Source organism: Carassius auratus, chromosome 15 (assembly GCF_003368295.1).
Source record: "Carassius auratus strain Wakin chromosome 15, ASM336829v1, whole genome shotgun sequence".
Taxonomy (NCBI): Eukaryota; Metazoa; Chordata; class Actinopteri; order Cypriniformes; family Cyprinidae; genus Carassius; species Carassius auratus.
Window position 1 is genome coordinate 21,819,515 of NC_039257.1, and position 72,089 is coordinate 21,891,603.

General features: G+C 38.1%; 2 protein-coding genes and 1 pseudogene across 2 annotated transcripts; 1 reads left to right on the top strand and 2 right to left on the bottom strand.

The window, feature by feature from the left end:
* Positions 1 to 24,494: 24,494 nt before the first annotated feature.
* On the top strand, positions 24,495 to 27,560 carry LOC113115373 (uncharacterized; annotated as a pseudogene).
* A 1,139-nt stretch (positions 27,561 to 28,699) lies between these two features.
* Positions 28,700 to 29,623, bottom strand: LOC113115478 (putative gustatory receptor clone PTE03). Its single transcript, XM_026283072.1, has one exon. It carries the CDS (start codon positions 29,621 to 29,623, stop codon positions 28,700 to 28,702), a length of 924 nt encoding a protein of 307 aa, XP_026138857.1.
* A 35,192-nt stretch (positions 29,624 to 64,815) lies between these two features.
* On the bottom strand, positions 64,816 to 65,748 carry LOC113115479 (olfactory receptor 52K1-like). Its single transcript, XM_026283073.1, has one exon. It carries the CDS (start codon positions 65,746 to 65,748, stop codon positions 64,816 to 64,818), a length of 933 nt encoding a protein of 310 aa, XP_026138858.1.
* Positions 65,749 to 72,089: the final 6,341 nt, after the last annotated feature.

Below are 72,089 nucleotides of genomic sequence, written 5' to 3' on the forward strand. Positions count from 1 at the left end.
ATACACCTAAACCTATTTAACTCTCAATAAGATCTTCTGTAGACATCTGACAGAAATAAAGTCAGTCTGTTTAGTAATGTGAATCTGGTGAAGCTGTTTTAGTATTTTTTAATCAGATCTTGAGAGATTTGATGGATTATTTTATTTCAGTTGATTTCATCTAAGACTGTGGCTGAAGCCAGTTGTAGTTCTTGTGTTTCTCCTTACTTTAGTGATTCTGTTTGTTAATAGCAGGGCTGCGTTCAGCCCTGATAAAACGTTGCACAACGTTTTTTAAACAGAAACGGTGATGCATTGAACACACTGTTTGATGACGCAAGAGTTGCAACTATGGCAGCTGAGAAGGCCATTCTTTGTGTTCTTTGTGAAGAATTTTCGGAGCCATCTATTTAGCCTCACATACTGACTTTATTTGTAGTTCATACGGTTTTAACACCCTGTATTTTCTTTCTCATTTTTAGGAAAATAACTTAATTACCATTGTTTATTTATATACCAAATGTCATACACTTGCAATGAAGCTAAAAATATAAACAACTACATCATTATGTTGATATCCTATATTTTTACAATAAAACTTACGACAAACATGTCTTCTAATATCCTCAGTTGTTGCGTATACCGAGCACATTTGTACATTATTTTCCTTGAAGCCATTGTGCGAGTTCACTTTAATAACGCCGTTGCACAAACCCCGTTGCACAAACCCCGTTGCACACCGGTGCACGCCGTTTCCAGGAAACATGATGTTCAACCCGGAAACCGTAGCAAAACGTTGCGCACCATTTTGAACTTGAACGTGCCCCTGGTAGAGCTGAAGATCTTTGCCCGAACCCGACGGGACCCGTCGGGACCCGACGGGTTCGGTCGGGTTCGGGCTTAATTTCTATCATTTTACGCGGGCTCGGGCTTGCGCTCCGGTTTGCGAGGTAAACGAGCGGTCATGTGATGTGTTTCGATTAGCGCGAGAAAGATGCGAAAATGAATGCTGAGCAGGTTTAACGGAGGCTTGCCTCTGGTGATTACGTTTTGGTAGCACCAGTAACTAAAGCAAACTCTGAGGTGTGGAAAAGTTTTGACCATGCTTATAATGAGAATAACGAGTGAATAATGACGCACCATCAGTGAGCGCAGGAACGCGCAGAAGACATCTACAGTGGATTCAGTCACTTTCCTCCACAAAAACATGTAGACCTAGCCTAATCTCTGTGAGTAATGTTTTTTTCAAATGATAAATATTCATTGAGTCTTAAATGCATAATGTTGACAGAGTATTTACGCTAATGTTGGCATTATTCTTTAATTAAATATCATCTGCTAGTGCGAAGCAAATCCGGCGGAGCCTTTATCTTAATTTCGCCAAATACCCATCTTAATTTAAAATTTATCTTAATTAAAATTTGTTTAAATGACTCGTTTTTATTGGTGCATTGGTCTATGTATAGGTTAAATGAGCCTATGTCTAGAATGCTGAGATGTTACGATGTCACAAAGGACTTATTTTATTTCTTTATTCCAACTTTCTAAGTGGTCTAGTCTATGTTATTTATGAGTAAATTATGTTAAAATATGAATAAATGACTCATTGTTGACAAAAGGCAAAAGAGCTGTGTGCATGCGCACATTTGAATAATGTCGGGCTGTAAACGGGTTCGGGCTTTTAAAAAGCTGTCAATCAAAATGTACTTGTCGGGCTCGGGCCGAAACCTGTCGGGCTCGGGTCCTGTCGGGCCTAACTTTTAAGGCCCGATTACAGCTCTAGCCCCTGGTGTTCATCACTAATGCTCAATCATCAATTAATCACAGAATTATCTCATTAACTTCACTGATTCAGTGTAACTCAAACACTCTCTATTGTTCACACATTATAAGTGTTCATTTAAAACTGAGGATTTTGTTGTGGAGTTTAAAGGGTTAAAGGGGGGGTGAAATGCTATTTCATGCATACTGAGTTTTTTATACTGTTAAAGTGTTGGATTTAAATACTCCTTCCGGTTTGTCACAAGTTTCGGAAAGTTTTTCTCGAGTATGGGTCTGTGTGACATTAAATGGAGCGGAATTTCCTTATATGGGTCCTAAGGGCACTTCTGCCAGAAGAGCGCGCGCTCCCGTGGAGCAGAGCACTGAGAGCAAGAGACATTCACTGATCAGAGCGAGAGCGTCGCGAAATGTCACAAAAGAAGTGTGTTTTTGGTTGCGAGGGCAAGACAACCCTGCACAGATTACCAAAAAAAAAACCATTAAGGGACCAGTAGACGGAGTTTATTTTTACAGAGCATCGACAGAGTTTTGCGAGTGTTTTTGTTGGTTCCCTGCATTTCGAAGATGCTTGTTTTACAAACAAGGCCCAGTTTGACGCCGGATTTGCGTATCGTTTATTTCCTAAGGATAATGCAGTCCCAACGAAAAAGGGTCACGATCGTGTGTTGGAACCACAGGCGGTGAGTAAAACTGCTTCAAATATCTCTGTGTTGTTAACTTAGCTATCGGCGCGTAAGCACATCAAGTAAACCTTGTAAGTTACACCTTTAAAGAAAAAAAAAGACGACATAAAGTGGAACTTAGTCATTTTCCAAAACCGCTAAGCAAATATATACAGTTTCAACACATACCACATAGAGACGTCCTGCTGTAGTCATTGCTGCTGCTGCTCTCGTTCAATTTCAGCCTCGGGATCTGATTCTGGATCATAAATAAACGGCTGAATCTGACTGTTAGCCATGGCTTGTTTTGGATTATGTTTTTTCCTCCTGGTAATGTCACAGCTTCCAAAACGCTCTCAACGCAAAAGCCTACTTGCGCTCGTGATTCTTTAGCTCCGCCCACACGTCACACCTCCAGTCGCTCGGGTTTTTCTGAAAAAAATCGGCACAGACTATTTTTTTCTTATAAATATAATAAAACTACAGACTTTTTGGAGATATGAAGGATGCAGTACTACTCTATAGGTACTCAAGATTAACAGGAGATTGAGTGAAAATGAGCATTTCACCCCCCCTTTAAAGATTTAAGATGAAGAAAAACAGCATGAAACATAATTTAACAGTAGTAAACTGTAATAAATTTACAGGAAACAAACTGTAGAAAAACAGGTATTTACCGGCACCCCTGCTGCCAGTAAATAACTGTTTTACTACAGTTTGTTGCCGTAAATTAATGGTTGCCAGCAAAAAAAGCATTTTTCTACAGTTTGTTGCCGTTAAGTCAAGGAAAAACAGTAATTTACTGCAAAATGTAAATGTCAGATTTACCGAATGAAAAAAAGTTAATTTAACTAAAATATTTGTGAACATACATAGAAAAAAAGTTATGCAAAGTCATACACTGATAATGAGAGTAAATACAGAACTCAACTGTATTAATATGTGTTTGCACAAGAGAGATCTGTTAAGTTTAATTTAGTTTTGTGGTTCACCACTGTGCTGGAGAGTAGAGCTTGTGCTTCAGTCAATGATGGAGAAACACCCGGCTGCAACCTGCAGATCAAGGCGGGGATCCACCTACTTTGATTGGTTCAATCGTCTTTCATTGACTTACATGATAGGAAATGTGTGCGAAGTTGGTGTAGGACGGGGAATGTTGTTTAAAAAGCTAAAAACGCTGTACAGTTTTATAAGCCTTCATAATGCACAAAAGAAGAAAAACAAATTAGCCTGTAAACCACCATGTCCCTGAAATGATTGTTTTGTTAAATTAAGCTGATCTTTAGGCTAACATACGAATATAGTAAATTAATTGGTTTGATTATCCACAGATCCACGATCAGGTCTTCAGGTCTTCTAGAATGAATTATGAATTAAATAATTTTAGAAAATATGATTATTTCATATCATCAGAGTATGAGAAAGGAAAATGAAAGGGGTGTATCATTCCTGTTTTAATTTATATAGCATAACAAGACAATTATTGTTATATATAATTATCCGTCATGCAGTTGATAAATGACACTGCAACAGTGTAATGTGTCTGCCAATTAAATTTTTATGAAACTTTTAATTTTCTTTACTACAATGCAAACCATAGACTTTTTCTCCCCTTTATTTCAGGAAAATATGCTGCTCCTCGTTATTTTAAAGTGAAGAAAATCGATAAACTTTTATTTCTATCGGCCAGTGATGATTCTGAAAGGACATACCTGTAAACTATTGCTATAGTAACTAACACAATTTCATGATAATTGTGCTCTTATCTTAGTGCAGTCTCACAGCCACTGTCAAATATTGAGATAAACTTTATGAAGTATCATCTATTTATATTAAATTGGTATCTTCTCCGATATCCATTTTGTGTTCATTGAGCAGATTCTTTTCAATGAGCTGGAATGATTCGGGACATTCTACGTTTAATGTGGCTTAATGCATTAAAACAGTGTTTTTAAAAGACCAAACTCAGTAAACAAATTAATAATAAAGCATTCTATTCACTGACAGGCAGATGAGTCCAGAATAAGAATGCAATGTGTTTAATTACGTGTTAAACGTTTTCCTCCCATAGGACTAAAAGGAAAACGCATAACGTGGCGTAATGCATTAAAACGTGTTTCAAAAAGGCCAAACTCAGGAAACATTTTTAATAACACATTTTATTTACAGACGAGCAGGTTATGGGTGGAAATTAAACACTTTGTGTTAGTATTCTGTGCTCATATCTGCTTGTCTGTGATTAGAATGCTTTATTAATAATTTGTTTACTGAGTTTGGTTTTTTTAAAACACCGTTTTAATGCATAAAAGCCACGTACTTTCACATTAAGTGTGAATTTGTGAATTAATCTGGTCAAGAAGAGTAAACTTGCAGCAGCTAACATCTCTTGATTCAATAAATCAGACATAGTGAGTCAAGTTAAAGAGCCAGTAAGATGAAAATGCTAAGCTTCCTATCACTTTTTACAAGTCCTGTACATTAGGTTTAAATCCATCCAAGGTTAAAAAACATTGTCATTTTGTCAAAATATCATTTTAAATTACCTCAAATTCTCAGAGATCCCCAAACGGTTTGCGAGAAGCTGTTCAAAAGATTCAGTTTCCTTAAACCCCACCTTTCAGTAGCATACTGTGTTCTGATTGGTCAACTGATATAGTTTTGATTGGTTGTTCCGCACACAACTTCACGGTAAACAATGCTTTAGCATCTGTTTGAGGTGAATTATGTCTTATTCCTCTCATCGCGAAGCAAACAGTAAAATAAAAAACTTGAACAGTCTCGCTGCTTTTTCTTCTGTGTGGGTGTATTCAAGCTGCGCACTTCATTTTGAATCTGAATAGCGCGTTCAGCGTGGGGGCGTGGTCACATTCGATATAACCAGAGCCATGGCTGTGGATATAACGAAGGGAGATGTGAAAAACAGACATCACGTTGTTTTCATATGGATTACTTTATCACAGAATATCTGTTTTCGGCAGCACTTGTTTAGTTTTAAAGTAGACATGTCAAGCTTTCTATAGATATCTCTCTCATGAGTTACACTTCATTTTAATGATGTGTTTGTAAATGAAGATCAGTGCAGAAAGGCTGCAGACAGCACACATACTGATAAGATGCTCGGGAGAAAACAAACATAACTTCATAATCATACTTCGCATGGTGATTCGGAGATGCTCGTTGGTCTAAATAAAGTTGGCAATGAACCCTCTTTTATGGCCAAACGCTTTGAAAATCCCGCCTTGTACTCACCGAGATTAGAAAAGCAGGCATCAGGGAAATGTTGTGAACACAACAAAAGGGATTTGTTGTACTGCTCTGGTATTGTGGTAAAAATGAATTTTAGCCATTGGTTCTTCTGATCTTCATTCTTTGGCAGTGAAAATAAAACAAACATGCCTTTACAATTAAAAACACACTGTCTCCTCGACATGGCGCTATCACACCAACCAGAGCATCTTTGTGTGTGTGTGTGTGGGGGGGGGGGGGGCAGGTCATAGTTTTGTTTCTCCCAAGACGGTAGGCGGAGATTATTATGCAAAATGTTCTAGTGACGTACATAGAGATGGGCAAAAGATTTGAAATCTATAACGACTCGTTTCAGCGATTCAGAGTCGACTCCTTACTTTAGAAGCCAATAACTTTATAAATCGTGTACTTTTTGGTTTAGTTACTTTGCACATTGTTTACACTGATGGACAGCTACATCATACACTGTAATACAGGTAATTTTTGATTTCCCATCTGTGTGGCTCTTTAACAAAAAACTGCATCATAGTAAAGGCTTTGTAAAACTGTACAGCGTTTTTAGCTTATTAAACAGCATTCTCCGCCCTACACCAACTACGCACACATTTCCTAACATGTAAGTCAATGAAAGACGATCGAACCAATCAGAGTAGGTGTGGGACGGGGCTGCATGTGCAACCCCGCCCCAAGTGCAGCCCCGCCTCGATCTGCAGGCTGCAGACGGGTGTACTTGCAATGATGAGACACAAATTCTGATCTTCTGCTGCTTTATATAAAGACAGTAAATGTGGAGTTGCTTATAAAGTGGTGATCTCTGTGTTAAGTACTTCAGCACATGGAGTTAATTTCCATGGTAGAATTTACGGTAAAATACTGTAAAAAATAAAATAAAAGTGGTAAATTAATGGTTAAAAGCTGTAAATTAACAGTACTTTACTGGCACCCCTGCTGCCACACTGTAAAAAATTGTGCCGTTAAATAACAGTAATTTACTGGCAGCAGGGGCGCCAGTAAAGTACTGTTAATTTACAGCTTTCAACCATTAATTTACCACTCTTATTTATTTATTTTTTTTTACTACATTTTACTGTAAATTATACCATGGAAATTAACTCCACTCCCACTGCTTCAAACAGTTCGAGTTTAAAAGCTAGCATTCCTATGATGTTAGTACTATGAACTTTTTCCATTTGAGTCCACTGAGAAAGAATATTTCTTAATATAAAAATGCAAACACTTAATGTGTAGTAGTAAAGAAACTAAATGCATCACTTTAACTTAAATCACTGCAGTTAATTGTCAGCTATAGCACACATGTATGTGCCGAAATACTTAACACAGAGATCACCACTGTATCAGCATCTTTATATAAAGCAGCAGAAAATCAGAAATTGTGGCTCATCATTGACTGAAGCACAGGCTCTACTCGCCAGAACAATGGTGAACAACAAAACTGCATTAAACTAACAGATCTCTCTTGTGAAAACACATTAATACAGTTGAATTCAGTATTTACTCTCATTATTAGTGTATGACTTTGCATACATTTTTTTCTATGGATGTTCACAAATATTTTAGTAATTTTTTTTTTTCATTTGGTAAATCTGACATTTACATTTAACAGTATGTTAATGTTTTTCTTTGACTTAACAGCAACAAACTGTAGAAAAACACTTTTTTTGCTGGCAACCATTACTTTACGGCAAGAAACTGTAGAAAAACAGTTATTTACTGGCAGCAGGGGTGCCAGTAAATAACTGTTGTTCTACAGTTTGTTTGCTGTAAATTAATTACAGTTTATTACTGTTAAATTATGTTTCATGCTGTTTTTTCTTCATATTAAATGTTTAACCCTTTAAACCCCACAACAAAATCCTCAGTTTTAAATGAAGACTTATAATGTGTGCACACTACAGAGTGTTTGAGTAACACTGAATTAGTGAAGTTAGATAATTAGATAATGAGATAATTATGTGATTAATTGATGATTGAGCATGAGTGATGAAAACCTGCTATTAACAAACAAAATTACTAAAGGAAAGAAAAACACAAGGAATACAACTGACTTGAGCCACTGCCTTAGATGAAATCAACTGAAATAAAATAATTCATAAAATCTCTCAAGATCTGATTAAACAACTCATAAAACAGCTTCACCAGATTTACATTACTAACCAGACTGACTTTATTTCTGTCAGATGTCTACAGAAGATCTTATTGAGAGTTAAATAGGTTTAGGTGTTTTTTTTTCACTACCATAATGGAGATCAGTGTTTACTTTAGTTGGGCTCTTAAACGTGACTTTAAAACAACTGTTTTATTTTACATGCTGTAACAATGCATTTTTGGAACCTGCTATAGCGGAAAAAAAGAAAAAAAAATAAACCGAAGAAAAAAAAATCTGGTATTGCTGTTTATAGATTGACAACAACAAACACTCTATTATTTCTGATCCAATCCCGTGTCCCTTATCTTATTGAATTTTGACACTACAGCAAAATAAGAAACACTGCTGAGCCTTAAGTTATGAAAGACTGTTAAGAAAATTTCACTCATAAAAAAAACCTGCGCTGATATTTAGACAGAAACATCAATAATCAGTGTATGAATCACAACAATGGTGACAATCCACAAAATAAATAAACAGATAGGTTCTGAACTTCACAAAACATGCTACTAAAACTTAAGACAAAAGCAAAATTATAAGTACATAAGAATTCAAGAAAATAAGTGAACAATTCAGCATCATAATTTATTCATGCCGCAATGCATGCTGGGAGTCATGGATGAGTTTTATCCTGTGCTGGTACCCAGCATGCTTTGCATCATAAACCTTTTGATTGTCACCATTGTTGAGATTCATATGCTGATTGTCTCTTTGAGTGTTGCAGACACCGCTGGCCAAAATATTTAAAACTCAAACTGTTGTTAAATTAATATGTTCAGATTATCACATTATGGTTCATTATCATAAAATGTAAGAAACAAAAAAACAAAAAAAAATTGTGTAATTCACTCAAATATGAGTAACACTTTAAACCATTCTAGTAGATAATTACTAACAGAAACCACCATAATCACTTGATTATTAAAATTAACATTCCAGTAGCAGATATACCATAAAGATACAAATACAGCAATGAAACAAAATTTAAAGAACAAAAGTCAAGGGTCAGGAGCCCAACTAAAGCAGACACTGATCTCCACAATGGTGACGTCAAACGAAAAAGTAACATTATCATCTAAATCTCTGTAATTCTCAATAAGATGTTTTGATCTCTGATCTGAAAGAAATAAAGTCAGTCTGGTTAGTAATGAGTGAAGTTGGTAAAGCTGTTTGTTGATTGTATACATCTTCGGTTGATTTCGTTTTAAGCTGTGGCTGAAGTCAGTTGTAGTTCTTGTGTGTGTCTTGTTTCTTTTTTCTTCAGTGATTTTACAGCAGCTGTTGATCAGTGTCTGAATTCACTCATTAGTTTTCATTCTCTCTATCAGGTGGACTATATTAGTAAAGTCATGTAGGGAATAGTGAATGAGGGTGTAGGGTGTGATTTGAAACACAGCCGCTGAGTGTTGACTTTGAACGTTGCTAATTTACGATATATAGCAGCAGGCTACCTTCTCGAAAACTATAAATATTACCCAGAATGCACTGTTTTAATGAAAAACAGTATGTTACTGTCGAAATTTGGCTGTTTTTTACAGCAATTTTTTACAGTGTAGCATCCATCTGGCAAATCTCCGCTCTCTACCTAACAAACCTACCAAACTGCTTCTGTTCTCTCGGACAAATAAGGATTTCTCTCACTCTGCTGCTCTGTGTTTCATGGAAACTTGGCTGAATGACAACATACCGGACAGCGCGCTCCATCTGCCGGACTTTCAGCTGTTTAGAGCGGACCGCGACGCAGAATCAACAGGGAAATCGCGCGGCGGCGGGACATGCTTTTACATCAATGAACGGTGGTGTTCAGATGTAACTGTGTTAAAGAAGACGTGCTGCTCAAATCTCGAAACACTCTTCATTAACTGTAAGCCGTTCTAGTCGCCGCGGGAGTTTCACTCGTTCATTCTGGTCAGTGTTTACATTCCTCCGCAAGCGCATGTGAGCTCAGCTTTACAGAAACTCACTGATCAGATCACAGAGAGAGAACAACAACACCCAGACTCAATTTTAATCATTCTTGGGGACTTTAAAGGGGGAGTGAAATGCTATTTCATGCATACTGAGTTTTTCACACTGTTAAAGAGTTGGATTCCCATGCTAAACATGGACAAAGTTTCAAAAATTAAGTTGTATGTTTGAAGGAGTATTTTTGTTCCCAAAATACTCCTTCCGGTTTGTCACAAGTTTCGAGAAAGTTTTTTTTCGAGTATGGCTCTGTGTGACGTTAGATGGAGTGGAATTTCCTTATATGGGTCCTAGGGCACTTCTGCCGGAAGAGCGCGCGCTCCCGTATAGCGAGGCTGAGCACAGATATTTCACTGATCAGAGCGATTCACTGATCAGAGCGAGAGCGTCGCGAAAAGTCACAAAAGAAGTGTGTTTTTGGTTGCCAGGGCAAGACAACCCTGCACAGATTACCAAAACTAAAACAGCATTAAGGGAGCAGTGGATGGAGTTTATTTTTACAGAGCATCAACGGAGTTGTGCAAGTGTTTTTGTTTGTTCCCTGGATTTCGAAGATGCTTGTTTTACAAACAAGGCCCAGTTTGACGACGGATTTGCGTATCGTTTATTTCTGATGATAAACATCTGATGATGTTTATTTCAGGATGATGCAATCCCAACGAAAAAGGGTCACGATCGTGTGTTGGAACCGCAGGCGGTGAGTAAAACTGCTTAAAATATCTCTGCCTCCTTGTTAGTGCGTCCCCTCCCATGCTGGAGACCCGGGTTCGAGCCCAGCTCGGAGCGAGTCGTTGCTGCTGCTGCTCTCGTTCAGTTTCAGCCTTGGGATCTGATTCTGGATCATAAATAAACGGCTGAATCTGACTGTAAGCCATGGTTTGTTTTGGATGATGGTTTTTCCCTCACGGTAATGTCACAGTTTCCACATGCTCTCAACGCAAAAGCCTACTGGCGCTCTTAATTCTTTAGCTCCACCCACACGTCACGCCTCCAGCCGGTCGTGTTTTTCCGGGAAAAATCGGTACAGACTATGTTTCTCTTATGAATATAATAAAACTAAAGACTTTTTGGAGTTATGAAGGATGCAGTACTACTCTATAGGTATTCAAGATTAGCAGGATATTGAGTGAAAACGAGCATTTCACCCCCCCTTTAATAAAGCCAATCTCTCCCGTGAACTGCCAAAATACAGACAGCATGTTACTTGTCCCACAAGAGACAGTAATATATTGGATCACTGTTACACAACAATAAAGGATGCATTTCACTCTGTTCCACGAGCAGCTTTGGGACGTTCTGATCACCTTCTGGTTCATCTTATACCGTCCTACAGGCAGAAACTAAAATCAGCTAAACCTGTAGTAAGGACAGTAAAAAGATGGACTAATGAAGCAGAGCAGGATTTACAATCTTGTTTTGACCTCACTGATTGGAGTGTTTTTGAAGCTGCTGCCACCGATCTGGATGAACTCACAGAAACCGTAACATCATATATCAGTTTCTGTGAGGATATGTGTATTCATACAAAGACTCAACTAAATTAGAACAATGACAAACAGTGGTTCACTGCAAAACTCAGACAGCTCCAAAGAAGATGCTTACATGAAGGGGGACAATGTCCTGTATAAACAGGCTAAATACACACTGGAAAAAGAGATCAAAGTGGCAAAGAGGAATTATTCTGAAAAAATAAGGACTCAGTTCACTTCCAACGACTCCGCATCAGTGTGGAAAAGTCTAAAGAAGATCACCAATTACAAGACACCACCCCCCAGCACTGTGGAGAATCAACGACTGGCAGACGATCTGAACGAGTTTTACTGCAGGTTTGAAAGAACACCCATCACCTGCCCTGAACACCTCCACACACAACCATTCACAACTCCTACAACCAGCCCTGAATGCCTCTCCAAACAACCGTTCACACCACTCACAACTCCTGGAACCTGCCCTGAACACATCCCCAATCAAGCACTCTCACCATTCACACCTCCTGCATCCCCCCTCTCCCCCACACCTGCAATTCAGATCAGCGAGGATGCGGTGCGCCAGGTCTTCCGGAAGCAGAAAAGGAAAAAAGCACCAGGCCCAGATTGTGTTACACCAGGCTGTCTGAAATCCTGTGCTGACCAGCTGGCCCCCATCTTCATACAGATCTTCAACAGATCGCTGGAACTTTGCGAAGTCCCTTCATGCTTCAAACGCTCCACCATCATCCCCATCCCAAAGAGATCCAAAATTACAGGACTAAATGACTACAGGCCTGTGGCTCTAACGTCTGTAGTCATGAAGTCATTTGAAAAACTGGTGCTGGCCCACCTGAAGGACATCACTGGACCCTTGCTAGATCCTCTTCAGTTTGCCTACAGAGCAAACAGGTCTGTGGACGATGCATTAAACATCGGACTGCATTATGTTCTGCAACACCTAGACAGACCGGGGACTTATGTGAGGATCCTGTTTGTGGACTTCAGCTCTGCTTTCAACACGATTATCCCCAACCTCCTCTTGCCCAAACTAACTCAGCTCTCCGTGCCCACCTCCATCTGTCAGTGGATCAACAGCTTCCTGACAGACAGGCAGCAGTTAGTGAGGCTGGGTAAATACACATCCAGTACCCATACAATCAGCACCGGAGCTCCCCAGGGCTGCGTTCTCTCCCCACTGCTCTTCTCCCTGTTCACTAATGATTGCACGTCTAAGGACCCCTCTGTCAAGCTCCTTAAGTTTCCACATGACACCACACTCATCTGCCTCATTCAGGATGGTGATGAGTCTGCTTACAGACAGGAGGTTAAAGAGCTGGCTGTCTGGTGCACTCTCAACAACCTGGACCTTAACACGCTCAAAACAGTGATGATCGTGGACTTCAGGAGAAACCCCCCTGCTCTCCCCCCACTCACCATCATGAACAGCACTGTGACTGCAGTGGAGTCATTCAGGTTCCTGGGCACCACTATCTCTCAGGACCTGAAGTGGGACATTCACATGGACTCCATCGTGAAAAAGGCCCAGCAGAGGTTGTACTTCCTTCGCCAGCTGAGGAAGTTTAACCTGCCACAGGAGCTGCTGAAACAGCTCCATCATCGAATCCATCCACTGCACTTCAGTAACTGTCTGGTTCAGCTCAGCTTCAAAATTGGACCTCAGAAGACTACAGAGGGTAGTCCGAACTGCTGAGTGAATCATCGGTACAACCCTCCCTTCTATTCAAGAGCTGTACTTATCCAGAGTGAGCAAAAGGGCTGTTAAAATCACTCTGGACCCCTCACATCCAGCACACTCCCTCTTTGAACTGTTGCCATCTGGTCGACGCTACAGAGCACTGAGCACTAGAACGAGCAGACACAGGACCAGTTTCTTCCCTCAGGCAATCCATCTTATGAACAGCTGATAATAACTGTGGAACACACAACACTATTTATATTTATATACACATACACTTATTTATCTAACACACATACTTAGCGTACACTTACATTTTTTGCACATAATATACATGTACATACATAAATGCCATTGTAATATACCTGCCATACATTGTCATTTGTATATTGTCATTCCTTACCTATATGTATTTTTTATTCCTTATTGTGTTTTTTGTTCTGTCGCTTCTATGTTGCACTGCGGAGCTTCTGTCACGAAAACAAATTCCTTGTATGTGTGAATATACCTGGCAATAAAGCTCATTCTGATTCTGATTCTGAAAAAAGGTTTCAGAAAAAAAAAACTAACTATTAAATTAGATAAAATAAACATTTTGGTCAATAGGTCACAAGGTTCATTTAAAACAAGTTAGGAAATGTAGAAATATAAAACATTAAAAAGACTAAACAAGGTATAAGTGACTCTTTAAGAAGAAGAGAGAATCCGTTTTCATCTGATTGGTTTGATCATCTTTTACATGCATACATGCACAGCAAAAAATCCAGAGTGAAATTAACTCAGCTGGGAGTACATGTGAGACCACACTCAAAAGTGTGAAAGTGTTAAAATAGGAGTGTTAAATTAACACTGAAGTTAAAGTTAATGATATAATTAAGTGATTAATTGAGTGATGTTTGACCATTATTGATGAGACCTGATGTTAACATGCAGAATCAACAAAGACGAAAATCACTATGTTTATGTCACCATTATAGTGGACAGTGTTTGGTTTAGTTGGGCTCTTGAGCCTTACAATTTTAAAGTGAGATTTGGTTTGGCTGTTACAACTTAATTGTAACAAACAGACAAGAAAAAAATCAAAACATGGGCATCTGACCTGAATCACAAAACTCAACTAAAGTTAAAATAGATTTGATTGACCTCATTGATTATAACAACCCTCTGATTGTACAGTACCCACTAATTAAAAGGATTTCATGAAAGCAGTTCTTATTTTTTTTTTTTAAGAATCTTGTTTTAGGCACACACATACATCAAAGATTAGTGTAGGAATCTCAAAAACGGTGACAAACAGCATATTCAGAAAAACAGAACAACTCTAAACATTAGAAAACAAACCACTAAAAGTAACATAAAAAACATAAATAGAATAGTAAGAATAAAGGAAATTACTGAAACAATTCAGCTAATAATTTATTCATGCCGCAATGCATTATGGGAGTCATGGATGCATTTGATAGGTGGCACCCAGAATGCACTGCAACATGCTTTTTGGATTTTCACCATTGTTGAGATTCACAGGTTGATTCTTGATGTTTGCATGTCTAACTGAAAGACTCTTTTGAAAGATTTTTGAGCAAACAAATTTTAAGAAATTCCTCAGATTGTATTTAAAATGCTGGAAATACGTTGTTGAAGAATCACAGGGCTGCAATAATCAATAATGTAACTTTAACTCAGTAATTCAGGAATAAAAATAGTCTTTGCCTGTCCATCAGTTTTATAACTTAGTTATAACTGACAATTAAAATCTGACTTTAACAGTTTATGGGTCAACCCTTACGAAAATTAACCATGGTTTTACTACAAATTAAACCAAAAAAACCATGGTTACTGTAGTTAAACCATGGTAACCACAAATTAAACATGGTTTTGCTATATTAACCATAGTTTAACCACGGTATATGTAGTAAATCTGTGGTTAGACAAATGGGAGTCAATACGCCAAAAAACCATGGGTTACTACAGTTTTACCATAATAAAACCATGGTTATTTTTCGTAAGGGAAGAGCCCAACTAAAGGAAACACTGACCAATATAATGGTGATTAAAATAGTGATTTTCATCTTTGTTGATTCTGCATGTTAACATCAGGTCTCGTCAATAATCGTCAATCATCCCTCAATTAATCACTTAATTATCTCATTAACTTTAACTCCGCTTCAGTGTTAATTTAACACTCCTGTTTTAACACTTTCACACTCTTGAGTGTGGGCTCACATGTACTCCCAGCTGAGTTATTAATTTCACTCAGATTTTTTTGCTGTGTGATAGGAAATGGGCGCATAGTTGGTGTAGGATGGAGTATATTGTTTAAAAAGCCAAAAAAAAGGGCTGTGCACGTTTTACAAAGGTTTCATTACAATGCACAGAAGAAAAAAAAAAACTTTGCCTATAACTCGCCTTGAAATTAAATTCCTGAAATATTTTTTTTGTTAAATTAAGCTGATTTTTCAGCTAACAAATGAAAAACCCATTATATTTAATAAAATAACTGGGTTGATTATCCACAGGAGTATCAGGTCTTCAGATAGAATAAGTTCTAATAATGTTATGAATAAACATTTTTAGAATGTTTTTAGAGAATGTTATTCTACCTTTTAGCAGAACGTTCTGAAAACTAAAATAAAACTGGCAGCTGAAAACATTCCCAGAACATGAAAAGGAATGTTATTGTTCTAAGAATGTTGGAACATTACATGTTCTTGGGATATTTTCAGTGGCAAGTTTTATTTTAGTTCTCAGTTAGGATAACATTCTCTAAAAACATTCTAAAAATGTGTATTGATAACATTATTAGAACATTATCACCTAACATTCAAATTAAGATATAACAGGGAGCATCTTATTGGACATTTTAAATGTACTCAAATCTTGCTTAGATATAACATTTTGGTTGAATGTAAAAACCCAACCTTTGCCATCTTCAGTAACTCTAGCAATGTTATTTCCAACTTCACTTATTATAAACCAGATTTACTTTATCTCTGTCATACATTTACAAAATGACTTATTAAGATAAGGTTTAGATGTCTATTTTAAAGTAATAGTTTGGTTTGTAAGTAATATATACGTTTTCTATTTAGTTGGGCAATTTTACAGTTCAGGTTTTAATGCTTTGTTCTTGCTGCTTTAGCTAGGTATGTTCTGGCAAAAACAGTTTAAAAATACATGATCAGATTATGCTGGTTGCATGAAGTGATGTCCAATTCACGAATGAATTGTTCAATTTAACTTGTTCTTCTTAGTGAAGAATCCATTGCAGCATAAAGCATGTCACCATGGTTGAGATTCATACACTTATTCTTGATGTCTGTGTGTCTCTAAGTAAACAGTAATTAAAAAATATTTGAGAATAAAATGATGTTAAGATATAATTGATAGAATTATAGATTATCTGATTAAAGGTATTATGTTGATTATGTAATACAAAATTAACAGCACAGAAGAGACTCTAAATGAGATCAATTGATTTGATCCTTGATGAAATCTTTAACTTCTGCAAGTTCCCAATGTCTCCTGAGTTTTTTTCTCATTGCTTTTGATGTTATAAACATTAACTGGTTTGACTCATTAGGATATGTCCCCAAAACATTCAAACTGGCTGTTATTAAGCCTCTCATCAAAAAACCACAACTTGACCCCAAATAAATAGTTAATTATAGGTCATCTCGAATCTCCCTTTTCTGTCCAAGATACTAGAAAATGTGGTATCCTCACAATTATATTCCTTCTTAGAGAAAAATGGTATATGTGAGGATTTCCAGTCAGGATTTAGACCGTATCATAGTACATAGAGTTACAAATGACCTGCTCTTATCATCTGATCGTGATTGTATCTCTCTTTTAGTTCTATTGGATCTTAGTGCTGCATTTGACACAATTGACCACAACATTCTTTTGCATAGACTTGAACACTTTGTTGGCATTAATAGAAGTGCAATAGTATGGTTTAAATTGTACTTATATGACCACCATGAGTTCGTAGCAGTGAATGAAGAGGTATCATATCGATCACAAATGTAGTATGGAGTATATCAAGGCTCAGTTCTAGGGCTGCTACTCTTCACGCTTCATATGGTATCCTTGGGAGATATCATCAGGAAACATGGTGTTAGCTTTCACTGTTATGCTGATTATACTCAGCTCTATATTTCTTTGTGGCCCCATGAAACACACCAATTTGAAAAATGAATGAAATGCATAGTCAATATAAACTGGATGACGAGTAATTTTTTACTGCTAAATTCTGAAAAAACAGGTGTTAATTATTAAAACCTAAAAACTCTGCATGTTGTAACTGTGGTGGGCCCCAGAGAACAATTTGTTAAGTTTGATAAATAATTTAATTCAACATGTTCGGGCACCAGACAGGTATAGGCCTGCCAACAAAAAAAAAAACAGGATAGCTTAAAATAACCACCTGTTTCATTCAATAAACTCAAATCTCAAATTATTCAATCTTTTGTCTTTTTTTCTTTTTTCCTATCATAAATTGTAATTACAAACAATAGATTAACTCCACACACTGCCAAAGAAAGTCACCACTAGTTTTATTACCGCCAAAAAAATAAAGAAAAAACAAAACAAACAAAAAATTCACAGCTACAAAAGAACAGCAAAAAACAAAACAAAAGAAAAGAAAAACAGAGAATTATAGAAAATTAGAACAATTTTAGATTATTCAAATATTCAATTTCACTTATTTTCTCTTTGTTCTAAGCATATATTTTTAACCCATAACATGTCAGTTATGTCACAGTTTGTGGTAACAGGGCTTTCAGCAGTATTACACATTTACATTTTAAATTCCAATTTGTTCATGTAAGTAACACGCACTGAATGAGCAGTTCGTAGGAGTAAGAGGAACAAACAAAATCAACAAAACCATATATATCAATCAGGCTCGATAAACAAGACAAACTAAATAAAATAAACATGTAGGCGCGTGTGGGACTGATTATGCATGTGGGAGTGTTTTGAGAGAATGGCTTTTTCCTCAATGACCGAAGTGTAGCAGATCACAAGGACGATGAAGAGTGCCTAGAGACCGCCGTGGACTCGGCGATGATGCTTTTTACGACAGGCTTTCCTATTTGGACGACTGAATAAAGCTCAATGTGGAAGGTACTTTCTGCTTATTCACGAACTCAACATAAGCAGCGCGCCGTCTGGAAGCGTCAGGACGACAGGAACACAAGTTTTCCATTCTGCCACAATGTAATAACCTAGAACACTCTCTAAGACTTGATGGCTGCTCTGTCAATTCTTTGTCATCAGTTAGGAACCTAGGTGTGCTATTCGATCACAATCTTTCCTTAGAAAGCCACGTTTCTAGCATTTGTAAAACTGCATTTTTCCATCTCAAAAATATATCTAAATTACGGCCTATGCTCTCAATGTCAAATGCAGAAATGTTCATCCATGCATTTATGATTCAAACAATAATTCTTTATTGGGTGGTGGTTCTGCACACTTAGTGAACAAACTACAGCTAGTCCAAAATTCAGCAGCAAGAGTTCTTACTAGAACCAGGAAGTATGACCATATTAGTGTCACGATCATTACATGGAGTGCCCATGAACTTTTGTGGAGGGCACTCCAATCAGGACTTTTCCACACTCACCACCAGATGTCACTCGGACTCTAGAACCTCTTATCTGTTGCACCACACCCTAACTACATTTCCCTTTAGTCTCTGCATCACAATCACCCTGCCACACCTGCACATCATTCCTCAATCAATCTCCTTGCCACACCTCCACCTCATTTACACACGCATATAAGCAGCACACTCACTCTCACTCACTGCGAAGTCTTGTTTAGCCAGTCTGACATTTCCGAGCGTTTTCCTTGTGTTTCCCTTCTGTACCTGACCTTTGGATTGTTTATACCGACTCTGATTCTCTGCTGCCTGCCCCCGACATCTGCTTGTTCCTGTTATCGATTCTGATTATCCCCACATACCTGACGCCGTTACTGATCATTGCCTGTCTGACCATTCTCATTAAAAGTTCTGCACATGGATCCGAATCTCTCTGTCTCATCATTACAATTAGCCCGGTCCTGTCAACACTGCACTGGCTCCCTATCAAACATCGTATAGATTTAAAAATATTGCTTATTACTTATAAAGCCCTGAATGGTTTAGCACCTCAGTATTTGAATGAGCTCCTTTTACATTATAATCCTCTATGTCCGCTACTTTCTCAAAACTAAAGCAATTTGATAATACCTAGAATATCAAAATGAACTGTGGGTGGCAGATCCTTTTCTTATTTGGCGCCTAAACTCTGGAATAACCTACCTAACATTGTTCGGGAGGCAGACACACTCTTGCAGTTTAAATCTAAATTAAAGACCCAACTCTTTAACCTGGCTTACACATAACATACTAATGTGCTTTTAATATCCAAATCCATTAAAGGAATTTTAGGCTTCATTAATAAGGTAAACCGGAAACACTTCCCATAACACCCGATTCACGCCTGTTTCTCTCTTTCTCTCTATTTATTCTCAGTTATAACAGCCAATTAAAATCTGACTTTAACGTTTTAGGGGTCAAGAGCCCAACTAAAGCAAACACTGACCACTATAATGGTGACACCACTAAAATAGTGTTTTTTAACATCAGGTCTCGTCAATAATGGTCAATCATCACTCAATTAATCACTTAATTATCTCATTAACTTTAACTCCGCTTCAGTGTTAATTTAACACTCCTGTTTTAACACTTTCACACTCTTGAGTGTGGGCTCACATGTACTCCCAGCTGAGTTATTAATTTCACTCAGATTTTTTTGCTGTGTGATAGGAAATGGGCGCATAGTTGGTGTAGGATGGAGTATATTGTTTAAAAAGCCAAAAAAAAGGGCTGTGCACGTTTTACAAAGGTTTCATTACAATGCACAGAAGAAAAAAAAAACTTTGCCTATAACTCGCCTTGAAATGAAATTCCTGAAATATTTTTTTTTGTTAAATTAAGCTGATTTTTCAGCTAACAAATGAAAAACCCATTATATTTAATAAAATAACTGGGTTGATTATCCACAGGAGTATCAGGTCTTCAGATAGAATAAGTTCTAATAATGTTATGAATAAACATTTTTAGAATGTTTTTAGAGAATGTTATTCTACCTTTTAGCAGAACGTTCTGAAAACTAAAATAAAACTGGCAGCTGAAAACATTCCCAGAACATGAAAAGGAATGTTATTGTTCTAAGAATGTTGGAACATTACATGTTCTTGGGATATTTTCAGTGGCAAGTTTTATTTTAGTTCTCAGTTAGGATAACATTCTCTAAAAACATTCTAAAAATGTGTATTGATAACATTATTAGAACATTATCACCTAACATTCAAATTAAGATATAACAGGGAGCATCTTATTGGACATTTTAAATGTACTCAAATCTTGCTTAGATATAACATTTTGGTTGAATGTAAAAACCCAACCTTTGCCATCTTCAGTAACTCTAGCAATGTTATTGAAGTTAAGTTAACTTAAGTGTGGTCTCACATGTACTCCCAGCAGAGTTAATTTCACTCATATTTTTTTTTTTTTTTTTTTTGCTGTGTAGAGTGTACAACGTGGGTGATTTTATTTTCCACTGAAGTCGAGGCAGGGGTGTGTGTTGTAGAGCATCGTCTATGATAACTTGGTAAGTGTTGCTGTAATGATATGCAATTTCGTTATGAAAGATTATTTGTTTTTAATTAACTTTGTTTGAATGTATTTGGAATCAACTGTAGGCAACCGTACTTTGTTCACAATAGTGTGAATCAACTGGCCCATATAATCAGCCTCTTAGGTCAACATCAGGTCAATGAATAGGCTCTCCATGGGAGATCCTTTCAAGTCATCAAAAGGTTTCACTATCATTAGCTCTCCATGGGGTGTTATCGTATTGTTTATAGCACATTTGTTAACGGGTATAAAGGTCTGTTCTCACAGACAGTACTTGGGGTTAAGACTGTTTGAAGGATGACATGCTAACAACAATGCTGAAGAACTGCTACAATGCTACCTTCAATAAAGTCTTCTCCCCACAAGAACTTTGGTCAAGCTTACTTATTTTATGTATTAGAGAAATCTAGTACATTGGCGAGCCACCCAAACTACTGCTCAGTCAAATAAAGCAAAATCTAACAATTTGGTGAGCCAGCCAGGAGAGACTGACAAGAAGAGAACTCACCAATTGAAACAAGAAGTGACGAAAGAGTTTTGGAGATTTTACAGTTTTTGTGTTGAAGATCAACAGACCGCATCTGTGGACATAAGTTATTTGAATCAACTTGATCCTGTCTCAAAGATTCTAATTTGGTGAGTGAAACTATCAGCTCTCTAAAAGAACTTAAAGAACACTTTTTCATAAGTAAGCAGATCATATGATGTATGTAGTGTAGCCATAATAACCAGTATAGCAAGGTTTAAGCATGTTTGGCTTAGGCCTTTCTCTTGAGTCTGTAGGAACCGTTTAAATGATTTAGTTAATTCTCCTGAGACTGAAGGAGCTATAGAAAAAGTGTTTATAGCTTGGTCCAGTCCTCTTGAATCTATAAGAATCATTCAAGAAAGAGGTTTAGTCCGTTCTCATGAGACTGTAGGAGCCATAGATGTGTCATTATAGGTTTAGTCCTGTTCTCTGGAGTCTGTAGGAATTGTTTAAGAAACAATTTAGTCCGTTCATCAAGAGACTGTAGAAGCAGAGGCTTGGACCTTTTTCTTTATGTCTGTAGGAATTGTTTAAGAAACAATTTAGTCTGTTCATAAAGAGATTGTAGAAGCAGAAGCTTGGTCCGTTCTCTTTTTGTCTGTAGGAATTTTGTGAAAGAAACAATTTAGTCCAGTAATCAAGAGACTGTAGAAGCAAGGGCTTGGTACTTTCTTTTTGTATCTGTAGGAATTGTTTAAGAAACAGTTTAGTCCAGCAATCAATAGATTGTAGAAGCATAAGCTTGGTCCTTTCTCTTTATTTCTGTAGGAATTGTTTAGGAAACAATTTAGTCTGTTCATAAAGAGATTGTAGAAGCAGAGGCTTGGTCCGTTCTCTTTTTGTTTGTAGGAATTGTGTAAAAAAAAAACAAAAAAACAATTTAGTCCATTTCTCCAGAGAATGTAGGAGTCATAGATAGAGTTGGGACTGATGTTGCTGCAAGAATTGGGAATTCTTGACTGGGTGCTAATTCAGTAGCCACTAATGTAGATTGAAATTAATGTTCAAACCGAGTTAGAAGATGATGGCATAAAACCATGAAACTATAAGTTTGTTTGCCTTCCATAAAAATACAGAAAAAAATATAATGTAAATTGTCTAAGGGACAAATTAGAAAAAGTAATTCAGCCTTATGAGCTAGAACTCAATTCAGACATTAAACGAGGAAAATTAGCCTGAATGTAAATGTTTTGTTTTAAATGGAAGATTGAAAACTAAGCTGAGCTTTTAACCCCTTTGTGTGCAAACATCGCTGACGGCCCCAGTTTATTATTGTTTCACTTTCACAGCACATTAAACATCACTGTCTTACTTCATCTGGACAAACTGTGCATCAATGGAAAGTTTAAAGACTCAAGCTTCGATATTTGACCAATATTTTGATAAAACATTGTTGCAGTGACAGATATTTAGTGATTTATGTCAGGAGTGCAAAATAATAAATCCGTATTATGCCACATTTGAATAGAAATTCACAACTCACTCATATTCAGTCACGTCAAGAGCGGTTTATTTGTGTTCACATAGACTCACTGAACAGCGTCAATAAGGATTTACAGACCAAAGATGCATATCTGCGGAGATATATGGATATATTTACTGATGTTTACTTCATATTTCTTCAGACAGAATCGTCATTTCTATTCATTTTCCACGGATTTACGCGATCAGATGATAAACAGCCTCTCCCAGCGATCTCTGTGTGCGTGCAGTAGTCACAGCTCGTGCGGTGTGTGACTCAGACTCTGATTGGGTCTTTCAAACGTCAATCTTAGAGTTTCATATCTGGACACCGCCCCATCGTGTCACATGCTTCCTGCACACTTCCTGGTAGTTATCTGGCCAAAACAACACTGAAACACCTCTGTACACACAAAATATCCGAATAATAAACCCGCGATTACGATAGTAAAGCTTGGTATGAGAATTTCTTGAGATCTGGGGCGTTTTTATAAAAAAAATCGAAAATGTACATCGGAAATGCTAACTTGTGCAGCGATGAAAAAGGCTACAAATAACATATTTTTACAACAGTAAACGACCAAATTCCACCCCTGATCGCTAAAGGAAGTTATTATAAACACTCGATCGGGGTTTAAAGTGAGTTTTGAGTAAAAGTGTACTAATAATTTCATAAATTGTCAGATGTAGCTTGATGCTAACGTTAGCACCAATGCTACTAATAGCAGGTGCTTTTCTTCTTCATAATGCATTTTTGTCTCAATAATTCACGTAAGGTCGTAAGAAAATGTTTTGTTGTATTTTTATAGTAAGACTTTTGATAAATAAGGGCTAAATGCAAAGAGAGACTGAAGTGAGATCGCTGCTTTGTTGCTTTGTAAAGCCTGAAAAACCACAATCAAGGCTAATAAAGGTGGAATAAAAACAAAGGAATAATGATAAAAGAATAATGCGGATAATGTGTCATACTTGGCGTGGGGTGTGAAAGACTCGTTTGGTGAGAACAATACAATAATGAATCGGGGAGTTTTCCAAAGCTAAAACACATACAAAATATCAATCAATCAATCAATCACCTTTATTTATATAGTGCTTTAAACAAAATACATTGCGCCAAAGCACTGAACAACATTCATTTGGAAAACAGTGTCTCAATAATGCAAAATGATAGTTAAAGGCAGTTCATCATTGAATTCAGTTATGTCATCTCTGTTCAGTTGAAATAGTGTCTGTTTTAATTTGCAATCAATCAAAATACACAGGAGAGTTTACATGTGAGATCTTACAGAGATGACAAGGGCCATAAATCAATCTGATTAGCCTTCTCTAAAAACACACATGACATGGCCTTAGAAAATATTTCATAAAATTCACAGTTTTACAGATTCGATTATGAAATTTTTTATGAAGTCTTGGAAGACTTGTGGCCTTAGCTACACTGTGTTTTCAAACTCATTTCCTACATCAACATTTTTTTAAATACATTTAAAACATATGTTTTTAATATTTTTATTTTTGTTTTTATGTTTGAGCTTATATATCTCTATTATCATAACAGTCTGAGTGATTCTGATTCCTGAACAGTAAACTTTAAAGTGTCAGCTTTGTGAACAAAGGTTGATTATGTATCTAGTCAGAAAGAATCATGAGCAGAAACCTTTTTATTTTGGGTATGTAATTTCGGTCTCCATGCCAAAAAAGGGGGGTTACTAGTAAGGGGTTAAACTAATGATTTGTCTGTGTAACTGAAAATTGTGAGTCTAACAGACTGCTGTGAATTTAAATCTGAATAAGTACCTTTAACAGTTCTAACACCTTGTGTTCTGTTTTCACACCTCTGAGGGAACTTTTCCTGTTTTCGCCATGGCTGAGTCTGCACAAAACAATGGCAATAGTCATGCATTGAGGCCAACATCAGAAAGACATGGGACAGATCCTCCAAATGTTACCATTGATCAGATGTTGGAGAATCTGAATGCATATCTGGACAAAAGGCTGGGACTGAGGAAGTGCCATGATGACATCTGCCAGAAGTACAGCATCAAGTACTCAGAGAGTGGACTATGGGCTTTGCCGGACATTAAAAGGGCTTATGGAAAGATGCAGCGCTCAAGGACAAACACCAGCAGAGATGGCTTGTCTGTAATTTTGCTCAAACAAATTCGACAGCATCTACAGAGATGTGAAACTGACAAATTACAACACAATAACAAAGCAGAGAAAGCAAAGGTTCGAGCACTGGCTGAACAATTACAGACTGTAAAGAAGGACAAAGAAAGACTGTTACTTGAGAATGACAAGTTGTTAACTTTGCTCTCCAAATGACTGGAATCAAAAGCTTCAAGCGGCTCTGATAACAGTGATGCAGATATCAGCACACATACTGAAATTACAAAGGACAAACTGAAGGTTAGACTTGCTCCTGTAATTATTAAGAACAGAAGAACTGAAGTTAAAACTGAAAATGAAGAGGAGTATGAGGAAGATGGTGAACGACGAACTCGCACAGTAAAAAAGGTAATAAAGAAATATGTTCCATACAGAACATACCAGCCAGCTACTCCAGAACAAGTTGACAAATGGTGAAAAGAATTGCCAGATGTGTACAAGCAACCACGGACAGTATAGCAATTTCTTCAACGCTTGCAGAAAATCTACAATTTACATCCACTGGACAGTGTGATGATTGTTAATGTGAACTTAAGAGACAATGACCAACAACGACTTACAGAACGTGTTGAAAGAAGGATTGGTGAATCTCAAGAAAACATTGAAGCTGGATGGGAAGCTGTTCAAACCTTCTTATTTGAAATGAAACCTGCAGAGGTTAATTGGGCTAAAATTACCTCTTGTCTGCAGAAGACAGGAGAAAGTGTTGCAGAGTTTGAAGAACGCTTCAGACAAACTTTGATGGAACATGCTGGTTTGAACAACAACATTGAAGAACTCTGTGAATACACTAGCATGCCGCTTAAAACCACATTTGTGAATGGACTGAAACCTGAGGTTTCTAAAACTCTTAAAATCAGGTATGATGACTGGGACAGCACTGGAACAACATTTATGCAGATTGTAGAATTGTCAGCAAAGATTGAAAGAACACAGGAAGTCAATCTCAGAGTTTTACAATCCAAAACCTTGTCATACAACAACAGGACAATGGGATATGAAAAAAGTGAATATCAGAGGCACTCAAGAGAGAAAACTCAGGGAAGATGTAGAAATTGCAACGAGGATGGACACTGAATTCGTGATTGTAAGCTGAGTTTGAGACATCAAAGTGATGATGACAACCTCTTGAAGAGGTTTCAGCAGTTGACAGCCAAACAAAAACAGACTCTGCTAAATGCGGTGGAGCGGCAGGGAAACTGAATAACCTCTCTCTGCAGCACCAACTTGTGACATCTTATCCAAAAGCTGATGGACTCCATGAAACCTCAACAACTGAAGCCAAAGAGGATGTCCTATTAGACAGTGCTGCTAAACAAGCCGTAAAGGAGAGAGGTGAACATGCAGCGGCATTAAGACAACTTCAGCAAGACTTACAAACTGTTTTACATAGTAAACAGATTCAAATTGAATTGGCCAGGAAACAATCATCATTGTTAATGGAAGATGACAACCGATGCCTTAAGGAAAACCACAAGGAAAATGGACTATGCCCTTTTGAACATGTCACAGGCTGGCCCATGTCCACTGAAAATCTAACATCTGACAGCCTTGTGCAAACTAATGGAAGACTCAGTATGGCAGTACACAATGCCAAGAATCAAGTTTTGGCACCTCCAAAAGGGAGCCATGGTATAGTGCCCAACAAATGGGTAAAGATTCAAAAAACTGATGTGTCGCAACAAGAATACAGATGGGAAGGCCAATTGATGATCTTTTAGTAACTGACACAGCAGTTAAGGCACAGGGAAACAATGAGTGGATTGATATGAATTTGCCTAGAGATGAGGGATAGATGGCAGTAGTGTTTTTCAGAGTCCAGATATGGTGGGACTAGGGTTTTTAGGCTCTAGCTTGTCACCTGAGGACGAAGACATGAACATTTCACCACTGATAAACACTGTAGTGTCCTGCCAACATTAAGTAGGGAAAGTTTATTGGGGATTAGGCATATTTTGTTTAAACTATTTCTTTGGAAAGATTTGTTTCCCTTTTCTCTGGTGTGATTGTAGGTGTCCCAGCGATTCAGAGGATGAGCAAAGACCTCCAACGCTTGGACCAAACTGCACTGGCCACCTAGATAAACATGCCTTAACATCCACAGAACACAACAACATCCGTCACTTCCACAAGATCGCAACATTAAAAAAAAAAAAAAAAAACTTAGGCATTAAATATAATGCAAACCTCACCATGAACTCTTATTCTGTCATCTTAAGTATAATGGAGCCTGTATGCAGCATTCTGTATTCATGATTTCTGAACAGTATTGCAAGAAGCAACCTGTATACAGCATGTGTACAAGACTACTAAAATGATAACTGTTTTGTATGTTTTTTCTATTATGTCTGATCAAAAATGATCAAAGGGGGGATTGAAAGATTATTTGTTTTTAATTAACTTTGGTTGAATATATTTGTAATCAACTGTAGGCAACAGTACTTTGTTCACAATAGTGTGAAACAACTGGCCCATATAATCAGCCTCTTAGTTAAACATCAGGTCAATGAATGGGCTCTCCATGGGAGATCCTTTCATTCAGTCGATCCAAGTCATCAAAGGGTTTCAATATCATTAGCTCTCCATGGGGTGTTATCGTATTGTTTATAGCACATTTGTTAACGGGTATAAAGGTCTGTTCTCACAGACAGTACTTGGGGTTAAGACTGTTTGAAGGATGACATGCTAACAACAATTCTGAAGAACTGCTACACTGCTACCTTCAATAAATTCTTCTCCCCACAAGAACTTCGGTCAAGCTTACTTATTTTATGTATTAGAGAAATCTAGTACATTGGCGAGCCACCCAAACTACTGCTCAGTCAAATACAGCAAAATCTAACAGTTATCACGTTATCAAGTTAGAAATATCATCAAATCACACACCGAGTTCACACACACTGATTTATTAGTTTATTAAAACTACATTTTCCCTGCATTCTAAACTGTAGATGGCAAAAACAGCTTTATGCTTTTTATATTTCAATAATTTAATGTAGGCATAGACAACTTACTCTATATCACACAAAGAGTAAAATTCTTCTGCAGATATCAGTATTAACACATTTAATAATCATTTTATACAAATTCAGTAAAGGAATAAGTGACTTCCATGTTATGCATACTATTTTTTGTTGTTTTTTTGTTACAAACAGATCACAGCACTGCTTTGCATCTCTAAGCAATGAATGGTGTTCACTAATTTAATTAATCAGCTTTTTGAACTAATTGGTTCAATAAATGATTCAGTGATTAACTCATCAACACAGTTAAATGCTTTGTTTCTGAATGAATCAGCGGTTTGAATTAATCAGTTGAATCTCAACGACTCACTCATTAACATTGTTTTTATTTCACATTCAATTTCCCATTCCACGCTTTAATATTTTCAAATATCATTATTGAGTGTTTTTTTTTCTTTTGTTAAAAACAAAACATTATGCCTTTTTATACATTTGAATCTGCAGTTTAAATAAATCTGTGTCTCCATACATAAACTGTGTAAATGCATGCTATTTCAGATTCAGATTCCAGAAATGTTTTTTTAAGTTTGAATGAAAGACACTAAGTACCGGATGAAGTGCTTCTTATTCTAACCCAAAAAAATCAAAATGGAATAAATAGTTAAAACTCAACACAATCTTGCTACTCAAACTGTGTATAAACTGTGATTTCAACTTTAACCAACGTCATTTTCTGGAAGGTATCTGTAATTTTACTTGAGTATGACTTTCAGATATTTTATAAACCACTAATTGTGGCAAAGATTTAAAGTAAAAAGCAAAGTCTCAAATTCCCAAGTTAATAAAATGGGATGTACATCATGATTACATAATGTATACCATACAATCATTGAACTTTGTTAACCTTCTGTGGAGCATCTGTTACAGCTTTATGCAAGCTTTAATAATCCATATAATTTTTTTGCGAATTTTAGGAAAATTCAAACCATAAACAACTGGGTCCAGGATGGGTGGGACAACGAGAAACTCTAATGAAAGAATGACTGACAGCCCTTTAGGGAGTTCCAAATTTGCAATCCGACTCAAAGTGACCTCGCAAAAAAGTGCTACTGAGAAATTTAAGAGGATCACTATGTGCGGAATACAAGTTTGATATGCTTTTCTCCTGAAATCTAGTGAGCTTTTTCTACAAATGATAAGAATTTTAACATAAGAGTATAATATAAAACTTAAAGGCATGATCACAGTTGTAGTCAGTATGAACAAGCCAAAAACATTATTAACAATACTGTTTGCGCAAGAAAGCTTGACAATTTCCCAGTTGTGACAGTATACCTTCCAAAGTTTGTTACCACACATTGTGAGTCTAGCATTTAATATACCAGCAATACCAAGACAAAGCATTGGATAAATACAGCTGATAGATATTAAAAAAGATAAAATCCTTGGGGTCATTATGTTGTTGTATTGTAATGGTTTACTGATCGCTACATACCTGTCAAATGCCATTAACATTAAGATTGTGTTTTCATTTGATGCATATGAATAAATGACAAAAGCCTGTAGGATACATGCTTCACGGGAGACTGAGTGTGTATCAGACAGCAAGTCTGTCAGTAACCTTGGGAAAAAAGCAGCTGTTCCAAACACAGAGTTGACGGACAAACATGAAATCAAAATGTACATGGGCTGGTGCAATGTCCCTTCCAGAACAATTGCAAGAATAATAAGGGCATTAAAAAGTACAATTGCACAATATACAATAAATCCCAATCCGAAGAAAGCATATCTTATGTACCCAATATTTTCAAACAACATCAAATAAAAATATGTTCCATTTTCCATTAAGCAAAGAATGGATTCGTTGACCTGAGGATGAGAACAGAAAAAAGTGAATGCAATCTTTAAGTATATTATAAATGAGGCATTTTGATGGTCATTTGCTTTAGTTAACCAAAATGTTTTAAATAATACATCACATGAATAACTTGAATGAGTAAGTTAAACAATATACATTAAACAATTTAATTACCAGAAATATCTTTTGTGATATGATCTGAAATTACCATGAAGTCCTCTTCAAATAATGTGTGAATATGCAGAGAATTAGCTCTACCTGTGCTGTGGTTTAGAAGAATGAAGAGTCACCAGTACATACAGTTTTTTATAGTATAAAACATGTCTCCAGAGACCAATCTGCTGTGCTTGATTTGCATAAACACAATAGACTCCTAGAATTGGTTGTGTGGCACAGTGGGCATAACTTTTGTAACTAAAAGCTTACTGATGAAACTGCAAGCTATTGTTGAAAACAAGCTACTCAATAAAATTTTAACACCGTTACAAAATGCATACGTTAAAGCCTGTATAGTCTGTAAAAAAAGACGTGTGTTGATTGAAAATGTGCAGTGTGGTGGGCATATACACCTAATGAGGTCTATTAACTTTTGTAAAGACGTTGTATTTGAAATGAATATTCAACATAATATTTAAAGTGTCTGGGAAATATGGTACTCAAGAGGCAGAAAATTTAGGGGTCAGTAAGTAAACTTCCTGCCTTATGTTTATTCAACCAATGAACCCCAAGTCTGTAAAGAGTTAAACCATAATAAACCCTGTGAAACTACAGCATGGAAGAAAAGGGCTGCTTTGGTAGTTCCAATAAATGATTTTTAAATCTATATAATGCATAATAAAGTATATGAATCTCAAAAATGGTGACAGTAAACAGAAGGTTTCATGCTGCAATGCATGCTGGATAACACCATAGTAAAAAGCTCCCATCATGAACTGCTGTATGAATAATTATTGTTATCACTGTTGTGGAAGATATAATAAGTATGTGACCATGGCAGTATTTTTCTTTAGTATAATTTAATCCAGATAGCACTGACTAAGCCACCTTGGGAATTGCACCCAAGGAAATATGAAAGGAACCTAGGTTCGGTGGTGCAGTGAAAATGCAGAGTTTCTTCATCCAATAAACAAATTATTTTTTTTAAGAGGAAAAATACCCTATGGACATAATTTAGTCATAGTATGAATCACAGCAAATTTATTTGGACATTACTACGGTTTACAATGTTGAAGACATTCCTCCAGACACATTATTGTGTACAATATTGAATCAAACTAAATAACAATAAAAATCTATAAAATAAATCTGCAAGGCTAAAGCTTACTTTAGGGTTGGCAAGCTAGCTGGATACAATTGTGCTCTCAACCACTTACATGTGCATGGCAAACAAAAAAGAGAGAGCTGCTCAAACCCTGGTGCTCCAAACTCACAGCAAAGGTGTGCACCCAAGTGACTAGCTTCCCCCTCGGCGCATTCAGCCTTGACTCGATCCAAAAAAAAAAAAAAAAGTTATTAGTTGAAATACATAATTGTCACAATCACATCAGGCACAAATATGATAATTACACACTGCTAAATAATTACACTACATGGCCACTATGGTCCAAAACACACTGGTCAAACCATTTCCACACAAACAAAACGAAACCCAAACCATAAGAAAATAATCCGTAAACGAAAGACAAAAAAAAAGGAAAAAAATATTTATGAAAACAATCGGCTCAAAATCGGATGAAAATCGCACAGTGTATGCCCGGCCTTTCAGTGCATTCAGGCTAACAATTTTCACCTATCATGTGTTCCCGGGGAATTGAACCCCCCAAACTTGTACTTGCTAATGCAATGTTCTATCACTGAGCTACAGGCACTCTTTAAGATTTTGTAAAAAAATAAGTGAAAATTTCCCTTAATTACTTTTTTATCTTGGAAAGTTTTTTTAACTTTTACAGGTTAACACCTGATGATATGTCTTCTGGGCTTTTAAAACAAATGTGTTTTAGAAATACACGGTTACAACAGCCAGAGAAAAGACTAAGACAGAAATAAAGGGTCAAGTGCCCAACTAAAGCAAACACTGATCTCTAACATGGTTACTTCAAATGAAACAATAAATCAACATCTAAACCTTAGTTAATTCTCAATAAGATCTTCTGTAGACGTCTGACAGAAATAAAGTCAGTCTGGTTATTAATAAGTGGAGCTGGTGATGCTGTTTGAGGGGTTGTTTAATCAGATCTTGAGAGATTTAATGTATTTTATTTCAGTTGATTTCATCTAAGACTGTGTCTGAATTCAGTTGTAGTACTGTTATTCTTTGTCTGAAGTCAGTTGTAGTAGTCTTTTATTCAGTGATTCTGTTTGTTAACAGAAGCTGTTCATCACTAATGCTCAATCAGCACTTAGTTAATCACTTAATTACTTGAATGCAAAGTTTTAAAACTTACATGGTTTACATCAAGGCAATCTGTTTACTTAAGTTTACTTGTCGGGTTTTACAGTGCAATTTATTTTGTCGGTTTTCTTAATTGCAGAATATTTATCATGTGCATCCAGTCCTTTGTGCTGTCTTTGCTGTAAACTGGTTTAAAGGGACAGACGTGAGAGATTTATTTACCCTCATTTGATAAAACTTGAAAAAAATTATTTTACATTTAGAGAATCTATAACAATTTCTAGAATCTCTGTTTCGGGTTTTTTATTCGTTCAAAAACTTTTCCAAATTACCTTTCCAAAATAAAAAAGTAAGTAAGTGAAATTTTCACTTATTTTTCACAAATTCTTGAAGTGTTCTTCAAGGCATTGATGTTTGCCTACAAAACTACCACTGGCTCTGCACCCATTTACCTAAATTTGTTACTTCAGACTTATGTGCCCTCTTGAAGCTTGCGTTCTGCAAGTGAACGTCGCTTGATTGTGCCATCCCAAAGAAGCACAAAGTCACTTTTATGGACTTTTAAATTAAATGTTCCCTTCTGGTGGAATGAACTCCCCAACTCAATCCGAGCAGCTGAGTCCTTAGCCATCTTCAAGAATCGGCTTAAAACCCATCTCTTCCATCTTTATTTGACCCTCTAACTTTAACACTCACTATTCTAATTCTATTCTTTAAAAAATAACTACCTTTATAATCTTTTTGAATTCTATTTTCTTTTCATTTATTATGCAATTTGTATATGTATGTGTGTGTGTGTATGTGTAAAGACCTTTAACTAGCTTTCTCTATTGTTTTATTTTTTATTCTGTTTTCTTTTTATTTATTATATTATTTAAAACCCCATGCTGCGTGTACTGTGTTAACCTAACTGAGACTTGTTATAGCACTTATATATCATTGCTCTTTTTGTTGTTTTTGATTGATTCCACTGTCTTCATCTGTAAGTCGCTTTGGATAAAAGCGTCTGCTAAATGAATATATGTAAATGTAAATGTAAGTGTTCCTGCATTTCAGTGGTAGAACATTGCATTAGCAAGTGCAAGTTTGGGGGGTTTGATTCCCCGGGAACACATGATAGGTGAAAATTGTTAGCCTAAATGCACTGTAAGATGCTTTGGATAAAAGTGTCTGCTAAATGCATTAATTTAATATTATTTAATTAAAATTTACTCAATAAAATGTACTTTTTTTACTTAGTTAAGTAGATTTACTTAATTTCCAAATGTGTTAAATTTACTTGAAAAATGCTTGTGCAAAAACTTGCCAAATAAAAATTAAGTAAATTTACTTACACAGCAAAATCCCCAGTGTTAATTTAACACTCCCCAGTGTTAATTTAACACTCTGAGTGTGGACTCATATAAACACTGAAGCAGTGTTAAAAGTAACACTGAAGCAGAGTTGAAGTTAATGAGATAATTAAGAAGTTAATTGAGTTATGATTGACCATTATTGAAGACACCTGATGTTAACAAGCAGAATCACCAAACGAGAAAATTACAATTTGTGTGTCACCATTATAGTGGTCAGTGTTTGCTTTAGCTGGGATCTTGGCTTGTAACTTTTTACTTTTAAAGTTTGTTTGTCAAACCAAGAGCAAAAATCATCGCGTGTTGATGATTATGTTTTAATGTAATCGTTGTTTGACATGAATCACTGAACTCATTTACAGTTTTTTCTCAAAGTAAAACTTCCATTATTGATTGTCACAGCTTTGATTCCACAATAAAAAAATCTGTATTTTCTATACATTTTGTAGGTATCTCTTGCAAGTGATTCAGATTTTTTTTATTTATTGAAGAATTCAAATTTTAGGCACACACAGATAACAATAATCAACGTATGAGTCTCAACAATGGTGACAAACAGCATATTCAGATAAACAGACCAACTCTGAACATCACAAAACTAGATACAAAAAATGAACATAAAAACAGCAAAAATAAAATATAGTTAGAATAAAAAGTTAAAAAGACTGTTCAGCTCATAATTTATTCATGCCGCAATGCATGATGGGAGCCATGGATGAGTTTTTATTGGCTACAACATGCTTTTTTGATGGTCACTGTTATTGTGATGATCGCGCTGATTCCTGATGTCTGTGTGTCCAAACAAAAGATTACTTTTTTTTTTTTTTTTTTTTACGTAGAACTAACTATTAAAAACATGTCATACTATGTCAGAAATGCTGGGTTGCTTACTTTTCTTTTTCACTTAATTTATGTATGCAGTAAAGAAACTTAAACTCAGGCATTCAGGTCACTCTATAACAAATAGCTCAAATCACAATCAATAGCACACATGATTGCCTTTGCTGTTGTCTGTCTGTATGATATAATTCAGTCACCACAGCCACACAAAAAAAAAAGATTTTGCTGTGTATTGTTTTATTTCAGTGTACCTGAAAGCTTCCAATAAGCGCTTGACACAACTCACAGGGTACGATGCCAAGACTGTTACAGCAATCACTTCAACAAAAACACTTGAAAACCACACGATGCCATGCATTACCTGTGGGCTAGGGCTTCCGATCTACACCTTACATATACACCTGTCCTAATTACCTCATCCACCCATTCCCATATAAGGGTAACGACCGCAGAAAAAAGGAACCCCCCCCCCCCTTTTATCGGCGCCCCGATGATAAGTCGACTCAATATGAACCTAAAGGACAAGATTAATGCCTCAATGCCACCAGACTAGTGCCAGGGCCTAAACAAAGCCAGAACAGTCGGAGACGCAACCCTGGAGGAACAGACAGTCCCAACAGCAACCCCCGTACCGTCTGCGGAAGATGGTACAAATTAGATTGTTGCTTAGCAGTCGAGCGAGCACCCAAGGAAGTCTCTAGTCTCTTCAGGCAAGGTTGTACCTGGAACATCCATCGGGGCAGTAGGAGGAGTCAACGGCCTTGCTTCCTGTGCATCTGGAGGAACCAGGCACAGCCTTGCGACCTCTGGTGCTGTTAAAGGATTATGGGAATATCTCATAGGGCAACTGGTACTGGGACCATCTGAACTGGTAGGTACTAAGAGCCACCAATCATCTGTGACATCCTCCTGAGGTGGCCCAACTGTTACCGATGGTCGGACCTGAGGGACATCCTGGGGCTCTGACTGCACTTGGGCTTTCAACACCATCCGATGTACATGTCGTACATTCCCAAGATCCTTAACGGGTGCAATTGCATATACCACTCCCTTCTCTTTAGGCGCCTTCAATGCCTGATAAACAACAGAGCTCCACAGGTCTTGAATTTTGTTACGTCTCTTTAGACCAACATTACGCAGGTAAACTCACTGACCCTCAGATAATGGCATTTCTTTCACCCTCTTATCGTGATGGTCCTTGCAGCATGCAGCAGCACTTGCTAGCCTCTCTCTAGCACCCTCGAATGCAACCTGCAGTCAGGCCTCGTGTTCTTGAACCCAATCATGTACTGTACCAGCCCCCAACTCCCGCACTTTGCCCAACAAGAAAGCGACCGGTAGCTTGGGATCTTGACCAAACATCAAAAAGTGTGGAGACTCCCCAGTTGACTGATGTGAGGTAGTGTTGTAACAGAAGACTAACTGTGGAAGGAAGGCGGCCCAATCTCTTTGTCTTGAGGCTGGTAGAGTGCGCGCAGCAAATTGTGCATATTTCTATTAAAACGTTCACATTGACCGTTACCAGCAGGATGGTATGGTGTGGTGCGCGACTGGGTAATTCCATACAGAGTGCAAAGCTGCTGGGTCAGGTTGACCATAAATCTACCACCCTAATCGGATTGGAGGCGAGTAGGCACCCCGAACTTGCAGAACCTGCTCCCGGGTAGATATAGCCACTGTACACTTACTAAAAATGTCTGTCACAACAAGCACATTTTCCAGGCCATTATGTGAAGGCTCCAAAATGGTAAAGTCTCGTTGGGCCGTGAAGCCAAAAGATGTCCCATGAAACTAGGGGTAGCGGGATTCATATGCTTTGCTACTTGACACTGCTCACACTCTTGGCACCAGCGCTTCACTTCCGCAGCCATTCTCGGCCAAAAGCAGCATTGACGGACTAACTCCATAGTCCGTTCTACACCCTGATGCCAATGATCATGGTGCAACTGGGTAAGTACATCTTGCCTCAACACTGCTGGTAAAACTACTTGAAATACCTCCTCACCCCCATTAGGTCGAAAAGGTGTGACGATATAATACCTCATTCATCTCCACCAGGTGATCCCAGTGCCGTAATAAAGCCAACGCCTGGGTGGATAGAGCTTGACGCCTCACCAAACTAGGGTACATCTTCTGCTTCTGAAGAGTCCAAATAGTTTGAATATCCGGGTCTGACCACTGCAGAGAGCATATATCAGAGGCAGAATGATGGGGTAAAGCAAAGATGGTCGTTTGGATTACCTGAGGGGATAGTACAACTTCGGTCTGCTGCAGAGATTCTGGAACCGAGGTGGTTCTCCTGGCCAAACTATCGGGATAGCGCATCGGCGTTCCTATTTACTCTGCCAGACCGGTATTGAATTTCGTAATCAAAGCATGACAATTGGGCCTTATTACTGTTCCTTTGCTCCCAATTTAGCAGTGGCAAGATGACTTGTCGGTGTAAATTATGCACTTTTGTCCCAAGAGATACTCACTGAACTTTTTGGTGACTGCCCACTTCAAAGCCCAAAACTCCAATTTCATTGAACTGTAGTATAAGCATATTATGTTCAGGGGGGCGGAAACCATGACTTGCATAGGCTATAGGCCGGATTTGCATTCCTGTTCTTGTGACAGAACTGCCCCCAAACCACTATGGCTTGCATCCACTTCAAAGATGAAAGGTAATGCAAAACTGGCATAAGCCAATACTGGGGTGGAGGCGAGTTTAGCCTTCAGTCCTTCAAAGCTCTGCTCACAAGCCTCTGTTCAGGCCGCAGCAAAGTCCCATCCCTTTCCGTGCCTTCGTACCAGCCAATTATGCTACTAACTTATGTAGGGGTGCAGCCATTTTTGCAGTGGACATCTTTTTTATGTCTTTGCTGACGTTGAAAAGACATCCACTGAGGAGCAGGAATTAAAGTTTTTATGACGTTTTCTCTATGTCTGATTTAGACGTACACAGAACCTCCTTACAAGGTTAAAAACTAGTTCAAAAGTGATCAGTGGACATATTTTCAACATCATTTATGGTTCATGTAGGCATAATTTATACTGTTTCTGGACCAAATCAACACTCTTAGGATATAGACTTGTCTAATTTCAATGAAATTTCCAGACACTGTCTTTGGGTAGCACTTTATTTTACAGTCCTGTTCCTTATGTACATACTATGTACTTATTATAGTAATTACAATAACTATGTAATAACTAGGTACTAACCCTGAACCTACCCCTAAACCTAACCCTACCCCATGTTCTTACCTTGTATTACCAGAACTTTCTTAGATAAGTACACTGTAAGTACACTATAAGTACATGTTAGTACACGTACTGTAAAATAGAGTGCAACCGTGTTTGTCCTAAAATCAATAAAATAAATCTCTGAAGATCTCAGCAGAGGAGGATCAAACATCTCCACAAACGGCTTCATCAGCTTCACTCATTAGATTGACTTTATTTCTGTCAGACATATAGATAAGCTCTTATTGAGAATTAACAGAGGTTTAAATGTTATTTGATTCATTTGAAGTCACCATTGTGGTGATCAGTGTTTGGTTTAGTTGGGATCTTGGTCATCATACATATTGTGTTAGCTTGTCTCTGGCTGTTGTAACTATGTATTGCACTCCTATTGTGATAGAGAGTGTTGAGCTCAAGTGCTAACATCTTACTGTTAATGCTGACAAAATTATAGTAAAATAATATATTAGTGTTTTGTTGCAACTATATTCATTTTCTTGGATAGAAATCTTGTAGAAAAAAAATCATGTATATATTTTTTACAAAATGCAAGATTTTAGACATGAATCACATCAGTGGTGACAATCAAAACAAAAAAGTCTGGAAAATAAGGATAAGTTTGTGCTATGAAGCGGTTTTGATTGTCACCGTTGTTGTGATGCATATCCGGAATCTTGATGTCTGTGTTTGAGTACATGATGCTTTTACTCAAAATATTTAAATTGCATGCATTTTGTCCATCTTCAAAATAAGCAAGTGTTTTGCTCTTGGTTTCTGTACTGTAGATTTAAAAGGCTTGGATGTTATAAATGAAAAAAATAAACATAGCTAACTACATAACCTCAGGTACTTAATATGTGATGACTTTTTCATCATCAACAAAGAACTGATACCACCTGAGCTCTCTTAATTTTGTTTCGCTTTACCGCAGTGTTTCACAAAAACACAGTTACAACAGTCAGAGAGAGGCTGATCAAAGAAGTAAAGATCCCAACTAAACCAAACACTATCCACCACAATGGTGACTTCAAATGAATCAATTATCAACATTTAAACCTCTGTTAATTCCCAATAAGAGCTTCTCTACATGTCTGACAGAAATAAAGTCAATCTAATGATTCCATGTTTGTGGAGATGTTTGATCCTCCTCTGCTGAGATCTTCAGAGATTTAATGTCTTTGATATGCAGTTGATGTATATAAAGTATAACAACCTACACCTAGGTACAGGTTAACACCTGATAGCAATTCTTCTGGGCTTTTGGAATACAATCAGAATCAGAATCAGAATCAGAATCAGCTTTATTGCCAGGTATGTTTACACATACGAGGAATTTGTTTTCGTGACAGAAGCTCCGCAGTACAACAGAATGACAGCGACAGAACATAAAACACATAATAAAAGAATAAAAATACAAATATGTAGACAGTGAATGACAATATACAAATGACAATTGTAGGCAGGTATATTACAAAGTGAAGTTATGTATGTACATATATATTGTGTGCAAAATTAAGTGTATACTAAGTATGTGTGTTAGATAAATAAAGTGTGTGTGCATATAAATATAAAGTGTAGTGTGTTCGCCATTATTATCAGCTGTTCAGAAGATGGATTGCCTGAGGGAAGAAACTGGTCCTGTGTCTGGTCGTTCTAGTGCTCAGTGCTCTGTAGCGTCGACCAGATGGCAACAGTTCAAAGAGGGAGTGTGCTGGATGTGAGGGGTCCAGAGTGATTTTGACAGCCCTTTTTCTCACTCTGGATAAGTACAGTTCTTGAATAGATGGGAGAGTTGAACCGATGATTCGCTCAGCAGTCCGGACTACTCTCTGTAGTCTTCTGAGGTCAGATTTAGAAGCTGAGCTGAACCAGACAGTTACTGAAGTGCAGAGGATGGATTCAATGATGGTGGAGTAGAACTGTTTCAGCAGCTCCTGTGGCAGGTTAAACTTCCTCAGCTGGCGGAGAAAGTACAACCTCTGCTGGGCCTTTTTCACAATGGAGTCAATGTGAATGTCCCACTTCAGGTCCTGAGAGATGGTGGTTCCCAGGAACCTGAATGACTCCACTGCAGTCACAGTGCTGTTCATGATGGTGAGTGGGGGGAGTGCAGGGGGGTTTCTCCTGAAGTCCACGATCATCTCCACTGTTTTGAGCGTGTTAAGCTCCAGGTTGTTGAGACTGCACCAGACAGCCAGCTCTTTTACCTCCTGTCTGTAAGCAGACTCGTCACCGTCCTGAATGAGGCCGATGAGTGTGGTGTCATCTGCAAACTTCAGGAGCTTGACAGAGGGGTCCTTAGATGTGCAATCATTAGTGTACAGGGAGAAGAGCAGTGGGGAGAGAACGCAGCCCTGGGGAGCTCCGGTGCTGATTGTACGGGTGCTGGATGTGTATTTTCCCAGCCTCACTAGCTGCTGCCTGTCTGTCAGGAAGCTGTTGATCCACTGACAGACGGAGGTGGGCACGGAGAGCTGATTTAGTTTGGGCAGGAGGAGGTTTGGGATGATCGTGTTGAATGCCGAGCTGAAGTCCACAAACAGGATCCTCACATAAGTCCCCGGTCTGTCTAGGTGTTGCAGAACATAATGCAGTCCAATGTTTACTGCATCGTCCACAGACCTGTTTGCTCTGTAGGCAAACTGAAGAGGATCCAGCAAGGGCCCAGTGATGTCCTTCAGGTGGGCCAGCACCAGTTTTTCAAATGACTTCATGACTACAGACGTTAGAGCCACAGGCCTGTAGTCATTTAGTCCTGTAATTTTGGGTTTCTTAGGGATGGGGATGATGGTGGAACGTTTGAGGCATGATGGGACTTCGCACAGCTCCAGCGATCTGTTGAAGATCTGTGTGAAGATGGGGGCCAGCTGGTCAGCACAGGATTTCAGACAGGCTGGTGTAACACAATCTGGGCCTGGTGCTTTTTTCCTTTTTTGCTTCCGGAAGACCTGGCGCACCGCATCCTCGCTGATCTGAATTGCAGGTGTGGGGGAGAGGGGGGATGCAGGAGGTGTTAATGGTGAGAGTGCTTGATTGGAGAGGTGTTCAGGATGGGTTGCAGGAGCTGTTAATGGTGTGAACGGTAGTTTGGAGAGGCATTCAGGGCTGGTTGCAGGAGTTGTGAAGGGTGTGAATGGTTGTGTGGGGAGGCGTTCAGGGCAGGTGATGGGTGTTCTTTCAAACCTGCAGTAAAACTCGTTCAGATCGTCTGCCAGTCGTTGATTCTCTACGGTGCTGGGGGCTGGTGTCTTGTAATTGGTGATGTTCTTTAGACTTTTCCACACTGATGCGGAGTCGTTGGAAGTGAACTGAGTCCTTATATTTTCAGAATAGTTCCTCTTTGCCACTTTGATCTCCTTTTCCAATGTGTATTTAGCCTGTTTATACAAGACATTGTCCCCCTTCACGTAAGCATCTTCTTTGGCCTGACGGAGCTGTCTGAGTTTTGCAGTGAACCACGGTTTGTCATTATTGTAAATTAGTTGAGTCTTTGTAGGAATACACATATCCTCACAGAAACTGATATATGAGGTTACGGTCTCTGTGAGTTCATCCAGATCGGTGGCAGCAGCTTCAAAAACACTCCAATCAGTGAGGTCAAAACAAGATTGTAAATCCTGCTCTGCTTCATTAGTCCATCTTTTTACAGTCCTTGATACAGGTTTAGCTGATTTTAGTTTCTGCCTGTAGGACGGTATTAGATGAACCAGAAGGTGATCAGAACGTCCCAAAGCTGCTCGTGGAACAGAATGAAATGCATCCTTTATTGTGGTGTAACAGTGATCCAATATATTACTGTCTCTTGTGGGACATGTAACATGCTGTCTGTATTTTGGCAGTTCACGGGACAGATTGGCTTTATTAAAGTCCCCGAGAATGATTAAAACAGAGTCAGGGTGTTGTTGTTCTGTCTCTGTGATCTGATCAGCGAGTTTCTGTAAAGCTGAGCTCACATGCGCTTGAGGATGGATGTAAACACTGACCAGAATGAACGAGTGAAACTCCCGCGGCGAATAGAACGGCTTACAGTTAATGAAGAGTGTTTCGAGATTTGAGCAGCACGTCTTCTTTAACACAGTTACATCTGTACACCACCGTTCATTGATGTAAAAGCATGTCCCGCCGCCGCGCGATTTCCCCGTGGATTCTGATTCGCGATCCGCTCTAAACAGCTGAAATCCCGGCAGATGGAGCGCGCTGTCCGGTATGGTGTCATTCAGCCAGGTTTCCGTGAAACACAGAGCAGCAGAGTGTGTGAAATCCTTATTTGTCCGAGAGAGCAGAAGGAGTTCGTCCGTTTTGTTGGGTAGAGAGCGGAGATTTGCCAGATGGATGCTAGGCAACGGCGTTCGAAATCCGCGCTTCCTGAGTCTGACGAGCGCTCCCGCTCGCTTCCCCCGTCTGCGCGTCCTGAAGCGCTTGATCAGCGCCGCCGCTCCTCCGATAACAACGTTCACTAAAACATCTGAATAATTGAAATCCGGAAAAACATCTTGTGGTGCGTTCTGCCGAATGTTCAGCAGTTCTTCCCTGGTGAAACTGATGGCAGGAATATAACTAAAGACAGGACAAACTAACAAAAACACAAAAACATATGCGGAGCTCGTCACGGAGGCAGCCATCCTGTATCGGCGCCAGCGAGACTCAACAAATGTGTTTTAGAAATACATGGTCATAACAGCCAGAGAAAAGACTAAGACAGAAGTCAAGGATCAAGAGCCCGACTAATACAAACAGTGATCTCTAACATGGTTACTTCAAATGAAACAATGAATCAACATCTAAACCTTAGTTAATTCTCAATAAGATCTTCTGTAGACGTCTGATAGAAATAAAGTCAGTCTGGTTATTAATAAGTGGAGCTGGTGATGCTGTTTGTGGGGTTGTTTAATCAGATCTTGAGAGATTTCATGTATTTTATTTCAGTTGATTTCATCTAAGACTGTGTCTGAAGTCAGTTGTAGTAGTTCTTGTGTTTCTCTTTTCTTCAGTGATTCTGTTTGTTAACAGCAGCTGTTCATCACTAATTCACAATCAGCACTCAGTTAATCACTTAATTACTTGAATGCAAAGTTTTAAAACTTCCATGGTTTAAATCAAGGCAATCTGTTTACTCAAATGGTTTGAGTTAAGTTTACTTGTCGGGTTTTACAGTGCAGCAGATTGAAACTTAAGTTGGCATATATGTGAGCTATTTGGTTATTGCTGACTGAGTGATTACTTAAATCATAGCCATTTAAAGTATTGTGATATACCTCTAATGGAACACAGTGACTGAATCTAAAACCTTCAGCTGACACAGATTATATCCACACATTTGTAAATTACTTAAATTTCAATTTATGACATTAGAGAAAGTTGTCCATTTCCTTCCCCACAGCAGAGCTGTGTTACTTGTTAAACTGCAAGTTATAGCCTGGCCCATGCCCAACAGCTTATCAGAATTACCAAAATGCTCCTTTTCCCCCTTATCCCAAAACAGCTTATACTACTGTGTTAGCTATTAAAATACCTCAGTTTTATATGTAATCGCAAAGTGATTATATTTCATTTCATTTTTTTTATTCAATTAATTTAGCATTTTTTTTTAATATAAGTTTTTATTTTTTTAAAGTGAGGACCAAGTGGCCAGCAGCAGACAGTGAGCCTATGTTTGATCAATTTAGCCTTCTCAGATCATCACGACTTGCCTATAATAAAATCTATAGATATAAAACTGTTCAAGCATGTTTAAATGTAAAACCCAGATAAATGTGAACATATATATATATATAGTATAAGCTAAAGCGGGCTCTGAAGGACATGGAGGCGCCAGCGTGTGTCATGATTCTGCCTTCATGTCCTGACTTTTCTCTAGTCTTGAGGCAGGACTTTCATGACAGACCCGTGTTTTGTGTACAAGCACATGGCCTTGTCTTTGGGCCATGTGCTTGTGTTGTCTCGTCTCCTTACCCCGCCCCCTTGTTATCCTAGTTTTGTCGTGATTGCCTTACCTGTGCCACCTGTTGTGGCTTAATTCGTTTTCCTATTTATATCCCCTAGTGTGCTCTGTCTTTTGTCGGTTCATTGTTTCTCCATATGTGTTTCTACATGGTCCCTGTGATTGTTCCTAGTGAGATTTTGTATCATCGTTACCCCTTGAAGAAGTCATTGTATTACCCGTGAGTGTTTGTTTGTAGTTAGTGTTCTAGTGTTTAGAGTCTTTGTTTATCGTGTCAACCCAGTCTTGTTTAGTTATTTAGTCTCTGCCCTAGTGTTTTCCCCCTCGTGGGTTTTGTTTTCCCCTTTTTGTACTTAATAAACCGTTGTGTTATACTTCCTGTCTGCAAGTGAGTTCCTCCTTACCCTCCACATAACAGAATGAACTGACCACCCAAGAACTCAGCAGACAGGATCTCCTCCAATCTACAACGTCAATTGGAGTTCCGCCAGCAATGCTGGATGTCGTCCCCCACCGACAAGAAGAGGGTCGCCCTCCCATACTCGTCTGAGAGCGAGTGGATTCTGAAGAACTATTCCCGGCTATGGCAGAGTTTCTCCCAGGAGGAGCCACAGGTTTCCCCCTCAAGGTCCCCACCATCTGCCCAGCTGCCAGTGATCCCAGAGGGTCGTCTCCTGGCTGTTACAAAACTGGGGGATCAGGCAAATCCCTCCCCGAATCCTGAGGCGCCTCCCACACCCATCAGTCTCCTCAAGAAGCGAGGGAGACGGTTCTCGTGGGAGTCTGCTTCGGAGTCCTCAGCGACGGAGTCAGCCCTGCCAGAGACCGAACTTCCACAACCTGTCTCAGACCCAGCTGTGACCTCTGCATCGCGGCCAAGGAGGAAGAGAAGGAAGAAGGGGTCTTCCGGTCCTGCGTCTCTGTCTCCTCCTGAGTCGGCCATGCCTCCTGAGCCAGCAGCGGTGAGCGCTGGCATCCCCGAGCCAGCAGCAGTGAGCGCTGGCGTCCCCGAGCCAGCAGCAGTGAACCTTGACCCCAAACCGGCTACTGAGAGAACTGTATCCAAGTCCGCAGTCGTGAGGGCTAAGGAGACAGCCGCGACCAACTCTGCAGCAGAAGCGCTGTTGCAATCTGTCTCGGCTCGTAAAGAGATGCCTGTTATCCTTGCTGCCAAGACTCTGTCTGATTAATTGTCTCGTCTTGTTCAGATTTTAGAAGTCCCTGCCAGTCCTGTCTTGTCCCCAGACCTTGTCCCCAGTGATCCCGAGCCAGCCGCAGTGAGCGCGGTTCCTGAGCCAGTTTCTGTCTCCACTGATGTTGTCCAGTAGATGTTGTCCAGTGTCCTGTGATTTCTCCTGTCAGGTCCTCTGTTGTCAGTTGTCCGTCTGGAAGCCGCTCCTTAAGGGAGGGGTTCTGTCATCCCCTAGTGTGCTCTGTCTTTTGTCGGTTCATTGTTTCTCCATATGTGTTTCTACATGGTCCCTGTGATTGTTCCTAGTGAGATTTTGTATCATCGTTCCCCCTTGAAGAAGTCATTGTATTACCCGTGAGTGTTTGTTTGTAGTTAGTGTTCTAGTGTTTAGAGTCTTTGTTTATCGTGTCAACCCAGTCTTGTTTAGTTTTTTAGTCTCTGCCCTAGTCGTTGTTTTCCACTTCGTGGGTTTTGTTTGCCCCTTTTTGTACTTAATAAACCGTTTTGTTGTACTTCCTGTCTGCAAGTGAGTTCCTCCTTACCCTCCACATAACAGCGTGATCATTTGCATTTTCTTCAGTTGATTTTCAATGGAGCCGTTATTTTTGCTCATAAAGATGGGAGCAATACAACATTCTTAACTGTAAAGGGTCTACTTCATTTGTGTGCATTCACATTAAACAAAACACTGTGCTTTTTTAATATAAAGAAAACAGTTATGCATATATCCTATGAATATACACAGCAAAATCTCCAGAGTTGAAATCCTAGTGTTGGGTACTTTTAGAGAAGAGTGTTAAAGTTGTGGTGTTGAATTTTAGAGAATTAACATTAGCTAGTTTAAACAGCCCCCACTGGTAGTGTAAATACGCAGAGTTACCTTTATTAACACTGTTGAGTGTTATTAGTCACATCCAGGACATTTGCTCGTGTGCATGCGCCTGACCCATCTGAAATATTTTTTCACAATATTTTATTTTTTTGCTCGCGATGCAGTGCATATGAGGATGGAAAACGGCAAAATAAAGTGTATAATCTTACTCCTAAAATATGTTTTGCAATATCATATCGTTTTAAAACTACATTTATTTTCTGTGTGCGCATAAACTTTTCTCAATTACATTTCCTTTCACTCGATGTGTGGAAAAGACGAGGACATCTGGGACGAGGGATTCTGAAAGTAAGTTAACGTTGAGTGTTTTTATGTCTTTTAAAATGTGTTTTTAATAACATTATATTGATTTATAGCGATATTTATGTGCCGTTCTCTCCAAAACTTTTCTCAAGAGACATATTTAAGGATATTTTCTTTTACTCACGATGGTGAATTTGGTTTTATCAAAGAAAAACGCCATAAGTACGTGTTTTAACTTGTTTACATGTATTTTTGAAGAAGATTTTACTTATGACGATATTTGAATGATGTGCGCGCCTAAACGAGCCTAACCGTCTCTCACAGATTTGAATGGCAATGCAGCGCAGATGCGGGTTACTTAGAGAAGGGAGAGAAATCGATGCTTCAACATTCCCATTTCAAAGTATTTATTCAACAAAAGGTAATATATTTAATTAATTTGTGATAACATAATATTCATTTAATAAAGGCTGTAGTACTGTGGGAAACATAAGTGGAATAGAAATGTATATTTTCGCTGCTCTAGTTGTCTTCCCTCCCAAGCTGAAGTTTTGAAGTAAATCTTCCCCACCGTCCATTTTCAAGGGCGGTGTCACACCGAGCAAACTTACACAAATCTTACTGAAACAAACAGCGGATGGGTCTCTGTTTAGATCGGGGGTGAAAGAGAGAAACATAAGGATGACACAGATGGACGACCTGTAATTATTTATTCTGCAATCGGGGCTAAAACGTCACCTGTATGGAACATAGTTTTGTACGGAACATGATTAGTCTACGTTAGATTCTTTCACTCGAATCGGAGCAGATGGGGAAGTTGGCTTTAACATGGAAAACACAGAAAGTAAGTGTTTTACTTCATTTATTGTATGTATTTCATAAAATAATATTATTTAATAATGATATTTGTATGCTGTGCATGCCGTGATGTGTTAGTGTATTGGATTTGTGTGATTCTTCCACACACACACACACACACACACACATACACACACACACACACACACACACACACATACTAGGGTTTAAAAATACTTTTGTAGAAGTTGAAGTATAAACTCAAGCTTTTTACTCAAGTAAAAGTGTAAAAGTACTGGTTTCAAAACTACTTAAAGTATAAAAGTAAAAATAATGTAAGGAATTTTTTTTTTTATTAAGAACAAAAGCTTAGGCCGCACAACAGGGACCTATTATGCACTACCCCATCTCCTCAAAAAAAAAACATTTTTCTAAACTAGAAGCTAGGTAAAACATAATAACTATAATGTTTTATTAAAATGTTCATGTTGAAAAATTTGGGATGCACTAGGCTACTTGTTTCAGCAAAGGGAAAATAAAATGAGAATGGATTAACTTTACACCGCTTTCCTGCATGGAGGCGCAACTACAGAGACCATAGCATCTGAATATTAATTTATATAGCTTAAGTCAACATTGAAAATAAGGGAAATTTCTTGAGTTACTCATCCAAAATACTTATATAATAATTTCTCGAGTTACTCATCCAAAATACTAAATCTTTTTGTTGCTATCCCTCTGCTGACAGCAAAAATTCGTACTATAAAACTGCTGCATTAACTAACGTTAAGCGATTTGTGAAGCTAGGTCTAACATGACTTTAGTTACACATTGGCGTGAAATCGTGCTCTCACAACAACCACGCTATCTTAAAAAGCCCAACATCACGCTAAGGTTGCTTTCAAGTAAGCAAAACAATGCTTTGAAAACATCTGTTTCGCTGGAAGGACAAGGAGTAGCAACAGGACAACAACACAGAGACTTGACAGGTCTGATGGAGGGGTAACGGGATATTTTACAGGAAAATACTAAAACGGGAAGACAGCGGGAAAACAGCTCAAATACGTGAGAACCCCCGGAAAAACGGGAGGGTGGACAGCTACTAACTACACTTTTGAAACACATTGTTAAAAGTCCATGTGTGAATGGTTGTTAGCACTAACGGTTACTAAACTAGCAGCTAGGTAACGTTAGAGCGCAGCTTACCGGATTACTGTATAATATTTGCCGCTGTTCCGGGGTTCTATGATTTGCAGCTCCTGAACCCATCCATTTGTGAACTGTACATGAGACTTGACTTGTAGCTTCGGAACTATTCTGAAGTGTAGGCGCTCACAAAACGAACAAGGTAGCCGAAGATATCTGTAATGCAAACGTGCGGCAACAAGTCTCCGTCGGTAACGTTACTCCACTATTTGTTGGGAATTTCATATGGATCCAAACTGTTAATAGAGCTGATTTTGTCCGAATACCGGTCCCTGGCATCCCTATTTAGCATATCCCTATAAATCCCACAACCTTTTCGCGATTTTGACATGTTTGGCTGTATGTTTACATTCGCGAAGCTGGCAACATGGCCGCCACGTCCCAGAATGCAACTTGGTGCCCAAGCCCTATTGGATAAACGAATCATGGTCACGGATGAGGTAATTTATTCGTTTTTGTATTACCTCTATATCTGATCGTATTATTTTATGTCATCATAATGAACTGCAAGGAACGTGAAATGTTATACTATATGTAACCCCTCTCTCCCGGGTCCTCTCTGATGCTCTTCACACTCGCGACGAGTGGGGCTCGAACCCGGATCTTCGGCATGGGAGGCAGACGCACTAACAAGGAGGCTAAATGGCTGCACTACTTGCTGGCCTCCGTTACATATATTATCACGTTACAACTTACAGCTATTTGTTAGATGATTTGTTGGGTTAATGTTGTGCAGTGTTACGTGTGTATGGTTAATGCCGTGTTGTTTAACGTGCTCAAACCAATCGTTCTAAAAGTAAATTTGAATGAACATTTGCAAGTAATGACTAAATATAGTTTTAACAGCACATATCCGATTGTATTTAATTGTACTGCCATAATCTTGGTCACCACACGTGATAAAAATCCTTACCTTAGTACAAAGAGCAATATAACAGTCCATTTGCCATGTTATGTTATTTTCTCACAGGTAACGTTATTGATAAAAAAAAATGCTACAGTGACAGAATGTACAGGCATGTGGTGTAATTCATATCTATTAAAATCATCTTTACTGTAACTATGACGTTACTTGTACAATAAAAAAATAAATAATTGATTTGCTTACCTGTCTATCAATACACTCGCGAGAGCAGAGTCTCTGTCAAGTCCAAGATTTTCGAGCAGTTCTCTCCATCTCGTAAACACCTGGCCGATATTTATCCTGGTTTTATTTCTCCGTTTGTCACACAGTCTGCGTGTATCCGAATATGAACGCTTACATTTTACTGGCACTTCAATACTCGCCAAAGAGTAATCGTGATCCATAACAACGACAACCAAAACATACATGTGGCTATAACATAACCACCACTTCCGCATTTGACCATGTGATATGCCGGTGTGGTGGAACATCACATGATGGTCTACACCGGAAACAAAGTAAAGAGCGGACATTGCGTCACTGAGAGGCGACATTTCTTTTCCGGGACAGCCAGTTATTTAAAATCGGAATTTCTCTGAAATAAAAAATCTTTTGAGACTTTTGAGATATTATAAGTACACACCTGGAGGAAATATATCACACTGTGCAAGTTATTTTCGGAAATTTTATTACAAAATTACTCCATATTGGAGCTTTAACATCAGGTGTCTTTAATAATGATCAATCATAACTCAGTTAACTTCTTAATTATCTCATTAACTTTAACTCTGCTTTAGTGTTACTTTTAACACTGCTTCAGTGTTTATATGTGTCCACACTCAGAGTGTTAAATTAACACTGGGGATTTTGCTTTGTACTCTATGGGACTCTAAGGCTAATAAATGTATTTCACAGTTTAGGTCTTTATTTAATACAAAACCACACATAATGTTTCTACTGTATCTCTGTCAATCTCTCTGATATTTAGTTAAAATGAGTGCTCTCTGTCACTGTCTTTAAGCAGTCCTGTGAATTACTGTATGTCACGATCATTAGTTGAAGTGCCCATGATCTTCAGTAGAAGGCACTCCACTCAGGACTCAGGACTCATTCAGAACTCCTTTTCCCATCCTGCCTCATTCCTGGTACTGATTGCACACAAACACCTGCATCTGAACTCACACCAGGGGTGTATTCCAGAAAGCAGGGTTAACTTACCTTGAACTAAACCCTGAACTCTAGGTTGATTAACCCCAAACCTTGCTTACTCGAGGTATGTGGTTCCAAAAACACGTCTGGGAGTAAGTTCATTCAACTCAGAGTATGTTCCTGGTTAAGACTCAAGACATTCTCAACAGAGCAACGAATCGACGAGTCACTATAGAAACGGACGCTAAGAAAAAGCGCGCCAAGCTGTTTCTTTCTTCTTCTTTTGTTCATTAGTTGTTTACCTGCTTAGTGCATATCGCCACCTTACTGATGGCTGTGCAATCATTTAATTTTTTTTCCAATCCTTGAGTATGTAAATTGTATTATTTGTTTTATGCTAATTATACATTAAGTCATATCAGATATGTATTTTGATTTAGAATTCAGACATTATAGAAAATACCACTCCATGTGTGAGATATAACATGTAATAAATAAAATATATAAATATATATAAGTTAAACATTACCTTGTCATATTGTTTTATAATTTATGCATACCTCTTAATACATAATTTATAGATAACTCTTATATATGCCAATAAAATAAATAATCATATTAGAATAATATATTACCTTATTTATTACTTATATTAGCGCTTCCTCATTAACATATCATATATATATATATATATATATATATATATATATATATATATAAATAAAATAGGCTATATTACATATTGTAATATTATATAATAATCTGTCACCCCATTGAAGGCTCGCTGTAGTGAACTAACCCTGGAACATAACCTGCTCCGGAGCAGGTTCAGTTTAGAGAGTGAGTTGCTATGACTACTAACATACCCTGAAAGTTACCTCTGTTTTTGGAACCCAAAGTTGAGGTTATCCGCTTACTTACTCTTAAACATACCCGGGTATGTCACATAACCTGCTTTCTGGAATACCCCCCAGCACCTCATTTCAGCTAAATCACACACACATATGAGCAGCACACTCACTCCACCAGTTTGCGAAGTCTTGTTTAGCCTGTCTGACTTTTCTGAGCATTTTTCCCCTGTGTTTGTTATTCGCGTGTTTCAGAGGTTTCAAGTAACGAAGTACAAATACTTTGTTACCTTACTTAGGTAGAGATTTGGGGTATCTATACTTTACTTGAGTAATTATTTTTCAGCCGACTTTTTACTTCTACTCCTTACATTTAAAAAATAGCTTCGTTACTGCTATTTCATTCCGGCTTGTTTTCATTCCGGCTTGTCATCATTAAAAAAAATAATAATCCGGATGGAGTGAATTTGATTGTGGTTGGATGAGAAGTGTAAACATGTACCATTCCGATACCCTATTGGTTTGTACACAATCCATCGCACCTGCACATGACACAAATCACATCACCCTCCATCAAGGACATAGGCAGTTTTGGGTGTGTTTATCAAAAAAAAAAAATTCTTTAAAGTAGGGTTGGGTATGGAACTGGTATCCGGTCGCCTCAGAGTCAGTCCGCTTAAATTTCATATGAAACCGGCATCAGACCGGTCTCCTCCTCGTCTTTCAGCACGCTCTTCAATCGCAGACCGCGGCGGAGTAGTGCAAGTGCACTTAAAGGGGGGGTGAAATGCTATTTCATGCATACTGAGTTTTTTACACCGTTAAAGAGTTGGATTCCCATGCTAAACATGGACAAAGTTTCAAAAATTAAGTTGTACGTTTGAAGGAGTATTTCTGTTCCAAAAATACTACTTACGGTTTGTCACAAGTTTCGGAAAGTTTTTTTCGAGTATGGCTCTGTGTGACGTTAGATGGAGCGGAATTTCCTTATATGGGTCCTAAGGGCACGTCTGCCGGAAGAGCGCGCGCTCCCGTATAGCACAGCACTGAGAGCACAACAGACTTCACTGATCAGAGCGAGAGCGTCGTGAAATGTCACAAAAGGAGAGTGTTTTTGGTTGCCAGGGCAAGACAACACTGCACAGATTACCAATAGAGAAACAGCATTAAGAGACCAGTGGATGGAGTTTATTTTTACAGAGCATCAACGGAGTTGTGTAAGTGTTTGTGTTTGTTCCCCTGCATTTCGAAGATGCTTGTTTTACAAACAAGATCCAGTTTGACGCCGGATTTGCACATCGTTTATTTCTTAAGGATAATGCAGTCCCAACGAAAAAGGGTCACGATTGTGTGTTGGAACCGCATGCGGTGAGTAAAACTGCTTCAAATATCTCTGTGTTATTAACTTAGCTATTGGCGTGTAAGCACATCAAGTAAACAACATGCGATGTTGTCATCAAACTGCACGAGTAAAACTGCTTCAAATATCTCTGTGTTGTTTACTTAGCTATCGGTGCGTAAGCACATCAAGTAAACAACATGCGATGTTGTCATCAAACTGCACTTTCCACATGTACAGCTTAAAAAAAAAAAAAAAATACGACAAAGTGGAACTTAGTCATTTTCCAAAACCGCTAAGCAAATATATACAGTTTCAGTACATACCACATAGAGACTGATTGCTGATGCTGCTCTTGTTCAATTTCAGCCTCTGGATCTGATTCTGGATCATAAATATACGCTGAATCTGACTGTTAGTCATGGTTTGTTTTGGATGTTTTTTTTCCTCACGGTAATGTCCTAGCTTCCACATGCTCTCAACACAAAAGCCTACTGGCGCTCATGATTCTTTAGCTCCGCCCACACGTCACGCCTCCAGCCACTCGTGATTTTCCGGGAAAAATCGGTACAGACTATCTTTCTCTTATGAATATAATAAAACTAAAGACTTTTTGGAGTTATGAAGGATGCAGTACTACTCTATAGGTACTCAAGATTAACAGGATATTGAGTGAAAACGAGCATTTCACCCCCCCTTTAAACACAAACAGAGGACACAAGGTATGTGTTTATCCATAGATTGTTAGAATATCCGTATCTGTGCAGTTCTTTGTCATAAATACAGTTTACAAAAGGTCACGAGGGAGCAGTCGGTTTCTCATCTACTGTAAAGTTTTTGCTTGTCACCGCTCATCACACCACAGCTGTTTCCTCCAGCCACAATCGAGCCATTAAGACATATGAACGAACACATACTTTAATTATACTTATTTAAATATACTTAATTTAGTCATACATACTTCAAATATACACTACTGTGCAAGAGTCTTAGGCAAGTTAGTATTTTTAAAAGCGTACTTTTAGCAACATCAGACGCACGCGCCCTCACAAGATCTCCCGGTTCTTACTTCTCAGTGAGTGGTCGACTCCAGAACAGCTGCAATCGGATAATTCTAATTCGTAAATGAATCGTTTGGTGCGATTTGCGATCCGATTTAAAAGTTTATTTTGAAAAGACTCAGTTCGTTCATGATGAATCATACACCGCTTCTGCGTGTCGGAGCACGTGATATATTATAGAGAGTAACGATATGTTGTATGAAATGTAGTGAAGTTAAAGTACGATCTTATGCTTTGAAATGTAGTGGAATAAAAGTAAAAGTTACTCAAAATAAAACTACTCCAGTCAAGTACAAATACTTGAAAAATGTACTTAAGTACAGTAACGAAGCTACTCCGTTACTGTCCACCACTGCTTATAGGCAACTAGTCATCATATCTCTAGTTCTTTAATGTATTTGCATTGTACTAAAGTAATTTCATTTTCAATGGGCATATATGCGGTTGAAACAGGTAGCCTGGTGCATCCCAACTTTTTCATCATGAACATTTTAATATAACATTATAGTCATTATGGCCTATGGCCTTTAGAAAAATGTTTTTTTGAGGAGGTGAGGTAGTGCACAATATGCCCCTTTGGTGCGGCCTAAGCTTTTGTTCTTAAAGGCATTTTTTTTTTCATTACATTACTTTTATACTTTAAGTAATTTTTTTAAACCAGTACTTTTATACTTTTACTTGAGTAAAAAGCTTGAGTTGATACTTTAACTTCTACAAGTCTTTTTAAACCATAGTATCTATACTTCTACTTGAGTAATGAATGCCAATACTTTTGACACCACTGCCATGTTTGACCTTTGAACTGTGTATTCGACTCTGATTTCTCTGCTGCCTGCCCCGATCTCTGCTTGTTTCTGGTTTCGATTCTGGTTATCCCTGACACACCTGATGCCATTCCTGATTTCTCCCTGTCTGACCATTCTCTAAATAAATACTGCATTTGGATCCGACTCTCTTCATAACACTGTATGCTCATTCTTTATAAAGTAGCAACAATATCGTTTGTAAAGTACAGTACTATACAAAAGTCTTAGACGAATTAGTATTTTTTACCCCCAAAAAGGTTTTTAAGCAAGTTATGTATATCTTTTGCTTTAGTGTGTCAGAAGGACATATCAGTTTGCCATTAATTTGAATAATAATCTAGTGCGATTTTGAATGCACAAGCAGTCTGACAACAGCAAAATGAATGTTTGGAAATGTAAACTGATATTTTCTACTGATACACTACAGCAAAATATATAAATAACTGGCCGAACACCATTCTTTTGGGTGAAAATACTAACGTGACTAAGACTTTTGCATAGTAGTGTATGTATAAAGTATGTATGATTAAATTAAGTATAATAAATAAGTACAATTTAAGTATACATTCGTTCATATGTTAGTGTTAAGGGCTAGATTGTCGCTGGAGGAAACAGTTGTGGTGTGATGAGCGGTGAACAGCGAAAACTTTAGGGTAGATGAGAAACCAACTGCTCCCTCGTGACCTTTTGTAAACTGTATTTATGACAAATAACTGCACAGATACAGATATTCTAACAATCTATCGATAAACACACCTTGTGTCCTCTGATTTTGTTTGAGTCCACTCGCACTGCTCCGCCGCGGACTGTGGATTGAAGAGCATGCTGAAAGACGGAAAGGAGACCGGTCTAACGCTGGTTTCATATGCCATTTAAGGGGACTGACTCTGAGGCGATCGTGAATTTGTGTACAGTTTATGGAGCTAAAAGCTATAGCCCCATTAAAAAAGCCTAGCGACGTCGCTGCTTCTTGTGTACATTTCGGAGAACCAGGACAAATATTTCAGTCGATCGCTCAGGCATTTATGACGCACTTATATCTGTCCTTATTTGGTTCGATGCATACCGGTTCCATACACAACCCTACTTTTAAGAAATATATTTCTTGTCCTTGCAGGAGTGTGATGTGATTTGTGTCACATGCAGGTGAGATGGATCGCATACAAACCAATAGGGTGTCGGAATGGTATATGTTTGTACTTCTCATCCAACCACAATCCAATTCACTTCATCCGGGGGCCTGTACCATGAAGCCGGATTAAGTGGCTAGCCAGCTATGTTTCAGCTTAGTTTCCGCCAACCCTGGGTTTTAGGTACTATGAAAGAAGCTCATCTTTAATCTGTGTTCGTTGCCATGGTATCTTACGCTGCACGGCTAACCTGCTCCGGTGCAGGTTATGTTCTGGGTTAGAGATCTCAAACTGAAGTTGGACCAATCAGATGTGAGAGAAGTGACACATGTCTGACACAAAGACACTCCCCCAGTTTATCTTGCTCTAAATTAAAGGTCACTAATGCAAAAAAATAAAAATAAAATCAAAAGATTGCACTATTTAAAAAATAAAAAATCTGACCTTACATGTTCGAGTCTCTATATATTTTTAAATGTATAAACTAATTTAACAAGTTTCACTTGTCACTGCACTGAAAGAGCAAGATTATTTATTTTATTAGTCCTCATTTATTTTTTATATGATTTTTAAATTTGTCATATTCTTCAATCTCTTAACCTTAGGAAAAACATTTAACCTTTAGTTTTGAATCTCGCTGGGTCTCTCGCGAGAAGTAAATCAAACCTGCTTTGTGTTGCAAGGCTCGTGAATGGCTGTTTGCCAGTGATGTCACACATTCATGTGCACGCACTCCACAAACTCAGGATCAAAGCCTGAATTGACAAAGAAAGTTGATGAACAGCATCATGGTACCAACAAAGCCGGATTGGAGAGGTTTGGTTTTGTCAACTCAAAACTAATCCTGTAACTCTGAATTTGTTCAGCTACCATCATGGTACAGGCCCCGGATGGCGCAATTTATCTGGATAGGTTATTTATTTATTTTTTTGAATGATGACAAGTCGAAATGAAAACAAGTCGAAATGAAATCGCAGTAACGAACCTATTTTTAAACTGTAAGGAGTAGAAAGTACAGATACTTGCGTGAAAATGTAAGGAGTAGAAGTAAAAAGTCAGCTGAAAAATAATTACTCAAGTAAAATATAGATACCCAAAATTTCTACTTAAGGTAACAGAGTATTTAGACTTCGTTACTTGACACCTCTGGTATCATGTGATGTATATTCCAAGTTTTCTGCAGTTTTACAATAAAGTTTGGTGAGAAACATACTAAACTTTTTCATATTATATAACAAAAATCCTGACTTGATTATTGATCTCTGTGCATGACTGTGTGTTCATGAGACACTATTAGTTCAGTTCACCCTGAATTGCACACAAGTTCTTAAACAAAAATCAAGTTGTCATGACAGTAAAAATGACAGCTGACAGCTGAACGTGATAACTTCCTGTTGCAATGATCACAACAAATATTTACCTCAGAGAAAAAAAGTGCTGTATATTGATATATTGTATTTTATTTTTTGTTTTTATTTATCTTGATTGTGTGCGATTCCTGGTTGAGTAAGACTGAACTGCTTTGCTAATCAGAATCGAATAAGAATCAGAAAGAGCTTTATTGCCATGTATGCTTGCGCATACAAGGGATTTGTTTTAGTGACATAAGCTTCCAGTACACAGAAACAACAACACACAGACAAAAAACAATTGTAGGCAAATAAATAAGTGTATAAACAATTGTGCTATAAATGATAATGGAATAGGATTGAATAAGATGCAGGGATGTACTAGGATGGAGGGGTAACAAATAAATATAAGGATATTGCACTTTTTTTGCATAAGCATAAGTGGGGAACATTTAACTGTTCATGAGGTAGATTGACTGGGGGAAGAAACTATTCTTGTGCCTTGCTGTTCTGGTATTTGCTGCTTTGAGGCGCTGGCCAGATGGCAAAAGTTCAAAGATGGGGTGACTTGGATGTGAGGGATCCAGAGTGATTTTCTGAGCCCTTTTCCTCACTCTGGATGTATACAGTTCTTGAAGGGTGGGCAGGGGAGCACCAATAATCCTTTTAGCAGTTCAAACAGTTCTCTGTAGTCTTCTGATGTCTGATTTTGTTGCTGAGCCAAACCAGACCGTTATTGAAGAGCACAGTACAGACTCAATGACGGCTGAGTAGAACTGTTTCAGCAGCTCCTGTGGCAGGTTAAACTTCCTCAGCTGGCGAAGGAAGTACAACCTTTGTTGGGCCTTTTTCACAATGGAGTCAATGTGATTGTCCCACTTCAGGTCCTGAGAGATGGTGGTTCCCAGGAATCTGAATGACTCCACTGTAGCCACAGTGCTGTTCATGATGGTGAGTGGGGAAAGTGCAGTGGGGTTTCTCCTAAAGTCCACGATCATCTCCACTGTTTGGAGAGTGTTCAGCTCCAGGATGTTAAGACTGCACCAGACAGCAAGCTGCTCAACCTCTTGTCTGTAAGCAGACTCATCACCGTCCTGGATGAGGCTGATGACTGTAGTGTCGTCTGCAAATTTCAGGAGCTTGACAGAAGGGTTTTTATAGGTGCAGTCGTTGATGTACAGGGAGAAAAGCAGAGGGGAGAGCACTGTTGGTGGAGCAGCTGTTTGACATGAATTCCCCCAGTCTCACTAACTGTTGCCTATCTGTCAGAAAGCTGGTGATCCACTGACAGATAGAGCTGGGAACAGAGAGCTGGGTCAGTTTGGTCTGGAGGGTTGTTGGGATGATGGTGTTGAAAGAAGAACTAAAATCCACAACAGGATCCTCACATAAGTCCCTGTTTTGTCCAGATGTTGCAGGATGAAGTGCAATCCAATGTTGATTGCATCATCCATGGACCTGTTTGCTCGGTAAGCAAACTGCAGGGGGTCCAGTAAGGGCCCAGTGATGTCCTTCAGATAACCCAGAACCAGTTTTTCAAATGACTTCATGAATACAGACGTTAGAGCCATAGGTCTGTAGTCGTTAAGTCCTGTTATCTTGGGTTTCTTTGGAATGGGGATTATGGTGGAGCGTTTGAAGCAGGAAGGCACTTCACACAACTCCAGGGATCTGTTGAAGATCTGTGAAAAGATGGGGGCCAGCTGGTCAGCACAGATTTACAGACAGGCTGGTGTAACGCCATCTGGGCCTGGTGCTTTTCTTCTTTTGTTCTTCTTGAAGACCTGGCGCACATCATCTTCACAGATTTGAAGTGCAGGAGGTATGGAGAGGGGGATTGCAGGAGGTGTTAATGGTTGTGTAGGGAGATGGTCAGAATGGGTGTTGGGGGTTTCAAATCTACAATAAAACTCATTCAGGTCGTTAGCAAGTCATTGATTAGCCTTAGTGCAAGGGGATGGTGTCTTGTAGTTTGTGATGGCTCTCAGTCCTCTCCAAACTGAAGTTGAGTCATTGGAAGTAAACTGGTCTTCCAACTTTTAAGCGTAGGTCTTTTTTAAGCCGCTCTAATCTCTTTGTTCAGTGTGTTCTTGGCCTGATTGTACAAGACTCTGTCCCCATTACTGTAGGCATCCTCTTTGGCCTGACGAAGATGTCTGAGTTTTACTGTAAACCATGGTTTATCATTGTTGAATGTTAAATAAGTCCTGGGAGGAATGCATACATCCTCACAGAAACTAATATAGGATGTTACAGTCTCTGTGAGTTCATCCAGATCGGTGGTAGCAACTTCAAAAACACTCCAATCAGTGAGGTCAAAACAAGCTTGTAAATCCTGATCTGTTTCACTGGTCCATCTCTTCACAGTCCTTACTACAGGTTTAGCAGATTTAAGTTTCTGCTTGTAGGACGATATAAGATGAACCAGAAAGTGATCAGAACATCCCAAAGCTGCTCGTGGAAGAGTGATATGCATCCTTTATTGTGGTGTAACAGTGATCCAGTATATATATATATACTGGCTCTGGTGGGACATGTAACATGCTGTCTGTATTTTGGCAGTTCACAGGAGAGATTGGTTTTATTAAAGTCCCCAAGAATGATTAAAACAGAGTCTGGTTGTTGTTTTTCTGTTTCTGTGATCTGATCAGCGAGTTTCTGTAAAGCCAGGCTTATGTGTGCTTGCGGAGGAATGTAAACACTCACCAGAATGAACTAGTGAAACTCCCACAGCGATTAGAACGGCTTGCAGTTGACAAACTGCATTTCTAGATCAGGACAGCACATCTTTTTTAACACCGTTACATCTCTTCACCACCGTTCATTGATGTAAAAGCATGTCCCGCCGCCGTGCAATTTCCCCATTGATTCGCGATCCGCTCTAAACAGCTGAAAGCCCGGCAGATGGAGTGCTGTCCTGTATGGCGTCATTCAGCCAGGTTTCTGTGAAACACAGAGCAGCAGAGTGAGATAAATCCTTATTTGTCCGAGAGAGCAGAAGGAGTTAATCTGTTTAGTTGGGTAGAGAGAGTAGATTTGCCAGATGGATGCTAGGCAACAGCGTTCGAAATCCGATAGAGTCTCATGAACACACATTCATGCACAGAGCCCAACAGTCAGGCAAATAAATTATTACATAATTTTAATTTTTGTGGGCGAAATAACCCTTAAAGGGGGGGTGAAATGCTCGTTTTCACTCAATATCCTGTTAATCTTGAGTACCTATAGAGTAGTACTGCATCCTTCATAACTCCAAAAAGTCTTTAGTTGTATTATATTCATAAAAGAAAGATAGTCTGTACCGATTTTTCCCAGAAAAACACGACCGGCTGGAGGCGTGACGTGTGGGCGGAGCTAAAGAATCACGAGCGCCAGTAGGCTTTTGCGTTGAGAGCATGTGGAAGCTGTGACATTACTGTGAGGAAAAAAACCATCATCCAAAACAAACCATGGCTTACAGTCAGATTCAGACGTTTATTTATGATCCAGAATCAGATCCAGAGGCTGAAACTGAACGAGAGCAGCAGCAGCAACGACTCGCTCCGAGCGGGGCTCGAACCCGGGTCTCTGGCATGGGAGGGGACGCACTAACAAGGAGGAAATATTTTAAGCAGTTTTACTCACCCCCTGCGGTTCCAACACACAATCATGACCCTTTTTCGTTGGGATTGCATCATCCTTAAGAAATAAACGATACGCAAATCTGTCGTCAAACTGGGCCTTGTTTGTAAAACAAGCATCTTCAAAATGCAGGGAACAAACAAAAACACTTGCACAACTCCGTTGATGCTCTGTAAAAATAAACTCCATCCACTGGTCCCTTAATGCTGTTTTTTTTTTTTGGTAATCTGTGCAGTGTTGTCTTGCCCTGGCAACCAAAAACACACTTATTTTGTGACTTTTCGCGATGCTCTCGCTCTGATCAGTGAAATGTCTGTGCTCAGCCTCGCTATACGGGAGCGAGCGCTCTTCCGGCAGAAGTGCCTTAGGACCCATATAAGGAAATTCCACTCCATCTAACGTCACACAGAGCCATACTCGAAAAAAACTTTCCGAAAATTGTGACAAATCGGAAGGAGTATTTTGGGAACAAAAATACTCCTTCAAACGTACAACTTAATTTTTTAAACTTTGTCCATGTTTAGCATGGGAATCCAACTCTTTAACAGTGTAAAAAAACTCAGTATTAGGGGTGCTCCGATCACGATCGGCCGATCGTTAATGCGCATCTCGTCAGTAAATCCGGTTCTCTAATCAGCGGTTAATTCCATCAGGTGCGTGATTTCACATAGAGCAGCTGTTACTACACAGAGCCGTTGTTAACTGAGAAGATGCGCCAATAAACGCTGAAAATAAACGTGATTTGCGCATCTTCTCTATTAACAATGGCTCTGTGTAGTAACAGGTGCTCTATGTGAAATCATGCACCTGATGGAATTATCCGCTGATTAAATAACCGGCTTTACTGACGAAATACGCACAACGATCGGCCGATCGTGATCGGAGCACCCCTACTCAGTATGCATGAAATAGCATTTCACCCCCCCTTTAAAACAAATTGTTCACCTGAATTGTTTTTTTTTTTTTTTTATTCATGCCGTTCCACAGACACCATGTAAGACATGTATGTCATACAGGTTTGGGTGACTGGTGCAGTCACACTGGAATTTTTTTTCATGGTTGTCAGGGACCAAGACAGTGAGGCAAGAGGACACAGGAGGTTTTTCAAAATGTGAGGTTTTATTACCCAAAATATTGAAAAGTTGCATAAGGACCAAAATTAATAACTAAGCCTAAAAAGAGGTCAACAAAAATAACTGAATATAAGCTCAACTACATCAACTCATAACACAAGGTTAACTAAACAAAAAACTGACCTCCCCAAAGACACAGAAGAAAGCTTGACAAAACCAAATAACATTGAAGGGGTAAACAAAACTAACACTTGGGAATTTGAGAGCTAACTAAGGACAAAATCCCCCTGGCACATGGTGAGACATGGTATGGCCTAATGAGCTGGCTCCTATAGGTCTCCTCAGCCCTTAGCCGCTCCTTTTGCCCATCCAGGAAGGGACCGCCCCCAACAGGTCCAGGTAACTCAACACAAAGAAACATGGGATTAGTGCACTCCCTGTAAGTCAAGGTAAAGCAAAATAAACCAAATCAAAACTCAATCATAGTTTAGATGTCTGTAAATAATAAGTGCAACAAACTAAGGAGGTGAACTAAAACCATAATCAAATGTTTAGAACTGAGGTGATGTTACCCTTTGTGGCTGTAGCAATTACAATGGTATTTTTTTTTAAACACCATGATTCCTTTATCTTTGGGATATTATTAGCCCGAATAAGCTGAATAATTACATTATTAAATGTAAAACTTTACTTAGGATGGCTAACTTTAATATTCTCAGCTAAATATAATTTCAAGGTTAATGAAAATCAATTTGCAATGCTTCATTAATTGATTCTTAATTTCCATGTGTTGTGAAGTATTTGTAGCGCGTTTTGCTTTATGTATGTGTTGTGGTGATTTGCAGCGCGTTTTGCTATATTCATGTGTTGTGATGATTTGCAGCATGTTTCGGTCTATGCATGTCTTGTGAATATTTGCAGCGCGCTTCATTATATGCCTGTGTTATGGTGATTTGAAACACTTGTGTTGTCAAACTGATGAAGAGGTTTTCTTCATTTGCTGATGTGTTTTCTTAAGTTGCAGCGTGTTGAGCTTTCTCGGCCACTGTAGGAAACTAACCACAGCTAGACTGAATTTCTTCTCAAACCTTATAAACAGAAACTTTAACACTAATACTCTTTTTGCCACTGTTGAGAGACTGACAAATCCCCCAAGTCAGATTCCCAGTGAAATGCTCTCAGACAGCAGATGCAGTGAGTTTGCATCCTCCTTTTCTGAGAAGAATATCAGAAACAACATCAATATCAGGAAGGCGGTTAGCACATCCTCAAGTAATGCAGAGGTCAGAGAGATTAGGCCACAATATCAAAAAGATACTATGTCTATTTTTGAAGCAATTGATAGCAAAATTCTGGAAGACATAGTGCAGCACCTTAAATCGTCAACCTGCTATCCTGACACACTTCCCATATCTTTTTTTCAAAAGTGTGCTTAACTGCTTGGTAACAGATCTTTTAGAAGTGGTGAACACCTCACTTCTCTCTGGGACATTTCCAAACTCCTTAAAAACTGCAGTTGTTAAACCCCTCCTGAAATAGAGCAATCTTGATAACACCATTTTGAGCAATTTTAGACCAATATCTAATCTTCCTTTTATAGGCAGAAATATAGAAAAGTAGTTTTTAATCAGCTGAACAAATACTTAAACTCAAATGGATACTCGGACAATTTTCAATCTGGTTTTCGACCACATCACAGCACAGAGACCGCACTCATTAAGATAATAAATGATATTCGCTTAAATTGTGACTCTGGCAAATTATTGGTCCTGGTGTTGCTAGATCTCAGTGCTGTGTTTGATACTGTCGATCATAACATACTACTAGAGAGACTGGAATATTGGGTCGTGCTTTCTGGGATGGTACTCAAATGGTTCAGGTCATACTTAGAAGGGAGAGACTATTATGTGAGTCTAGGAGGGTCAATTCTCGGACCACTCTTGTTTAGGCTGTATATGCTCCCACTAAGTCTAATAATGAGAAAGAACCAAATTGCTGATCACAGCTATGCTGACGATACCCAGATTTACCTAGCCTTATCTCCAAATTACTACAGCCCCATTGACTCACTTCTGCCAGTGCATTGATGAAATTAATAGTTGGATGTGCCAGAACTTTCTTCGGTTAAACAAGGAAAAAACATAATCATTGCATCATCAAATAGTCATTGCATTTGGAAACAAAGATGTAGTTTTCAAGGTGAATGCATGACTCTAGGGGTCAAACAACTAAAAATCAGGAAAGAACAAAAAAAAAAGTCAGGAATTTTGGTGTGATTCTGGAGACAGACCTTAGTTTCAGTAGTCATGTCAAAGCAGTAACTAAATCAGCATACTATTATTTAAAAAACATTGCAAGAATTAGGTGTTTTGTTTCCAGTTAAGACTTGGAGAAACTTGTTCATGCCTTCATCACCAGCAGGGTGGACTATTGCAATGGGCTCCTCATTGGCCTTTCAGGATCCTTGCCAGGATTCTGACTAGAACCAGAAAATCTGAGCATATCACCCAAGTCCTCAGGTCCTTACTCTGGCTTCCAGTTACATTTAGGATTGATTTTAAAGTACTTTTACTCGTATATAAGTCACTAAATGACCTAGGACCGAAACAAATTGCGGATATGCTCACTGAATATAAACCTAACAGACCACTCAGATCATTAGGATCGAGTCCCTTTAGAAATACCAAGGGTTCACACAAAACAAGGGGAGTCCGCCTTTAGTTACTATGCTGCCCGCAGTTGGAATCAGCTTCCAGAAGAGATCAGATGTGCTAAAACACTAGTCACATTTAAATGCAGACTTCAAACTCATCTGTTTAGCTGTGCATTTATTGAATGAGCACTGTGCCATGTCAGAACTGATTGCACAATATTTTCAGTTTTTTTATTACTATTATTATTATTATGTAAAATCATTTTCTAACGGTTTTAAATTCATTTAAATAAGTAAATATTTTAATAATTTTATACGTTTTAAAATGGCTTGTTTTATTCTTGTTATTATTTTTCTTCATTATTTTACTTTCTTTTATGTAAAGCACTTTGAATTACCATTGTGTATGAAATGTGCTATATAAATAAACTTGCCTTGCTCTGCCTTGCCTAATAATAGCCTTCTTAACAAGCGCATTGTGCATTCTGCTCACAGTTTATTGGTGCAACATATCAGCTATACAAACTGTGTGGGGGGAACCTAAACTGAACCATTTACTACAAATAGTACAAGCAGGGCGTTGCTGGAAATGAGTGTGCAAGTTTGTCTATAGAATGGTTGTCACTGCTGCAAACTCCCATATACACAAATAACTATTCAAAAAATATAATTTCCCAGCAGCTAGTGGGCCCTTCCCAAGTCAAGTCAAGTCACCTTTATTTATATAGCACTTTAAACAAAATAAGATTGAGGCAAAGCAGCTGAACAACATTAATAAGGAAAACAGTGTGTCATTAATCCAAAATGACAGTTAAAGGTATGATCTCATAAATAATTCTAACCTCATCAAATACATTATAATACTTATCTAATCCACATTTGACAGAAATATAGAAAGTTACACAAAGTATAATGCATCACAAATACACCATAATGTTTTATACATTTTAAGGCTTTAAGTAAAATGTTATCAAATTTTGTCACAAAACAAATGTATTTACTGAGAAGATCAACTGAATAAAATATTTCTAGATAGAAATCAGAGAGTTGAAAAAGAAAACTTTACACTTTAAAATATTTTAACAGCATTACATTGCTTTAAAAAGATGAGCGATTGCTTGATTGAACAATTCAAGTTTCTTTTTTTGTTGTCTGTGTAATAGTTTTACAACAAAGTAGGTTTTTTGGAGGTTTTTAGAAGATGTATAACTTTTTTGCGTATACCAGGAAAGTTTAGACCATAAACAATAGGATTTACAAAGGGTGGTATAACAATAAATTCCAGTGAAAGGATAACAGCCAGCTCTGTAGGAATTTCTCCATTCACAATCCGACTCAAAGTAAGCTCAAAAAATATAGCAACAGAGAAATTTAAAAGGATTGCTATATGTGGAATACAAGTTTGATATGCTTTGCTCCTAATGTCTTGTGAGCTTCTTTGGCAAATTATAAGTATTTTGACATAGGAATATAATATAAAAACCAAAGGAATAAAAATTTTTGTAATCATCACAATCAAGCCATAACTATTATTAATATTATCATTCACACAAGATAGTTTGACAATTTCATAGTTGTGGCAGTATACCTTGAACAATTTGTTGCCACACATTTTCAGCCGGGCAGTCAAAAGACCACCACAACCAACAAAAATAATTGGATAAAGCCATGCTAAAACTATTAAAAGAGTTAGAAAGCGTGTGGTAATTATGTTGTTGTAATGCAAAGGTTTACTAATTGCAACAAGCCTATCAAATGCCATTATCATTAAGATTGTAAGCTCACAAGCTGCATATGAATAAATGACAACACTCTGTATGAGGCAAGCTTCAAAGGAAATTCTATGTGCATCATACAGCAAGTCTGTTAATAACCTTGGGAAGAAGCCAGCTGTACCATATACAGAGTTGATGGATAAACATGAAATCAAAATGTACATGGGTTGGTGCAATGTCCTTTCCAGAAATACAGCAAGAATTATAAGGACATTAAAGTATATGACAACACAGTAAAAAATAAACCCCAAACTGAAAAAAGCATATTTTATGTACCCAAGATTTTCAAACAACATGAAGAAGAAATATGTTCCATTTCCCATTTTCTTTTTGCAAGGGATATTTTCATTTACCTGAGGAAGACAGAAAACAACATAATTCATATAATTTTGACACCAGAAAATAAACCATGTTTATCACCTTGGAATATTGGTAGCCCAATGTACAGTAGGTTTCCTATAAAGTATTCAGTTAGATTAGCAATTTAATAATTAAATGATTGGCTAGTAGAGTAATAGAGTTAGTAGAGTATGAAACACACTTTACAAACATATTATAAAAATACCTTCTGATACATACTCTGACATGACCATCATGGCATATTCATGAAAATTGTAGGTAATGAGTTCTGTTTGTGTTCTGTCACCAGCAAATGTTGGTTTTTATAGTATCTAACATGCCTCAGGGGGTCTGCTGTTACATGTACACTGCAGAATAAAAAAAACTCATGTCATGAATCATTTTTGAACAAAAGGTCTTAATATGAAAATTTGGCAGAGATGTGTAACAATTTTAATTAAACACTTTCATACCAGATTATGGTTTTCTCTCGGTCTCGCTCTCTGTAGGTAAACTGAAAATCTTTAATTGCAACTCATGCCTAGACTCGTATTTTGACATTTTTGTCCCATATATATTGCTATGGTTATTTACATATATACTTAATTACATATTGCAGTTCTAAAAAATAATCTTTGGGTGAGTAAGAGTATATATAATATATTATTGTATATAAAATGACACACATGCTGAATAAAAATCATTTTCTAATATATATATCACTAATAATTGCATACAATTTTCTTATTTATTCGCACATTTGAACTTCTCATGAGAAGTTTCCACCTAATTCACAACATGTGCGTACGCACATGAGCTTGTTCTCAAACTCGTTTTTCTGCTAGTGAATTTGGAGTCTTCTAAATGAGCATGGGTTATGGTAGCATAGGCTTGGAGATAAGGTGGTATAGGGTGAGAGCGGTTGGTGATGTGGCTTAGGTGTGGTTCCAGTGAGTTGCATAAATCAATGAGAACTTCTCTGGGCAACCTAAAGCGACTGAACAGCCATTCGTCACTCTCAGCGAACATATCTGTGCGCTCTCTAAAGACGCGCTCTCTCCTTAGAGCATGCGCCACGATGTCTTCAAGCAGTACCAAGTGTGCCATGCCTCTAAAAACAAGATGAGACACATTAATCACCGTTTATATAAGGATAGATCAGGTGATTGTTGTTTGGAACTCTAATTTATAAAATTGGAACTGTAATTATAAATTAATCAATAACATATAATTATATGTAGGGTTCTTAACACATGCTTATAAGGCCCCGGTTGTACATGATTATTGCGTACCTGTGGTATAAGTTGTTCTTGAATCTTTTCGTACATTTATAATAAATTTTAGCACGAAAGTTTTTGATGAATCATGATTTATTTGTGAAAACGTCCATACGCACATTTCACGCAAAAATCTGTGCCTACGCATATTTAGTGAATGAGACCCAATGTCTAACTATAACATATAAAAGATCATAAGTAAGTGTAACTTGTCTGAAATTACATTTCATCTCCTGGTTTCAGTATAGTCCTTTCTTTATCAACCAAATTTATGCTTACATGAAAGTGATGGCCATAGGACAAAGGATCCACATGATGTCTATATTAAATATATACTTGATTGGCCAAAACAATGGAATAGACTAAGAATGCAGTACATCTCAAGGTTGGTTACTTCTATGCCTGCTGCTGATTTTTTTTTTTTGAAGGACCTCATTGGTTGAAAGCCATGTAAGAACCAGAGGTGGGAAGTCCAGGGGCCAAAAAGTAAAAGTCCTGCCAAATTTTTGCTCCACTCATGAACTTAACAGCCGATTTCACCAGAGGAACCAAGTCATTCCTTCCAAGTCAAGTGCCTTATTAAATGATGATTGTGCATTGGTAATTAACACCTGCTGTTATTGAGATTTACAGAGGATCAGCTGTTGGTTTTATTGGTTAAAATTATGCCACCATCATGGAGATCAGTGTTTGATTTAGTTGTGCCAGATCTCTCTCTGTAGCTCTGCATGTGGTCTTGTGGAGAATAGAGAGATCTGTGACATATGAAGAACATACAGTCACAGTGAGTTATTTAATTTACATAAGTCACAAATAATGTTTTTATTTTCTTTTTTACAAGTTTTACAACATTATAAATGTTGATGGCTAAATGCCTAATCTAAAACCAATGTTTATTTTGCTTTTTCTTAATATTTAAGCATTATGTTGGCATTTGTGTAATGAGATCTCTCTCTTTTTGTGAAAGTGACATACAGTAGAGTATGGTGACCCATTCTCGGAATTCATACTCTGCATTTAACCCATCCAAAGTGTGCACACACAGAGCAGTGAACAGACAGCAGTTTTCTCTTATAGTGATGTCCGATTTGTGAATGAATCGTTCAATTTAATCGGTTCTTCTTAGTGAACCGGTTGAACCATTTCACCAAATCGAACGGAATCATTTGAAACGGTTTGCGTCTCCAATAAGCGTTAATCCACAAATTACTTAAGCTGTTAACTTTTTTAACATGACTGACACTCCCTCTGAGTCAGAATAAAACAATATCCCAGAGTATTTCATTTACTCAAACAATACACTGACTGAACTGCTGTGAAGACCGAACTTAAGATGAACACCGAGCAGAGCCAGATGACGAACGTACACGCCCACTGCTGGAGCGATTCTCATTTTCGAGTCAAGAACCAGTTGCATCGGTTTTCGGCTCATCAGTATACTGAACTGAGAACCGTTTCTGTCGGACGCTTCCGATTTGAGAACCGATGAGCTTATTCTCGTTCTCGAGTCAAGAACCAGTTGCATCAGTTTTCGGGATCACCAGTACACTGAACCGAAATCTGTTTATTTCAGACACGTCTGATTCGAGAACCGATGAACTGATGATACTGCGCATGCATGTAATTTTAAGTATTTTGTTAAACATCGGAAAGTTTGATAAAATAACTATTAGTAAAATACCTGTTAGAGCGGTTCTCATTCTCGAGTCAAGAACCGAGGAGCTAATGATACTGTGCATGTGTAATTCAGTGTGAAGCCGACTGACTCACAGAGCATCTGAACCAAACTGATTCTTTTGGTGATTTGATTCTTAACTGATTCTGTGCTAATGTTATGAGAGTGGGTAAACCGAGGGCTTGGATGAAGGGCAATCTGGGGCCTGTAACATGATGGTAGCTGAACAAATTCAGAGTTACAGGATTAGTTTTGAGTTGACAAAACCAAACCTCTCCAATCCGGCTTTGTTGGTACCATGATGCTGTTCATCAACTTTCTTTGTCAACTCAGGCTTTGATCCTGAGTTTGTGGAGCGCATGAATGTGTGACATCACTGGCGAACAGCCAATCACGAGCCTTGCAATACAAAGCAAGTTTGATTTACTTCTCGTGAGAGACCCAGCGAGAATCAAACCTAAAGGTTAAAGGTTTTGCTAAAGGTTAAGAGATTGAAGAATATGACAAATTTAAATGTCATATGGAAAATGAAGGAGGACTGATAAAATAAATGATCTTGCTCCATCAGTGTAGTCACAAGTGGAACTTGTTAACTTAGTTTATACATTTGAAAATATATAGTGATAGAGACTTGAACATGTAAGTTCAGATTTGTAATTTTTAAAATAGTTCAGTCTTTTGATACTACAGCTTATTTATATTGAATGATATGTATACATTAATATTTAAAGTAATTTATAATAACTGTTAAACTAAAATTGCTTTTATGTAAGAGATAAATATGAATCACAATAATTATATAAATCATAAAATGACTCCGTTATTATAATTTAAAGCCAGACTTCTACTTTTTTTTTTTTAAGCATAAGTGACCTTTTATTTGGAGCAAGATAAACTGGAGTGACTTTGTGTCAGACATGTGTCACTTCTCTCACATCTGATTGGTTCACCTTCAGTCTGAGATCTTGAATCCAGAACATAACCTGCCCCGGAGCAGGTTAGCCGTGCAGCGTAAGATACCATGGCAACGAACACCGATTAAAGCCAAGCTACTTTCATAAGTACCTAAAACCCAGGGTTGGCGGAAACTAAGCTGAAACATAGCACGGCTAGCCACCTAATTCAGCTTCATGGTACAGGCCCCTGGCGTAACGTAAGTTCATTTAATAATGTATAGTAAGTTGATCATGGTTTCTGTGCTGATTACACCTAATTTATTTACTTAATATTTTCAAGACTTAAATCTTCTTATGCACATTATAGCTGTTACTGTATTTGGGTGCGTTGTTGCAAGAATTAATTGTAAACTTTTCATGATTATGAGGTTTTTAACTGACTAGAGTTATGATTACTGAATTTATATATTTGTTTGATAGACTTGATGCCATTACATTGAGCGTAAAAGAACCGTTGAACTGTTTTTTTTTCAACCAGTTTATTGAATCTAGTGATGTGTCATTCGTGAACAAATCGTTCTTTTTGAACGAATCTTTTAGGTGAACAAATCGTTCTCGTTCACGTAATCCACTGACTCATGTTTCTCGTTCAGTGAAGTTCCTCCCTCCACAGCAGCGCGGCGCTATTAGTAGTGCATTCTCAGCTCGGTGAACCGGGTAACTGAACCATTTCATCCTGTCAAAGAATTACTCAACCTCGATCCAATAGCCTTCGAGTATGAGATGTGACAGAGTATGCGATTTGTTCAATGTAGTGAACGATCACACCCTTCAATGAACGAGTTTGATATGATTCTGAACTAGATCTAGAGATCTTATCTTTCATGAACGAAATGACTGAACTGGTACCCATGTCGCTCTTGCATGAGTTAAATGATTTAGTACATCTCGTTTGTGAATGAAATGACTGAACTGAAACACATGTCATTCGTGAACGAGCTGAATGAACGGATACATGTCGTTCGTGAATGAAATGAACTGTTACATAGCTTATCTCGTTCGTGAACGTAATGAGAGTAAACCGGGTTAGTCTGCCATTTAACATGTCTATCTTGGAAAAAGGTACAGTACTGTGCACATACGCTTGTTTTGATATTTAGAAACTCCACGTTTAATCCCTGATTTATGAATGTGAATATATAATATACAAACTGTCTGACCAAACAATTAAAATGCTAATTAGGCAAGAAAACCTTGTGCTTTGTTCATCTAAACAACTTAATTAGACTTAATATATTGAATGCGATTATACACACATTCTAATAAAGCCAGATCAGTTTTTGTATAATTCTCTCTTTAAAAGTATAATCAAGAAAGTTACCTACTAGATCAAGATTTGCATCCGCATTGCACAAAGGTTTGCTATAAAACAATTATGCAATTGCTTAAAAGCTAATTAAAAAAACCTGTTTAAAGGCTTAAAAGCTCAACTGAAGCAAATATTCACCTCAATTTTGGTGGCAAGGTTTTTATTTTTTAAAATTGATTTCATCAATTTATAGTCCGTTGTAGTTCTTGTGTTTCACTTTTCTTTAGCGATGTTGATTGTCGTAGCGTATCTGACCCGAACCAGACAAATTAAAGAGTCGATCAGGACTGTGGTTGAAACACCAGCCGGATTCCTCAAAAAGGCAACAACAGGTTGTAAATCATTCCGTGCCACAGAGTCAGAGGCAAGATAACCAACCAACCAACTCTTTCCCAGAACAGCTTTCAACATTAACACCACTAGAACAATTATTGACAATTTCAATTTGGAGAAGAGATTGTCAAATTTGGGGCAAGTAATCAAGATGCAACGACAGCACATGTTAACCCATGAGAGTAATAAACAAGATTCTTGGATTGACTTCCCCCACCACCTAGCAGAACCAGACTGAAATGGGACCTCTTAACCTCTGGTCTCAGAACATCCTTATGTCAGAGAATGGCACAGAAACTGTATTTTAATGAACTCAAAAAGACAGAATTATCAATCCATCGCTTCACTCAATATTCATTTATATGTAACCCACACATTTGACCATCATTTTTATAATCACTTATTGTTTATGTTTTTTAATAACTATGGGATAGCTTAAGGATTCGTATTCATGTTTAGTACGTTTGTGCTTGTAGCTTGAAATAGTCCTGACCATCAGTTATTTGTCAAATGTATCATATTCTTGTTATAGAAATCATGTCCAAAATTAGACCCTGCAAGAGCTGGAAATGCTTGATAAGATAACATACGATTTATGTTACCCCGAGCAAAGACGATATCTAATTGGTCAAGACAACATCTGAGGTGTGGCCAACAGGCCAGTTTAAATACTTAGGACACCATAAAATTCTGGTGACCCGGGTGACCCGCAAATTTGGCTGAAATGGGTGAAAAATATCCAGGGGACATGGGTCTAAACAAGGGTTCAAAACAG

Coding starts and splice junctions, on each gene's coding strand:
- LOC113115478 (XM_026283072.1), bottom strand. CDS start 29,623: ATGGAAAATGGAACATATTTTTATTTGATGTTGTTTGAAAATATTGGG.
- LOC113115479 (XM_026283073.1), bottom strand. CDS start 65,748: ATGGGAAATGGAACATATTTCTTCTTCATGTTGTTTGAAAATCTTGGG.